The sequence below is a fragment of the Sesamum indicum genome, linkage group LG3, assembly GCF_000512975.1.
Source record: "Sesamum indicum cultivar Zhongzhi No. 13 linkage group LG3, S_indicum_v1.0, whole genome shotgun sequence".
Classification (NCBI taxonomy): Eukaryota; Viridiplantae; Streptophyta; class Magnoliopsida; order Lamiales; family Pedaliaceae; genus Sesamum; species Sesamum indicum.
The window spans coordinates 11,558,723-11,618,140 of record NC_026147.1 but is presented as its reverse complement, the minus strand read 5'-3'; the positions used below and the strand labels follow the sequence as shown (position 1 = coordinate 11,618,140).

The 59,418-nt window shown below is 33.4% G+C and overlaps 6 protein-coding genes across 16 annotated transcripts in view; 2 read left to right on the top strand and 4 right to left on the bottom strand.

The window, feature by feature from the left end:
• The window catches only part of LOC105158060 (callose synthase 10), a 37,227-nt gene extending 35,439 nt beyond the window's left edge, over window positions 1–1,788 (top strand). The window contains exons 49-51 of the mRNA XM_011074684.2: window positions 554–604; window positions 697–879; window positions 1,380–1,788. Of these exons, the coding sequence (XP_011072986.1) occupies window positions 554–604; window positions 697–879; window positions 1,380–1,625 (480 nt within the window). The 3' untranslated portion in view covers window positions 1,626–1,788. The remainder of the gene's footprint in view (window positions 1–553; window positions 605–696; window positions 880–1,379) is intronic.
• Window positions 5,551–9,984, top strand: LOC105158059 (GDSL esterase/lipase At3g48460). Its single transcript, XM_011074682.2, has 2 exons — window positions 5,551–6,284; window positions 9,256–9,984. The coding sequence occupies exons 1-2, from the start codon at window positions 5,634–5,636 to the stop codon at window positions 9,760–9,762; spliced, it is 1,158 nt and encodes a 385-aa protein (XP_011072984.1). The 5' UTR covers window positions 5,551–5,633; the 3' UTR covers window positions 9,763–9,984.
• On the bottom strand, window positions 11,266–15,590 carry LOC105158058. Its single transcript, XM_011074681.2, has 5 exons — window positions 15,291–15,590; window positions 13,202–13,364; window positions 13,034–13,100; window positions 12,452–12,686; window positions 11,266–11,824 (listed from the first exon to the last, which is right to left on the bottom strand). The coding sequence occupies exons 1-5, from the start codon at window positions 15,377–15,379 to the stop codon at window positions 11,614–11,616; spliced, it is 765 nt and encodes a 254-aa protein (XP_011072983.1). The 5' UTR covers window positions 15,380–15,590; the 3' UTR covers window positions 11,266–11,613.
• Window positions 18,401–20,608, bottom strand: LOC105158057 (adenine/guanine permease AZG2). Its single transcript, XM_011074680.2, has one exon. The coding sequence runs from the start codon at window positions 20,515–20,517 to the stop codon at window positions 18,946–18,948; it is 1,572 nt and encodes a 523-aa protein (XP_011072982.1). The 5' UTR covers window positions 20,518–20,608; the 3' UTR covers window positions 18,401–18,945.
• On the bottom strand, window positions 30,630–43,209 carry LOC105158056 (kelch domain-containing protein 4). Of its 2 annotated transcripts, XM_011074678.2 has the most exons (21): window positions 42,900–43,209; window positions 42,365–42,451; window positions 42,211–42,279; window positions 39,873–40,005; window positions 39,749–39,795; window positions 39,594–39,680; window positions 38,147–38,208; window positions 36,414–36,456; window positions 36,234–36,314; window positions 35,898–36,017; window positions 34,602–34,707; window positions 33,901–33,964; window positions 33,264–33,306; window positions 32,794–33,036; window positions 32,552–32,713; window positions 32,304–32,453; window positions 32,056–32,208; window positions 31,775–31,861; window positions 31,175–31,243; window positions 30,964–31,097; window positions 30,630–30,869 (listed from the first exon to the last, which is right to left on the bottom strand). In XM_011074678.2, the coding sequence occupies exons 1-20, from the start codon at window positions 43,029–43,031 to the stop codon at window positions 30,990–30,992; spliced, it is 2,046 nt and encodes a 681-aa protein (XP_011072980.1). In that variant the 5' UTR covers window positions 43,032–43,209; the 3' UTR covers window positions 30,630–30,869; window positions 30,964–30,989. The 2 variants fall into 2 exon arrangements, with proteins under 2 accessions (XP_011072980.1, XP_011072979.1); XM_011074677.2 differs by having other exon boundaries at window positions 30,630–31,097.
• LOC105158055 (putative pentatricopeptide repeat-containing protein At5g08310, mitochondrial) lies at window positions 49,593–56,612 on the bottom strand. Of its 10 annotated transcripts, none has more exons than XM_020693013.1 (6): window positions 54,049–56,612; window positions 52,804–53,271; window positions 52,423–52,629; window positions 51,337–51,380; window positions 50,247–50,878; window positions 49,593–50,160 (listed from the first exon to the last, which is right to left on the bottom strand). In XM_020693013.1, the coding sequence occupies exon 1, from the start codon at window positions 56,429–56,431 to the stop codon at window positions 54,053–54,055; it is 2,379 nt and encodes a 792-aa protein (XP_020548672.1). In that variant the 5' UTR covers window positions 56,432–56,612; the 3' UTR covers window positions 49,593–50,160; window positions 50,247–50,878; window positions 51,337–51,380; window positions 52,423–52,629; window positions 52,804–53,271; window positions 54,049–54,052. The 10 variants fall into 10 exon arrangements, with proteins under 10 accessions (XP_020548672.1, XP_020548678.1, XP_020548679.1 ...); XM_020693019.1 differs by having other exon boundaries at window positions 49,593–50,583; window positions 50,709–50,878; XM_020693020.1 differs by having other exon boundaries at window positions 50,709–50,878.

Genomic DNA, 59,418 nt, shown 5'->3' with positions numbered 1-59,418 from the left:
TTTTGAGCATTCACATAATTTCCTGTGGGAGGATGGGATGCTATAATTACCATGATATGTTGTGGATAGTAAGACACGTCTGCTTTATGAGTATACTTTTACTTGATCTCTGGTTGCAGCCCTCTTCCCAATTTCTGTTATAAGCTCATTGTTTTTTTGATATCAGACAGTCTACTGTATGATTTGATGTCAATGTGATGACATACTTACAACACATACACATTATCATCTCCTTAGCAAGGTATACTGAAAGAGCTATATTCAAGTTTTACTGATGTTATCCACCTCTCGAGTGATACATACAAAACAAAATGCGTTTCGTTATGCTTTCTCTACTATTAGGAGTGACTGCACAGAAAGTTTCATGTAGTGACTTGTTTCTTTATCAGTTTTCTCTGTTGCCATCCTTGGGCCTGGAGAAAAGCTGCAGATTAAATGTCAACTGGAAGGCTGTGACACTACTGGCATTTGCTAATTTTCAGTGTGGCCTTACATTGTCTCTCTTATTGTCCATCTTTTCAGGGTTTAATCTGTCTGTCTTTAATTTCTGTAGGTCTATGGCTTCTCTTGGGTTGTACTGGTTGGAATAGTTTTGATCTTTAAGGTTTGTCTTTTCTTCCTTGCCTGCTGATTAAAATTCAGATATAATGATTTTATAACTATTATAACTGTTGCTTAATCTTCCTTTTATTTCAGATCTTCACGTTTAGCCCGAAGAAGTCCACCAATTTCCAGCTAATGCTACGGTTTATTCAGGGGGCTACAGCAATTGGACTTATTGTAGCACTCTGCCTTGTTGTTTTGTTCACTAGCCTAACCGTTGCAGACCTGTTTGCTAGCATCCTTGCATTTATCCCAACAGGATGGCTCATTCTTAGTGTAAGTGAACATCACAAGAGTGTGTAGTTTTCACCCATATTGGGTTAAATTGACCAAGTATTTCTTAGTAAGGATAACAGGATTGTTACAAATCACACTGCCTTAAAGATATAGGTAAGTGTGTAGGTTCTCTTCCAATCTGTTAATGTGGCATTATGGTGATGAGGATTAGAAGCTTGGCTTAATCTACAGCACAATGGTGTGCTATTTTCTCATTTTTACATGTCCTCATCCAGATACTTTACTAATGCAGACCTTGCAGTTTTATGTGCTATACTCCCATTTGGAACCTAGTGATGTTGCCATAAAATGTTACAGGATATTGCATGAATTTAATTAAGCATAATCTGTTGTCTCATATGCCTTTTGCTTCATTAAGGATGCACCAAATCACACAACATGTATTTATTTTGATGTTATATGTATATCTTCTTGCACTATTTTCTTATCTAACATTGTTTCGTTCCTTTTAAATCTTTGCATCTCTTTTAATCATGTAGTTGGCAATTACATGGAAGAAGATTGTAAGGAGTTTGGGGCTTTGGGAATCTGTGAAAGAGTTTGCTCGAATGTATGATGCTGGAATGGGTATACTCATCTTTGCCCCAATTGCTGTGCTGTCTTGGTTCCCATTTGTCTCCACGTTCCAGTCGCGTCTGCTCTTTAACCAAGCATTCAGTCGTGGTTTAGAGATCTCCCTCATCCTTGCAGGAAACAAAGCTAATGTTGAGGCCAACTCTTTTTAACTGGATACTGTGTAGCATTAATTTCAACTGACCACTCTCAGCATCTTGATGGTTTTTGTTTTTCTGTAGCCTGCTGATTTTGAATCTTGTGGATGCGCGTGAACTTAAATATCAATTTTGTAGACGTCTTGTATTATTGTATATAAGTTGTTAATTTCTGTCATTGCTGTGTTGTCTCATGGAGTTCATGTTCCCAAAATTGGTATGCTGGTGTTAGTTTGCTCCTGTGTATTTAAATTCAGGCCAATGAAGTTGAGTCTTATGAAATACAATTTCATACGTATCTTCTATAATAATTAATGATTTCAGTACATAAAACTAAGTAAAATTCATTTCAAAACCCTTGCTTGATTTCATAATTGGTTTGGTACAATAACCTCCTTTGAGATTAATCATAATTACGAATATTTTCTTATTGTTTGAAAAATTATAAATATCTTTTGATATTGATGAAATTATGTGGTTTTTGGATGGAGATATGAAATTGTTAATTTTATCCTTATTGTATTTTTTGTTTTTTTTTTTTAAAATTAAAAATTTATAAAATAATCCAACAGGATGGATGAAATTTTTTTAAAAATTATCCACTTATTTCATAATTTTTTTAAAAAATAAAATAAAATTATAATTTTTAACCTACAAAGGCATTTTAGTCAGTTTACTATAAAAATATATGAAAATATAAAGGATAAGGTTAATTGTTAGATGATGTTAAAATCAAGGGGTATTGCTAATATTTTAAACAATAATATGGTATTTATAATTATGTCAAATTTTATAAAAAAAATGGTTGTAATTTACCCTAATTGGTTTTCATTATCAATTTCATCTTTTTGATGTTTTAGTTTTGTATTGCGCTTGGTGTGTAAATTAAGTTTTTTTTTTTTTTTTTTTGAGTTGTAAATGTTGAGTTTAATGGTTTAAAGTAGATACTTTATTGGAGATTCGATTATATCCAGAATACAAAGAAGCATTGTCACTTAATTTAATGGTGAGTTACATCCACACACCTGCGTTTTTATTCTCTTTTAATTTAAAATTTAAAATGGCACTAATCTTATATAAAAATAATTGGATCTTGATTTCAACATAAAGTTCAAAATTTAACTAATTGATCAATTGTGTAAATTTTATCTAATTCGAATCCGGCGGGCGGCAGATCTGAGGAGGAAGGGGAATGGGGTGGGCGAGGGGAGGGGAAGGGTGAGGATGAGACAGTGGTGATGCTGAAGGGATGGAGGCGGGGTGGAGACACGGAGGACAAGGGGACGGGAGGGGAGTGGGAAAGAGCGGTGACAACGCGAGGGGAGGGAGATGGAGTCGTCGGCAGTGCGCGGAGAGGGAATGGGGCGGCGGGGGGAGCGGGAGAACTGGACGACAACGGCAATGGTCCTGTGGTAAAAAAGAAGATGAAGAAAGAAATTACATGTACATTATTTTTATAAATAACATATTTATACATATATTACGATATTAAATATATATATAGTCAAATTTTTATTAGTTAAAAAATCTCAAATGCAGCATGGGCGCGTGTAATATACCACTGAGTATAATGGAATATTTCGCTCCATTTACACAAACACAGAGGGGTAAATCACTACTTTTATTTTCATCCAAAAATTTTTGCACATATCTCTTATTACATAGAGTAAATTACATTTTTCTCTTTTTAAATATTATCACAAAAATTGCGTGCCGCGGAACTAGTTTATATAAAAGAGTTTGTTAACTGTTAACCAAAATGTCCAAAGATAAAATTATATTTCATTCATTAATACCTTTTGGGGTGGAAACTGTCCATAAGGCTAAGTGACAATTTTAGAATAGTAGAAAGGTACTTGACATCAATAAATTCTTAACATCAATTTTTTTGTGTTTCTTGATTAATATTTTAACCTCGTCTGCAAAACAACAACTGACTAGTAGATGTTGTACAATCGTAATTATTTAGTATTCATCATATTTTTTTAATTTTTAATTATAATAATTAATCATGATTAGAAAAATCATATTTGTTCTGTAGTTTCATTGCTTACAGGATATTTAAAAATAATTTCGTAATTTCAGAAGCTTCTCATTTTTAGTTTTTATACAAACTTACGCCAGGAAAAAAAAAGCCACTATGCGCAAATGACGTCACTGTGTTTTCCTCCTTTCTGAAAAATTAACGACCACCAAATTGCACATTGATTTTCAGAACCTCATAAGAAGATTTAAACTTGAGAGATAATTAAACTCCTCTTCCCTAAAATCTAATGTAATTACACGTAAATTCTATGGTTTAATAAATTACATCTAACACCTTTGAGATTTGCTTTTATCCAACAAATAAGTCCCACAATTAATCGAATTTTCGATATTAACAAAAAAAAATCAAAAAAATATCTATATTCACTCACGGCCGACTTATTGCAGGTCAAATAAACCTTTTTATGATTAAATCACAGAAGATGCTAGACGTAATTTCCCAACTAAAGAAAATCCACGTATAAATACACCAAACTTGATAGATTACAAAAATAAAAAATATTATTTCTCCAATCTCCCAATATTTATGGGTGAGAAGGGGGGATGAGTCCCAATGCACCCAACATAATAATTTGCACCAACTCACCGTGGAAGTAGCTCAACATTTAAAGCCACATATAGAGATATACTGATTTTCTCAACTACTCTCATCAATCTTTGCCCATTTATTTTATCACCCTCACCCCCCAACCCTCCATTTATTGCAGTCTACCAATTACTGCACTACGTCCTATTTTTTTTAACCAATTGGTGACAAAAATATTATTATCAAGAATTAGTGATAAAAAAAGATGCATAAAGTTGTCACTAAATACAATTAATTAGCGACATATGTATGGTGTAGGCCTAGTGACAAGGATTAATAATTATCAATAAGTTTTTACTATAATTGCGTCAATAAATTGTAATTAGTGACAACTTTATATACAATTTTTGTCACTAAGTATTATATAGTGACAAGATAAAAATTATTCACTTAATATATATTTTTAATAATTTTTTTTTAAAATTATCACTTGATATTTTATCACTAATATCATGTTTTCTTATTCTATATCTTAGTTAGAGTTTTTCCATAACGAATTTAATTCGGTCGAACATTTTATTTTATTTTTTTACCAAAAAAGAAAAAACATAAGGAATTTGAAGAAATTTAATTTAAAAAAAATTACACTTATCAAATACGCACGGGAGAAAAAAATATGTAAGAGAAAACATAATTTCATAAGTATCAATGTATTAAAATCTTTTATTTTTAATAATACTAGTTATTATAGCACGTACAGTATTTACACGCATATAATTAATTAATAGATACGACCAAAATTTTAAAAATAAAATCAATATATGATTAAAATTTTTTGAATATCTTTTGTTTATCTAATTAAGATAAAAATAATAATAGATTTTAACTTTTAATATAATTATTCATGCTATCCCACAAACACTTTTAGTACTGATAGATACTTTGTTCTTCCTATGAGAGCTGATAAATGCCACGTACATGTACCCTTTTATGGTCGCATAACGCCAACAGTAGGCAAAATGTTTTTTTTTTTTTTTTTTTGGCTAAAAAAACGTAATTTTAAATTTTATGGAACTAAAAGCGCCACGTTATCATAGTTGTGGTACAAAAAATATTTTACCCCGTCAACAATTTTTTTCACTTATTTATATACAGAAGTGATGGTTACATGATTACATATGTTTCAGTTATTAGGACAATTAAGTAATATATTAGTTGGATCAATTCATCAATATAATTAAAAATTATAAAATAGATTCATATAAAGTGAAACAAAAGTCCACACGTCTGGTAGGATTCAAATCCGTGATCTTGATCTTATTTATGGAATTTCAATTTTAACCACTAGACTGAGGTATCGTTGGTGGGTAACGTCAACTGTTGGACACTGAGCAAGAATCAGACAATTATATAAACCTCAAACAACATCACAACAGCAAACCCTAGAAGCAATGGCCATTTCCTTCATCAGACTTCCATTCATCTTCACATTCACCATCATTATCTTCTCTTCTTCATCACTCTACGTCAAAGCAACAACTCATGATGATAGCCACCCCCGCCCTTTCAACACCATCTATGCCTTCGGAGACTCCTATACCGACACCGGCAACACCCGGTCCAACACCGGCCCTAACGGCTTCATGTTCGTCTCCAATCTTCCCTATGGCCGCACGTTCTTCCACCGGCCCACCAACCGATACTCAGATGGCCGTCTAGTCATTGACTTTGTGGCACAAGCCTTGGCCCTCCCATTCTTGTCGCCCTACCTCGACCAAAAGGCCGATAAATCATCTGGCATCAACTTCGCCGTTGCCGGCTCCACAGCCATAATTCATAGCTTCTTTGCTAAAAACAACATGACTTTGAACATTACTCCTCAGTCACTTCGAACTCAGCTCAATTGGTTTGAAAAGGTCTTGGAAGGTAAAGGGTGTAAGGACAAAATGGCAACTCCAAGGGAGTGTGAGGCTGTGTTCAAGGATGCATTAATTTGGGTTGGTGAAATTGGAGCAAATGACTATGCTTACAGCTTTGGATCTTCTGTTCCTACCAAAACCATCCAACAACTTGCCATTAATAGTTTCACTGGCTTTCTACAGGTAATTAACGTTGTTGGACTCAGTTTAAGGTAGATATATGCATGGTTGACTTTCGAAATTTTAGTTCGCACCTAATTCGATTAAATTTGAACTACTTATATGACAAGTGTATTACACTTGTCGTGTACAGTTTAAGAAAAAAGTGACCACATAACAAGTGTGATACACTTGCTTTATGATTGGTTTGGTTCGTCGAATCATGTCCGGACAAAAATTTTCAAGTTGATGACTAAGATTTGTGTGTCTGTATTAGGAAAGGAAAAGAACATGCTGCATTTAATTTTCATAATCTTGTGAAAGGTTAGAGGGTAAGTACATGGGAAATTCTACTTCGGATCTGACTCGACTGAATCTGAATTAATTATATGGCAAGTGCAATACACTTGTAGTATAATTGATGTACAGTTCAGAGAAAATTATTAATCATATAACTAATATAATACATTTGCTTTATAATTGATTTGACTCGAACAAATTTGATTGGAAAAAGAATTTTCTGTACATACTTAGGATGAGTCAACTATTCAATCGCTTAATTAGTTTTAATGGAATAAAGGAAGCAAATTTTAGAGATTCTAGACCGTTTTGACTGATCAATCCTTGTCCTCTATATTTGAATTGATGTTTTATCTTATATATTCCATATACACTTCATGGCTACACAAAGTTTTCTTAAATAAATAAATTATATAAACACTGTATAGAACGATAATACTATTGGCAAATTTTTAATATATATATATATATATATAATTCTAAAATTGATGTAGTGAGTGAAAATATCACTATTAGTGATAAAAGTTATTTCTAAAGTTATAATGGCAAATTTATGTTTTGGAAAAATTATTTTTTAATCCGTTAAGTATATCTAATATTAATTTAGTCCTGTAATTATATTTTCTTTTTTATAGAAAAAATGCAAGCAATCCCCTTGTAATATTGCAAATGAGCAAATTACCCCCTATGAAAGAAAAAATAACGATTTTATCTCTATGTGTTTTCAATCAGTAATTTATCCCCCAGGGTTCACCAAAATAGAACAATTTACCTCCTTAGACAGAGAGGTAAATTGCTTCATTTTAAAAAACACACAGGGGTAATTACAATTATTTTTTCATATAGGAGTAATTTACTCATTTGTAATATCACAACTAGGTAAATCCCATTAGAACCCTTTTTTTATTAAGTCCTTTAAGTTTCAAAATTAATGAAATTTAGTTCGATTTAGGACATTGTAGGTAATTTTTCGGCCAACTTTTGAATTTTAGTCGAAAACTGCATACGTGTCATTTCCTTGCTTAAATGTCCGGCCATTTATCCACGTGTACATCCACATAAGTTTGAATCTGATTGGGGGATTACAATAAATAATATTAAATTCTTTTTTTGTATTATTTATAAATTTAAAGAAAGTTAAATCAATTTTCTTAACTTTTTAAAAATATTTTTGTAGCTTTCCTTAAAAAACTAATTTTTTTCAAATTGCTTTTAATTAAATTAATTAAAATTTAATTAACTTTTTTGTTAATTGACTAGCGGCAGCGATGACGACGTTGTCGCCGTGCCCTTCTCACCTTTGGGCAATGGCAGTCGTCCGCACATCTGGGCGACGTCAACCAAATCTATTCCTAGTTTGGGCGACGCTAAAGGGGCGATAGGGGGGGTGGAGAGGAGGATAGGCGGCTGGGGTAAGGGATGTGGGTGGGGGTGTTTTTTTTTTTTTTAAATAATAATTATATTTTTATTAATAATAATTATGCATATAATATAGTTATATTCAACATGTCTACCAACTCATATCTAAAGTCACATAGTATTAAAATTCCCAAACAAATATCTAATTGGCATGTTATTTTTTCGATCAAAAATCAAAATTTTGATATTTTATTAATTTTAAAACTTAAAGTAATTAATAAAAAGAAGGGCATAGTTACCAAATTAAATTTAATATCCAGCATACTTAATGTACTAAAAAAAACAATACCCATTGAAAATTTCTTTATGCAAAAAATACAGCTTCGTTTAAAGTTATCACTATAGACGAAAAAATTGTATTTTTTGTCCCACATGATATAGAAAATGCTGCACTTTGATCCTACAATTTACAAACTTAGTTTAGTCCCATAGGCTAAAAAATTATAGTACTTGGGACAAAAAATGCTACACTCTTTATCTATGGGACCAATTATGCTAAGAAAATAAACTATGGGATCAAAAGTCCAACACCCTCCATCGTGTGGGACTAAAAGTGCAATTTTTACCTACTATATACAATTAGCCATATGTTTATATATAACTAGCCGTGATGGCACGTCGTTCCTACATGCATATAATCTATAATTACTTACACCTTAAAATATAGTATAAATAAGAATAATATTATATATATATAAACCATCACATCATATTTAAAAAATAAATGAATAAAATAAAAATTAATTTAGAAATATTATTGACACAAAAAATATATGGTGCGGGTGAAATTTTCATATTAGTATAGATAGATAGTATAGATTGTGCATATAGATGAAAAGAAGAATTTGAGTAGTTAGGGGTGGTTGAAAATACAGAAAAATATTTCAGGTAATTTAAAAAATTAGTGGTGTAAGTAACCGCTATTTGTGAGTGAAAATAGAATTTTTTTTTTTATACAGTATAGATGACAATTATATAAATTGATGTCGCTATACACGTGCAGTTACCAATTGTCTATAATGACAACTTTATGGATAATTTTTTTGTCAGTAACTATTATCAGTGACAGCTTTTATGCAAATATATTTCATCATTATTAAATTACAAAACAGTTTTTTGATAAAATAAAAATTATTTTACTTGATGAATCCATATAATTAATGATAATTTTAATATCATTGCTTAGTTTTTTCTCTTCAATAGGTCTGATTTACCCAGAAGTCACTCTACTTGAATCACAAAACGTCCCTAACCCCGAACTGTTATAATTAAACAGGCATTGCTGAAGAAGGGTGCCAAGTATGTTGTCGTCCAAGGCCTACCGCCGACAGGCTGCCTAACGTTGTCGATGTATCTCGCTCCCTCGGACGACAGGGACGCTGTGGGGTGTGTCGGGAGCCCAAACAGGCAAAGCTACACTCACAACCTAGCCTTGAAAGCCAAGCTGGATGGCTTCAGGAAACAATTTCCACAATCCATCATACTGTATTTGGACTACTACAATGCCTATCTCACTGTAATAAAGAATGCACGGCAGCATGGGATGAAGGAGCTCTACAAAGCCTGCTGTGGTTACGGTGGCGGAACGTATAATTTCGACTATTTCAATGCGTGTGGTTCGCCTTCCGCCAGCTCCTGTGCAAACCCTTCTCAGTACATCAACTGGGATGGGGTTCATCTCACTGAGGCCATGTACAAGGCCATGGCCGATGCGTTTCTGAATGGAACTTATTCTCAACCACCGTTCAGCTATCTGTTGAGCCAAAAACAGCGTTCAGGATGAATTGATGTCATGCTTCTTTGCGGGTAACAATTAGTTTTGTAAGGTCTTAATTGTTGCATCTAAGTCATGAGGGATATTTGCATGGGTTCATAGATGGTTCTAATGACTACTGAATTTTGGGCCTTTTCCTTGTTTTTGCTTTCATATATGTTAAAACCCATTGGAAATTCTAGCTCGTCCCCTGCTGGATCAAATTTGAACTAACCATATAGTAGTATGGTACACTACTTGTCATGTGATTGGTTAATTTACAATTTAGATAAAGTGATCAATCATATAGTAAGTGAAATACACAACAATGATTTTTATCTGTAGCAAAGAAAGATATTTCATAGAAGTTGAAATATGAAAAAATAGATATACCTAGCTCTTTTTTCTACGGATATATTAAAAAAGGATCTAATTGGTAGAGGAAGCACCATAAAGGTTAATTAACGAGGTATGGGGCCAATAAAATAATAACTGCGTACTTATGTCATGATGATAGATAGACTTATTCCATGATCTTAATCTGTGATTGGTTTGATTGGGCCAAACTTGATCTAGGCAAGACTTTCCAAAACGCATTTCATTTAAAAGACTTTTTTTTTTGTTTTTTGCATTTCATTTAAAAGATTAAGTTGCTAGAGAGAAAATTATTTAATATTAACAGGGTATTACACTGGGCTCTCCTGAAATTTGATATAATTATGAATACCCCATCGTTATTTGAAACATTAAGTTTAGTTATTTCCCGTGCTAGTTAAAATATCTTTCGTTTTGTTAGAAAATACATTATTCTTCCTTATTAAGCATTGTAATTTACCATAAATATTTTAACAATGTATAAGTTAATTTTGGAAACTTGATATGGAAAATTTGAAAAATCAAAAGATGGAGTCTGAAATTAAGGAAACTAACCTTTAATATTCACCATAAATACTCACCTACCATTTAAAGTATTTTTAGAATTAAAAGAAAAATTCAAATTCTAAGAATTCAACAATTTGTCAAAATTAAAGGATTTTGGTCAAAAGAGCCCCTTCAGATATTATAAATAATTAGTATGTGTGGTATACTCAAAAATCAAATTTAAATTTTAAAAATTATTTATCAAATCTATAAATATATATTACTTGGATAATATAAACTATTACAAAAAATAGAGGAATTTATAAGAAATTATTGGGAAAAGATTGACAGAAGAAAAGGACATGTGGAAGTTTAGAAGAGAGAAAAATGTAAAGTTGAAAAGATCGAGAAATGAGAAGTTGGAGATAGAGAAATAAATTAATTAAAAATCAATAAAAGATGACATATCATAAAAATTGAAGACACCAAAATGGTGATCTCAATTACATAAAGGCATATGAGCAAATTAACCCATACGAGTAATTTAACTCCTTAGATATGCAGGTAAAAATATTTTATTTTAAAAATCACCAAGGAGGTAAAATGGTATTTTTTTAATAAAGAGATAATTTGTTCATTTGCAATATCAAAATGCGAAAATAATTGCACTAAACTTGCTTAAGCCTTTTGAACACAAATACTTGGGCTCAAGCCGGCTAGACTCCAGCTCAAAAACTTTCGAGTTCTTATCGAGTCAGCTCGGTTCATCTTACACTCCTAAATATTTGTGTATTTTGACCTAATTACATAAGGTATTAAGGTATTACATAACGACTAAAACTAGAAAACGCCAAAAGTGTTGGGTTTCAATGACTCTAAAACTAAACCTTTTCTATTAACTTAACAATGAAATGTACATTATTCAGACACTAGTTCCATCTGATACCAAGTTGAAGGGGGAAAGTCTGCCAGACACTAATAACATTCATAACTTGGCATTTCACTGTACAACTATATATATCAGATCAAGTATTCATAATGACATAAGAAGAGAGCATCAGGAATATCCTTAGGCAAGCTGTTCACATACAGATGGAAGCGGAGCACGTCTTCCTTCAAAAGGGATTCTTGATCAACCACGTCTTCGTTGCATATCATAACCCATAAATCGCCTGAATTCACTCGCTTTAAGCTACCTCGACAGAAGGGGCAGGATTCTGATCTCCTATTCCTGCCATGCATGTTGACAAGGATGAAGTTAACTTCAAGGAGCAGCTTTTAACATAATGGATTTGTCGTGTTTTTATCTCTTATCGGAGCATTAATAGAGACAAAACCGAATTTGTCCATCCAAATGTAGTCTTAAAAAAGAAGCCTACTGCCTCCTGCATTGTCCTTTTCTCTTTTTAGAGGCTGTTTTTTGTCTACTAAAATACATTTGGATGGGAAGATTTATATTTGAGAAAGTGATTAGAAATAAAGATTTATATTAAATGGATTTGGAATTCATAAAAAGCCAGAAAATATTGTTCAAATGAAAGTTAAAAAATTTCACAGCATTAACGGCATGAATTTATCGAAACAAGTTTGATGAATTTGTTATTACGGTTTGAAATCCTAAGGTCCAAATCCATTGATCCAAATAAAAATATTAGGGTGTATTTGGATTTGGTTTTGAATGAAGGATTTCGAGAATTGTATTTTAATTGACTATTTGAAAGAATTTGAAATCCATCCATATTTAGTCCAAATGCAACCTTAGTATTTTCACAAGGAGGGTCTGTGGCATTTAATCTTCAACATGACTATGAGAGCAAACTATCTTGAAGATGCAGTTAGAGAAGAGTAGTTAGCCTACCAGTCACGGTAGCAATGAGTGCACATTGCATGACAGCAATTCGGCAGAACAATCTTGGTGCAGGGCTCTAAGCAAATTCCACACTCGTCTTCTCTCTCTGGATCGACATCCAAATGCTTGTTATTATCTTCCGTTTTCTTTCTGACGGTCATGTCAAGGCCATGAACTTCATCTTGGTAATGGCCGAGCTCCGATGAGCTATTGTACATGCGTTCTAGAGAAGGCAATATCACAGCTGCAAAGTAAACAACATTATAAATGCGCAATATCACCATTGATCTATGCATTTAAAGAAAACTCAGAACATTGATGGAAAATATATAGGGTACTAGAATTCATCAAGACTGAAAGAAGGGGTTCTAAGATGTTATACACACATAATAAAAGAAATGACTATACGACCCCTGAACTTTTGAAAAAGAAGCACACTACCTCCCACGTCTGGGAGTCCCATGTTGCCCTTCTTCTAAAAAGTTCAGCTTGTCACATTGCTCTTTCTTTTTCAAGGGAATTTTTACAGGGTTCTGTTGCATTAACCTAAATAAGTTATAATGGTTTCCCAGTGTATACAAATACGCATACCATAGAATTGTCCAATGGTTGCTTTTCTACCATATGAGGGAAACTTCTGCTTACTGTCTAGGTGAACCTGAAGAAGATACAAAAGTAAACTTAGACAAGATCATACTCTTTAAAATTTCAAGCAAATCAGATATTCAGAAAGAAAAGTTATTCTTCCAAAATGACTACCTTGTAAACAACTACATGGAAGAGATTCAGAAAATTCGGGAGTGAACACGTGCAAGAGCAGTCAAACCATTGCAACAGAAACAAATATATGGGTGCCACCTGATTGTAGACCAATTTCATTTGTAGACACGCACAACCTTTTGTTCTCGAGATAGAAGCTGCTCTGAAATGGATAACAAGGTCACTTAAGCTCCATGAAGTAAAACAATCTCGAAAAGCACAAGAAAATCATCTAGTGGTGAGCATAGCAAAAATAGAAACAAGATGTTCACATATGCATTAGAATCAGAAATAGTTGGCAAGAATCATAACCAAATGGCTTTTCTCCAAAGGCCTGGACTGATATGGAATCTAACTCTGTATGGATGATAGATCATGAAGTCTTCTTTAGAGTAACTGAGATCTACATATGTGCATTAGCTATATGGCCATTTTCATTGTCAGTGCCTGGTCTACCTTCCTGGTTCTTCTGTACTTTACTAAGGTTTTTGACCTTGAAAATGTTTTCCTTCCCTAGGACAAAGTTACGGTTGTATTGAAAAATTGGCACTCTGAATGACAAGCATTTGTATTTTGACACAGAACTGCGACTACAAAATTTTCAATGTCGTCAATGAAGCTGATTATATTAGAGCAGTCCAATAACTCTCCCCCTCAAATGCTCCAAAATATATCAATTACAACATTTACAACCATGACTGCAACAATTATCTAATACTTGTATGTCAAAAAGACGAACAATCATCTACGAGCACTAAATAATACACATAACTAGACAGCGTGTCTCTCCGGCTCAGTTATGGGGACAGGTAGGAACCAAGTGCCAGTGCATATGAATTGTAAAACTTCAGGAACAAGGATCGACTCAAATAGTGTTTCTGATCCATCTGGATGGCATGCTATCTACGGCATATCACCTAGACACCGTAGATAAATTTGAACTCATGGCATTTCAGACTAATATGCATGTCCGAGGAAGTAATAAACATACGTTAGACAAGGCTATATTAAGTTGATATGAGCTGTGCATGTGTCTGAAAGGTTGGAGAACTACCTAATTTCAGCAAGGTTGGACATGTTTCTCAACACGGGTATGGCGTAAATGACAGCATGATAGGTTCACAGGATAGATAATTTAACTAGAAAGAGACAGAATGGATACAGAGACTCCTGATGCTAGAGAAGCATTTCTACCAATAAATTTGTATTGATCACAGCGAGAAACAGACCTCCTCCTAAATAAGCCATAAGATTATAAAGAGAAAAGAACCGATGTTTTTATTTGAAATTGTAACTTTTGCCAACACATAATTAAGATATCCAAATTCCACATATACATAGAAATACCAAAATATGGAACTACTCCATAAAATAGAGTCCATAAATCACTATACTCTTGATGTCAATTAATATGAACATATCTAACATAACTGGAGGAGCAGCAACAGAGTATATTCCAAGAAATGCACATCAGTCAAATAATTCCTTTATTCTAGTTGGAAAGGCGGTGCCTGTATCGCTCCGACTAAGGTATTACCATTACACAAGACTATAGTCAAAGCATAACTTAACAAAAGAAATGAGGGTAAAAACTACATGAATTCAGTATTTGATCGACCATGTCGTCTAAAAGCGAGAAAAATCATTTAATATTTAATATCTCCGACGTGTCTTCTCACGTGGCAGGCGTCATTTGTTTTTGTGAAGCCTTGCACTTGAAACTTGTCTTTTCATAAATGGTTACACTAAGATTCGAACACAATATTCAATATATTTGCGAGCAGAATCATCTAATATTCAATATCTCTGACACAGGAATTCAGCTTTCTGGAATTGAACGAAGTTGATGTTTATCCAAAACACAAAAACGAATCACGCAATTTATTAAGAAAAAAAATTTACAACTCCCTCCCCCCTCCACACTCAGAAAGCAAAGAAATATATCATCATTTTACTGCAGAAAATCTGTGCATGATTCTCCACTAGATAACTCACAACTCATAATGAACCTCCAAAAAATGCAGACTTCACAAAACGAATCCTCCGATTAGTGCAACAACAACATAAAGATAAAGAAAAGAGAACCCACAACATATTGGCGTGCTCAATGTCAGACTCAATGGCCTCAAGAGAATCTTGGCAAGAAGGCGCCTTTCCAAGGTGATGGTAATCCATCATCTATAAAAGATGATTCCTTCGCTATAATGGGCTCACGCCCTCTTCCGTGTTTTCCAAGAACCAGAGAGAGAGAGAGAGAGAGAGAGAGAGAGATGATACAAATAAGAAATCAAGTGAAATGGGGTTTATGCAGACTAAATTTACTTTCCTGAATGGTTCTATAAAGATTTTAAGAGAAGAGGGGGTTGAGGTTCTATGCAGTGTAGAAGCAGTTGGAGAGGAGACAAGCGAGAGAAACTTATAATAGAATTTTCTGAACCGCCAGAGAGAGAGAGAGAGTTTGGTGATTGCATGATTCGTTGGTAGTTTAAATGAGTTATGACAGTTAAAAGGTAATCTAAATTTGCTTCTGAATTTTTGATAGGATATCACAAATTATTATCATAAGATTCATAACATGGCTCTATTCTTATCCTCCCAACTTTTCAATTCTATCCAATTGAATTTTACTAATCCTCATATATGTATATATATATATGTTCTTTTAATGAAAATATAAATATATAAAATATGTGAAATAAAATATTATATTATATTTATTACTTTTAAGGTTTATGTGATTTTAGGACCTATATATATATAATGAAATATTAATAAACTAAAAAAAATATAATTTTTCGCTACGATTCATTACTATAGTAAAAAAAAATATATGATAAATACAAAATCAACGACTCCGCAACAACCATTCACCGTTATTTCTGTAAGTGTGTCAAAAATATTATTCATGGCTAAAATAAATATTTTAACTATAGCAAAAAACATAATAAATATTGATTAATCGTGGTAAAAAGTTAAGTTTTTTATTTGATTTTATTTTATCGTGGTTGATAGTATTAAGTTACCACGTCTTTGAGTCTTGCACATTTATAGTGTAGCAAAAAATTCAATTTTTTCTTATAGTGATATAGAAATTAGAAAAGTACAAAAAAAAATGGATATATTTAAAAAATTATTCTTAGAATTAGTGGAGAATTTTAGTAGAGTCAGGATTCTTTAAATAATAGAGTGTTTATGGAAAAGTCAAAATTCTATATAGTCAAGGAGTCTTATTTATTTAGACATTATGAAAAATATTTAAAATAAAATTTTGGATAAATAAACTAATAATAATATAAGTATTGTGAGATGCATTTATTATTTTTATTTTGGAAAATATATATTAACTTTTCACATGAACCAATATATTATCATGTTTCTTTTTGGGTCTTCAAATTTAGGGTTATTTGCATCCACCTCCACCTCTTTTTAATTAGACTTTGATCATTAGAATTTGGATGTTTTAATTTTTGACAAAAAATCTCCCTGCTTATAGTTTTTGGGCAAAAATTCTATTAAAATTTTTAATCAAAGATTAAAATACACCTAACCTAACATTTATAAAAAAATATTCAGTAATTTCTATAGTATAAAATTATGATAAACATATAATTAAGAACAATCCAAAATTTTGAAATGCATAATTTTCAAAATGAAGGAATTGTAATAAATTAAACAAAAAGTCATCTTTAATACTATAAGGTTGATGTATTTTATAAAAAAACTAAAACAAAATAGGTTATTTGAATTTTGTTAATTTTTTTATATATAAGCTAATACGTATTTATATATTTTTAAACTTGATAATTTAAGTTTGATATTATATTCTTTAAAAAAATATAATATTGCTAAGTTCATAGATTCAAATGAAACGTATAAATGGGTGCCTAGGACAACCCAACATGCAATCTAACTAGATAAGTCCAAACAACTTAAGTAACCCGACAAGCTCAGGAAGAATGAAGGTAGCCCAAGACCCCTGACGGTCCGAACCATAATGAAAGCGTAATAAGACGTTCGATCACAAAATGGTCTATACACATGACAGTCAACACTCCAACATGGCACCTAGTTGGCCTAGATGCCAGCAGTCACCTTAGACCACATCAGCACAAGGAAGCCTAAGTGAGCAAGGAGAGACTTCTTAGCAGAGAGGACTCCTTGCAGCATGGGATCTCTGAAGGCAAAAAAGACTCCTATTAAAGCACATCCACCTAAAGATAAAGATGATTTATTCCTTATCCAATCAATTCTCGCGAGTTTCCTACGGCAGATTAGACTCCGCGCAGAAGGGGCACTCCCCCTATAAATACAGGTTTAGCCCCTCTATGCGAGGGACGACTCTCTCACTCTCTAGGGAATCTTTCAATCATTTTTCTATCAGACTACTACATGTTCTTGCATTCTCTATCAATCTCACTCACAATATTTCGATTTTCGTTCAAATTCATTTACTTTTTCAGCTTTGTTTGATCCTAAATTCAGTACTAACTTGGGCGTTGGTGTGCTAACATTTTTTTTACAGGTCCTCTCCTAAGAGCACACATACGCTTCGGCCCAAGTTACGAACGATAGTCTATATCCATTGGACCCATGCTATTTTAAAGAAAATGGATAATGGATCGTAAATTGCAATTCTTTTTAAACTTATAAAACTAAATCTGTTGAGTCGTAAAATAATAAAATCAAAATTACAAATAAAATAAGTTACCAAACATAAATTACAATTTTCCCACCTTGATGGAGCAACATCATCTTTTCTGCAACCATCGACAAATATACTATGAACACCAACTAACAAGCAAATGTCTAGATTCAATTGCCTTTTCGCTCTTTCTTCAAAAAAAAAAAATGAATGTTGATTTTGAAAAGAGAAAACATGTTGTGAGGTGAGGAGAAAAAAATATATATGAACTAAAATAAAAAAAATATTTGTGAGAAGAAGAAACATCAGTTTTTTTTTTTTTAATATATAATTGCAATAATTCAACTCTACCTCCCCATATACATTTTGCAAAATTTTTCTCAACATGATTGAGAAAGGAATTGCATTTTGATCCGGTTAAGAAGATGCATCTTTTTGCCCTCTACTCGTGGTACAATTTTATGCTTTTTTATCTCCATATTAACTATATCCAATCCCACAATCACTTCAAAAATTAAGTTTAAGCAAAAAACTAAACATATTATACATCAACAATATCCAACTCTAAAATAGTTGAATTCCTTCTTTAATCTAAAAATTCTACAAAAAAGAACAAAATGAAAAGCACAATCGCCCTTGAAAGGTCAACTTTCCTCGTTAATTTTCTGATTTGAATCTTTTATTATAAATTAGTATCGTATCTTGTACTGCACATTGCAAATAAGATACGATACTAATTTAACATGTAAAAGACTCAAACTGTTCCTATTTTCCCATCAATGACTATCTCTTACGGCGACTTGTGCATATCCCGTCACATAAAATTTAAAAAAAAAAAAAGAACAAAAAACCACTACTATAAATCCATAATAAACCAAGGTTAATTGCACTTTACCCCTTATAAAAATATTAATAGGCAAAATTTCCCCCAAAAAAAAAAAGGTAAAACGACCGCCGTCCTCCTCCGAGGGGATCATTGCCCATTTTCTTAAAAATTCAGGGGTCGCATTGCCTTTTTTTTTTTAATTTAGAAATTTTTTTACCTATTAGTATTTTTATAAAGTATCAACAGTAGCATTTAACCCTGTAGAACGCATTAATGTCAAATGATTTCAAGACTCTGCTCAGCAGCAGCAGCAGCAGACACCTGATTCTGCTCCTTCACAACCATTCTCCTCATCTTCATTGCCCACTTCATACATCCCACAGCACGCTCAAACAATTCAAGCGCAACGAAAATCCCAATCCCTCCAACGATCCCATTCGCGATTGAATACGTCAATGGCATCAGAATTATAGTAACAAACGCCGCCACCGCTTCCTTCACGTTCTCCCACTCTATCTCCTTCACCACCTTCATCATCAGCACCCCCACCATCACCAGAGACGGCCCGACTGCCCACGGCGGCACACTGCTAAGCAAAGGCGTCAAGAACAACGACAGCCCAAAGTATATTCCCACGATCACAGCCGTTAGCCCGGTTCTCCCACCTTCCCTGATTCCCGCCGTTGATTCGACATACGTGGCGATGGGCGAGACTCCGAGGGCGGAGCCCACGATTGTGGCGCCTGCGTCCACCATGTACGCCGTGTATTCCCCCTCGAAAGCTCCTTCATTCACGAACCCTCCGATTTCAGCCATTGTGTACAGCGTGCCTGTGGTGGCCAAAACGTCGACATATAGCAGCGTGGCTAAGGCCACCCACACTTCAGTTCTGTTGAAGTCCGCGAAGCTGATGGCCCAGAAAGTGGACTCTATTTTGTGAAAATCGACCACTTTTTTGAAGTAGTCGAAAGTCGAATCCCCGAGCTTAGTGTATGGGAATACAGTGACAGAAGTGCCCCTAATCCACGATATTAGCGTCACAAAGAGCATGCCGTATATCATGCTGCCTTTGATGTTCTTCATTAGTCCATAACACATTATCAGGAAGCCCACCAAGCCAAGCCAGAAAGTCGGGCTTTGCATCTTCCCACCAATGCACTCACCACTGGCTGGATTTATGTTTTTGCAAGCAGATAGTGTGACCAAAGTGGCTGGATCAGGACCCACCAGACCCACACCTTGGTGGGGCTGTAAGCCCACAAAGGCAATGAACAGCCCAATGCCCGCGGCGCAGGCGAGTCGTACCGACGTCGGAATCAGCCGAGCCAATTTGGCACGGAGCCCAAGAACTGCAATGGCGAGAAATGCGCAGCCTTCGACGAAGACGATAGCCATGGCAGTACGGTATGTCATTTGTCCGGACCCATGGAAGCCCACCAAGTTGTAGGCCAAGTACGCGTTTGCACCCATGCCGGGAGCCAGGCCAAGCGGGAGGTTGGCTAGTAAGCCCATCGCAAGTGATCCAATCATGGATGACAGGGCAGTAGCCACAATGAGATCACTCTTGAGTTTCGACAGGCAGTTCTGATAGCCCACATTAGGCTTTAGCCTGCAGTCCGGACTGGCAGGTGCGCTGCAGTCGGACACGGAACACGTCCCCCCAGAATCCGCCAGGATGGTGGCGTTGACGGAGATAATGTACGCCATAGTGAGGAACGTGGCAGTGGCAGCACGCAACTCTCTACTGAACGAGCTCTTTCTCGCCTCCAACTTGAAGTACCTCCCAACTCTGCTCTTTGAAACAGCTTCATCCAACCCTTTCTGCATTGTTTTCCAGTCCCTCCCCATTTTTATGTGGTGTGTGTTTTTCTCACAACACTAAGTACTATGGGCAGCCCTTTTATGGGTATGATGTTGTGCAGTAGAGAAATGAATCTTGGGGGTGAGTGTCTGTATTATTAATATTAAACCTGAGGCATTACAAAACAAAAGGCATAAAAGGGCAATCATTTCTTTCAAGGGAATTCAAATTTGTTTGTAAAGTAGGTAGGTATAATTAGAGCACTACTCTCACATATCATACTTGATTTGTTTAATAGCGAGTTGTTGGGGTGTCTTTTAGACTTTCGTATTTACCTTTTAAGTACAAAATCTGGGTAATGGTAGTTTAGGTTTTGCCACTAAGGACTTTTGTGTCCGCCCACGAATTTTCATTGGTCATAACAATTTTCAAGATTTTCCAACAAACCTTCTTTATCACTTGAGATTGATCAAATTGTATAGTTAAAAGGCTCATTGTGGAAGCCATGTTTTTTTTGCACTTACATGTACAAATATATATATATATATATATATGAAAAAATGCAAACAACCCTCTTGTGATATTACAAATAAGCAAATTACCCCCTTATGAAAAAATAAATAACGATTTACCTCTTTGTGTTTTTAAAAATACAACAATTTACCCTCTTATAATTTTTAAGTGAAGCAATTTATCTCCCTGTATAAGGAGGTAAATTGCTTCATTATAAAAAGTATAGAGGGGTAAATTACTATATTTTTTTCATAGGGGGATAATGTGCTCATTTTCAATATCATAGGGGGATAAATTGCTATTCACCCTATATATATACATATATGAATGTTAAAATGAGGGACACAATTAAAATTTTGTATAATTGTCTTTGCTGACGTTAATGTTTTTATTTTAAATCTTAATGGAAGAGGTTTTAGATGTAAACGAAGAACTTTTAGAAGGGGTGTAAGTGTAATTTTAAAGTTTTTGGGGGAAGTATGATTAACTTTTCTAACTTTGTTTATAAGATCTTATAAGTTATATAAAATTAATATATCAAAAGACTAAAATATCCCCATTTATATCTTACACACACTCTCTCACACACACCCACACACACTCTCCTCTCTCTCTCATTTAAATTTTTCTTTGCTATATAATTTTCTAATATTCAAAAAAGAGAAAACTTTTTATTATTTAATAATAAATTATTATTGTTAAATAAAAATAAGATTAGTAGTGATATTATATTTACTAAAAAAATATAAAATTCAAGATATTATAAATTATACGACTAGAATAATCATTGCATTAACAAATATTAATTATATATTTATATTAACATTCTACTAGCATGAATACACATATATATTATTTTTATTCAAAAGTTTAGGTAATAATTCGTCATCTTTTTTGTTATTGTAAATAAATTATCTATTAATTAATTTTTTATTTAAAATTAAACTAATATATACTATTTATAAAAATATTTTAAAAATATTTAAAACAAAATATATAAAAAAATAAAATATTATTTGATTCTAATGATATATATGTCTATTTTAATTATTTTATTAATTAAAGACCTTATTAGAAACTTATAAAATATTTTTAAAAAAAATAGCCAAACACCCCCTCAAGCTAATCTGATTTGGGATGGAGGAAGTATGGCAAATCATTTGTATTAAAATATGTGACCTTTATCCTTCTTTAATACTCGACCTCATTTTTATAATAATAATAATAATAATATTTAGGGATAATTACATTCTTCTTTTATAAAATTTTGTATAATTGCACATAAATTCTTTATAGTTTGAAAATTACATCTAAAATACTCATGTTGTTTCCCTCTAACATATAGGTCCTTCTGTTAGTCAAAATTTACTAAGTTGTTGATATTAACCAAAAAAATGAATGAAAACTGATATATACCTTTATTTAACTTATTACTGATTTATTGCAGGTTAAATAAATATCATTTGACTAAATTGCCTTTATAATGATGAAAATATTACCTCCTCACATGCATTAACTTATGAAGATGTATATTGGTAATTTAGCCATAAAAATATTTATTTAACCTTCAATAAATCAATAAAAAGTTAATCGTTGATAAATATGGATAACTTGTTTCTTTTGTTAATATAAATAAATTCGGTAAATTTGACTAATAGAATGACTTGTTTGTTATATGGAAGTAAACCTCAGGAATATTAGATATAATTTTCCAAACCTCAGGGGGAGTGGAGTGTAATTATCCTTAATAATGGTAATAATAATGATGATGAGGGTGAATACTATATTTGGTCCATTAAGATTTCGTTTAGAATCATTTTAGTCCATCAAGTTCATTTATTGATTTTAATATCCTTAAACTTTATTTTTTGTCTCAATTTGGTCCCTCTGACCATTTTTCAGCAAAAATGTGGCTAGATTTTGACTCTTTGGAGGGTAAAATAGTTAATAAATTTAATATTATCACTTTATTCCCTTAAAGTTGTGAAATTGTCAAATTTCTTACATAAAAGAATAACTCTTTTTATATTATTTTATGCTGAAATATTGTAATTATCTAATGTCAATAACGAAAATTTTGAACTCTTGCGAACATACTAGTAATATATTATTTAACTTAAAATAAATAGTCTCCTTTTTACATAGCTAAAAAAAACCAAAATTACGAATAAATTTCATAAAACTTATCTAATATGAATATATAATAAAAAAATCTAAGTAATTTTTATTTCAAGAGTTAAAGATAAGTCTAAACAAGTTAATCCTTAACAATATTCATTAACTGTTTGGATTTTCGAACAAAAAGTTGGTAGGTTATACTTTTTAACTAGATTTTATGTGGATTTCATATATATATAATTCATTTTAAGAAAAATATATAGTCACATTTTATAGAAAAAAATTTATAAATTTTCTAAATACATAGTCCCAATTTATAGAAAAAGATCTATAAGAACCTCTTAAAATGAATATTTTTATATATTTGAAATCTGCCAAATAATTAAATTAAAAGTATATACCACCAATTTTTTTTTTCAAATATGTAGCTGTTAATATTTAATTACGTTAATGTTAAAATTTAATTTTATTAGACATAGATTAAAAATTGACTTAATTTTTGTTATTAAATTTTAGATTAGATAAGTTTTACAAAATTTATTTATAATTTTCATATTTTGGGCCATTTTTTTGGAAATAAAAAAAAAGATAGACTATTTTATTTTGAGTTAAGCAATATTTTAATATTATGTTTATAAGAGTTCAAAGTTTTTATTTTTCATACAAGATAATCACATCATATTCACCATATAAAAATATAAAAAATATTTTCTTTTCTAAAAAAGGACTAACTTGATAACTTTATAAATTAAGGGACTAAAATGATAAAATTAAATTTAAATTAATCATTTTACCCTCTAAAAAGTCAAACTCTGGCCATATTTTTGCCAAAAAATTGTCAGAGGGACCAAATTAGGATAAAAAATTATAGTTTAGGGATGCTAAAGTAATTTACCTCCCGTGATATTGTAAATTACTTCTCTATGGAAAAGTGTGCTTTTTAAAATGAAGCAATTTAACTCTTTAAACAAGGAGGTAAATTCCCCTATTTTAAAAACTACATAGAGATAAACTAATGCATTTTAACAAATACAGGTGGGTGAATTTTATTTTTTTTATAGGAAAATAATTTATTCATTTATAATATCATAGAAGATTACTTTTATTTTTTTCTGAATTTAAACTACAAAAGTCATCGCATCTCGTGGATTTATATACAAAATGGCCCATCAAAATAAATAAACAAAATTTAGAAAGAAAAAAACATCATAACATCAACTTTAAAAAAAAAAAAAAAGGTTTAAAATGTGGAGAATTTTGTTGGCATCTACCAAACATTGATGTTGAAGATTGTATGTGTTTCTTGCCAAACGCACTTAAAAATGTGTGTGAAGTTTGGCAACTCAGAAATCATGTTGACTAATAAGACCATAAGATTCCAGTTTTGTCCCCATTTGGGAGAACTGGTCCAAGAAATCTGTGTCCGAATCTTTAGGTATCACTGCCTTGTGACTCAATCATAGCTTTGATGACTGCTCTCTGTAACCCACACATGTCCCACTATTTGCCCAAACTTTCATTACAAATCTCTGAAAATTAGGGATTCTTTTGGCTTAGTTTAAGGGGGTGTTTTAGTGTTCAATATATACTATAAAATAATATATTTTTTAATAAATTATATCGATATTTTTTAAATTAAATTTAATTATACAAAAAATTTTATTTTCTTGTAAAATTACGTACAAATAAGGGGTGTCGATTAATTTTACCTTAAGGGATGTACTTGTAATATTTTAACCCTGAATAGAAAATATACTTACTGGTACTGCTGTCTATAAACCACAGAACAAAACCCTGAATAGAAAATATACTGTAATAATTTGTAACGTAAGAAATAATAATTTTTTTTTCACTAAAGTGTTTTTGTATGTTATAAAGTATTTTTTGAAATAATTATAAATCAAATACAAAATATTTTGAAAAGTCCACAAATTTAGGGAGACAACCTCCAAACCTATGTGGATGGACTAATTATAATGAATCTTGAAAAGTAGATTATTAGTACTTGATTCAAAGTTGACTTGGTGAGGGTAACTAATTGATTAGGCGAATCCAGTTTCGTGGTCTTAATAATTACAGCACAACAAAAATTATGTAAATGAATTAATTCTAATTTTATCAATAATTTTTTTATGCAAACTATTTTCGATTTTTTTTTTGAAGTAATAATTATACACAATTACATCAACTTCTTGATAAATTGAGCAATACATCAATATGATTACAAACGATAAATAAATTACAACAACTTACATAAAGTGAGATAAATATACGTACGTCACCACAAAAAGTACAACATTTAATCATGGATAATTATCATGGTTAAAAACAAAGTAACCGTAGTAAATAGTTATTGACCACGACCATGCAACAATTATTTTAATGTGGCTCTTAAACATGACAAATAACTTTTTTTTTTTATGGAAAATCTATATTTTTGCGTTGGTTTTATTTAACCGTGGTCAATAAAAATTATTTACCATGATTTTTTATCCATAGCTGTTAAAGATTTTATTAATTTTGTAATCAAATTAAGTTATTAACTATTTATTCTTTTAGATAAAAATGAGTAATTAAATGATTTTTCAAATATATTTTCATTAAAAATATATAACTTTTGGTTAAGCATATATATTTGTCAATTTCTTCTAAATATCATATATGAATTGTTGGTTATATTATATTTATTGTGTGTCTACTAATATATTAATTTATACTCCGCTTGTAATTTAAATTCTTTCCTTATTAAAAAAAATTGAATGATTTAATATGTAAAATACTAAAATATAATATTAAAAATAATATAATTATTCAAAGTATGAGAAGCATTTTAGTCTAACCACAGGGGTAAATGTTACATTTGTTAATTTAGGGGGGTAAGTGTTACATCAGGGATAGTTTAGGGAGGCAAATTGTATTTTACCCTTTTCGTTATAGGAACGATGATTAAATAATTATAACAATATCATGAGCGATACAATTAATCAATAAATTCAAAATTATAATAAATTTATATTAAATGTGGCAAATACCCATTATAAATAAAATTCTATATTAAACGAGATAAATACTCTCACATCTAGTGAAATTCGAACCCATAATCTCGAATTTATTCATGAAATATTAACATTAATCAACAAGCTAAATCATCATGGGTTATAAAATGAAATTCTTGTCATTGGCTTAATAATGACACGTACATGTGGTACTAACAAATGTGCGTTCACAATTAATTTTAAATTTACAAAATTAAGTATTATTTTATAAATATATAGAAAAACGATTATGAGAAATTGTTGAAGATAAAAAGTAAGATAATAAAAAGGGGCGTGGAAGTTGAGACGAGAGAATAGCAAATTGAGAAAAGAGAGAAAAATAAAAATAAATAAAAGAATTATAATAAAGAGTCGGCATACCACAAAAATACCAGAGACCAAAAGGGCGATCTCACTAAATAATAAAGTAGATACTAATTAACAAGAACTTGGTAGTCAATTGTGTCGCTAAGTGCCATTATGACAATTTAAAAGTAGTTATAATTACACTCTCCTCTTCTGATACTTAGTGTAATTATACATAAATCTCACGTGGTTTGAAAAAATGCATCGAGTACCTTTTAGACAATATACACTCACATAAAATGAGACAAATACCCACACGTCCATATGACTCAAAAACCATACCCTAAAACTTGTTTATGGGATCTCAACCTTAACGAACAGGCTAAAACGTTACAAGGGGTTTCGCCGTAATTTTTGAACCTAATGCAGAGAGAACTCATTTTTCTGTTGTAATGATTCAAAAAATAATAATAATAACACAATAATAATATGATAATATTTGATAAATACACATCTTATAAGTTAATTATTAAATATTTCTGATGAATCCTACAAAGTAGAAACATAGGCAAGAGAAAAGAAATGATTAATTATGAAACAAAAATAAAGTTAAGTTGGGGAACCCAAGATGTAAAAATATGCATAAAAATCAGATATGCCTCGGCTGCTTCAAAAACTTTCTCTACTCTCCTCGTTACTTGTAAGATTCTAATCTACTTACAATTAATTATTAATTAAGCTCTAATTGCTTTGAACTATATAAATTGTAATAAATAATTAAATATATCATTTATGAAATTGTTTATTGCATGCGCAAGAATTTTATTTTATAATAATACTGTAAAAGGACTGAAATGGGTTGTTCTTTTGAGATGCTGACACCAAAAATTCAGTATTGATACGAAATTATTCAAGTGCGTGGACTGTTTGGGATAGTATCAATGTTGGGGATTTTTTTTAGAAGTATCCGTTGTTATGTCACATCGTTTTTGTGTGCATATAATACATAATTATTATCAACACAAAAAAAAAAATTGGTATGGGTGAAATTTTCATATTAGTATAGATAGATAGTATAAATCATATGGATGCGAAAAAGAATTTGAGTACGGATGATTGAAAATACATAAGAACATTTTTGATAATTTGAAAAATTGAGAAACGGTTTTTTTTTTTTTACATTTAGTAATATATTGGGTAAATATCGTTTTTGGTCCCTTAACTATACCACTCATCTAAATTTAGACCTTCAATTTTGTAAATTTCATTTATTTTGATCCCTTTCATTATCTAGCTATTAATTTTAACGGATTTGTGGTGGGAAAAAAAAAAAGACGTACCGTTCAGACATTGGAATTCGAAATTGTGACTTGGCATAAAAGAATAAGTAGCCTCACCACTCCACAAATTAATTATTCTACTATATGAAATATTGCTTATAATTGTAAAAAAAAAAATATGTTAAAAAATATTTCAAAATCATACTGAAAAATCTTAAAATGAATAACTTCAATCATTGTTATCCGACATACCTAATAATAAAAATTAAAATATAACCAACTAAAATAACACGAACACCAAACATTGTCGTAAATCACAACATATAAACAAATATATAAAAGTGATGCCATCAAATACATAAAAACAATCTAAAAAATATTATGAACATCAATTAAAACATAATTCAAAAATTATTTGATGTGTTGTGATTTATGAAAATTATTTGGTGTTTGTGTTATTTTGGTTGGTTATATGTTAATTTTTGTTAACAGGATATATAGGATGACTGTTATTAATGTTGGTTGATTGATGTTTTTCAGCATGATTTTGAGATAATTTTTAACGTCTTTTTTATTTTACAGTTATGTATAAGTAATATTTAATTTAATAAAATAACAAAATATCGTACAATAGTTAAGTAAGCTGCAATAAGCACCTTATCACCATCTTAAAACTTTTAGCTTAATTTGAAATAATCATAAACAAAAGTTGTATTTTCAAACACCTTCATTTAGCAGCTTATTTAGGCTATAATTTAAAAAAGACTTACATGGAAGCGTTTGCGAACACTCTCTATATGTGCGAACCAGCGCAATAAAGATAATATTAATTGCAAATAATTAAGTGATAATTTTAAAATTATCACTAAAAATATATATTACATTACGATCATTTTAAAATTATTGTAATATAATTATTAGTGGTAAAAAATTTTAAATAAATAGTCGCTATAAACAATTAATGAAATATGTACAATCACTACAAATAACTACAGTTCAAAAATCATGATAAATCAATACCATTTATTATTGTCAAATAAAATCTACTCGAAGAAGTTAAATTTGTGAAAGGTTGTTCAAAATTTATTTTGTTTTTTTAGTCATGACTAATGTTTTGGCATATTGCCAATGAGGCCTAACTCAGTTGGTGAAGTTGAATCCCCATGACTTTAGAGACCATGGATTCAAATCTCACTATATACGTGGAATATTATTCTACTTTATAGTAGATGTTGTTTAGATTTCATGTATCTGATATTGTTGATTATTGTTGTAATTGTCTTTTTTAAGTATTGATATTTGATAGAAATGATTGTAATCGAGTTATACAATTAGTAATGGTTCATCACTTCAAATATATATGTATATATATATGTATATAAAAGAATAACAAAAGAGATTTTTAGAGAACACAAATCTTGTTTTTCTTATATACTATTAGGAGTGATAGGTTAATAAATTTAGAATTTTTCTTTGTTGAAATAATAATTACAATTGAAAAAATAACAAAACAAATCTTTAGACTGAGGCGTAGATATCGCTCTCGTTAAGGAGATTCAAGCCCACTACAGTAAAATTTTTACTTGTCCGGTAGTATCACTCTTGATTTGTCCCATCCAGGATACAATAGCACGACAATGTAGTATGACTCTAACTTACTCTGGACAAGTAATAGGGTCTAAAACCCCATAAAAAAGAACACCTTCCAATAACTAATATAACTCTCTTTTGTAGAATAATTACATATAGTGTATGCGCATATATCACAAAACAAGTAGACTGATGCCCCTTTATAGGTATAGAAATCACCCACCATTTTTAATATAAAATAGTGGACTAAATAGAAAATAAAAAATAAATCTTCAGGCTGAGGTGCTAACATCTCGCTCTCTTTAAGGAGATTCAAGTCCTCTACAGCAAAATTCTCATCTCTTGACTTGACTCCTCTAAGATACAATAACCCAACAACATCGTAAGACTCTAACTCACTGTGGATAAATAGTAGAGTCCAAAACTCCACAAAGAAAAACACCTTCCAACAACTAAATATAACTCTATTTTATTTAATAATTACATGTAGTATATGTGTATGTGTACATAAAATAACAACCACCGAATGATCTGAATTGATCGTAAAATTCACCGTTTCATTTCACACCGTACATCTCCTATTCATATAAACAATTACGTAAAAATATATTAAATAACCTCACTAATACTTTATATTTAATAGAGTAAATGTATAAATATTATTTAATAATGTATCAATTGTCATTCATTTACTCTTACATTTTACAACAAAAATATTTTTTTCAAGGCTAAAATTGGAGATTAGTATATTACATGTAGGCGTTATCTGTGTAGTTGCATCCTTCTGTGCGCTGTTCAACAAATTCCGTTTAAAAGTTCAACAAATATATATACGATGTTCCAATTAAGAAGTTTCATATCACCAGCTAAATTTTAAACAAGCTAAATAACCATCACCTTCCCTAAAATTTAATATAATTATAAACACCTCCTTATTATTTGAAAAATTACCAATATTCTCCTGATTTGAACGATCGTTTAACAAATTAGGAAACTTAAAAAGAAAACAATGAAAAGGCTCGGCTGTTTCGTACTCGTCGCCTTGTAGCTGCCTCTACCGCAGCCACCATTTATTTGAACTGAGAGAAGCCCAACCTCTGAATAAAACTGGGCTTCTGAGCTTGCAATTCAATTATACAAAGTGTTGATTTCAAATTGTGAGATCATATTTTTTTGATCATAGATTTCAAGAAATCCTTTCTATCATGTCTTTTCGTGAAGAAAATATTACAAACCATCACTCTTTTCATACAAAAAGCTACTACAAGACATTCTAATCCAAATTATTATCACATTTTTTCTTGCAAAAAACGCCTATCCCAAAAATTACCAACCAAGACCACTTTCATTACATAACGTCTTTTCGTACAAACATCTTCCACACATCCAAACACAATACAAGAACAAATTCGCACCTAAAATTATTCAAAATTGAAAATCGAGAATGAAAACAAAACCAAACAAGAACTCAGTTTTCTCAAGGGCTGTCACTGCCAATGAACTTTCTCAACTTCAAATAATCGTCAACATACCTAACCCCGAACATAGACAAGCATACTAAAAAAACCATAGTCAAAATCTTCGGTAAGCATAGAGACGCATAAACCCAGAAAAAAAATCAAGACGAAAAAGCACAATACTCGATCCCCACCTTGGTTGTGAGGCAAACAATTCACATCATTTGGCTGCTGAGACTTTGCCCTTCTTGTTGCCCTTCTTTCTGGAGCTGCTAGTCTCCGCTGCTTCCTCCTCTTCTGCCTTTTGTTCCGCCTCTAAGATAGCCAACTACATTATACCCGCATGGGAAGCATATGTTAATACTTTAGATTGCGAATTTAATGCACGAAAGCAGAAAACGTTACCTCATCGAGTATTGGCTTGAGTTCCTTGTACCTAGCTTTGGCAAGATCAAATCCATCTTTCCGGAGTTCCTGTAGTGCCAAGAGAAAAATATAGATGAAATAGCTATTGACCCAAAATCCAGCTCTTTTTTAAAGAGAGGAACAAGCTCTTGTTCAAAGGGTCCGTCATGAAGTTGGCTGTAGAAAGAATGGCCCTCAACATACGGGAAAACAGAAGTATGAGGCATCTAAAATTTTGTTCTAAACCATGATTCTTCATGCAACTTTGAAGTATCGCACTTGGTGAGGCAATTTGGTAGTACAAGGGACATTTCTTTAATCATTTTCATTTTCCAAATACTTTGGGCCTTTCTGGTCATGATTTCCCCAATCAATTTAAGTAGTAGTTACAAATCCTGTCTGTGGTTGGAGTTGTTTATTACAGAAAACCTAATGTTTCTAAGTCATTCTCATGAGGTCATGGTAGAAGTATACCACACAGACATAGGTACCGGTAGTTTCAAAAGGGGAAGGTGTGAATTATAACTATACTAACACTAAAAGGAGGTAGTTTTAATCAACCCTGAAACAGAAAATGTAGATTCAAACAGGGAAACAGACCTTTCCAGTGTGTTGTGTATGTTCATATGCAGCCATTTGCCAGTACATATTTGTACGCTTGTAGAAGTCCTTCAGAGATTCTCCAGGCTGTGCAAAAAAGAGGAACAAAAAAAAAAAAGAAAATCAGCAATCAATGATGACAAAAAACGTCAAAGCCGTGAAAAATAAAAACCCATTAAAGACAAGTTCGAAGAAGATATGGAACAAAAGTTGTTCAGGCATGAAGGTGAGCAAGATCCAATCATGCCAGCTATAATCACTTTTGATCTAGCAAAAAATACCATCGGCGTTCTCTGCGAATCAGAAAGACCCAAGCTGGCCCTAATCTGCTCAATCCTGACTCGTTTCTCTTTCCTCCGAAGGCTTTTTCCTTCTCCCTTTATTATAGCAACAGCATCCCCCATTTTAAGCGATGTAGCAGCACCATTGGTAGCCTAAACAGACAAACAACAACGTTTAGTCCCTACAAGCCAAAAGAAAAACAGAACAATGTATAATTATGTTTTTACATTCCATTGATGAGAAATACCTCCGTGTCGTCATCTTCATCACCCGACTCTTCACTGTCATCTCCACTGCCAGACTCTTCATGTTCACTATCATCTTCGTCTTCATCTTCATCTTCATCTTCATCTTCATCTTCGTTATCCGAGGCTTCAATCCATTCTGATTCAGATGCCTGTATTACGTAACCATAAAACTCAGTTGAAAGTGGGCAAACAGAAAAATGGGAGTTGAAATTGGCATATAGTTTGAACTGCATTTTCAAATACAAACCGGAATGATGCACTTCCACTCATCCAGTTTGCTAAGATTAAGTGCATACAGATCATCAAGTGTAATTTCTCGATCTTTAACTTCCATCATGCCCCCATAAATATATAACGTATCTTTTCCAACAACCATACAAGAATTGATTCGACCACAAGGTTTCACTATCTGCAAATTAGACTGAAGTCAATTAACAGAATCCACGAAACCAAGCAATAACCGAAAAATTATGATAACATAAAACAAACCTCTGGTATAACAGAGTTCTGCACGGAGAATCTCTTGTTAGGTCCAGAAGCTTTCTCACTATGACTAACCACTAAATTTCTATCCAAATTAACAGATACATTCTTTATGTCACTCTCCATGCCAGCATCATCACTATCAGAATTTTCATCCTCATCAGATGATACAATATCTTGCCTTTCTGCCACCCTCGTCTTGCTCTCGAGATCCGTATCATTGAGCATCTCAGCAGAATCTTTTTTTAACTAAAACGTCATTTAAACACAAAAGCATGTGAGTGTCAGTCATATACATATTTTGGGTTTGGGACAAGGAAAAGCAGAAAAAGTTTATAAATATCTACATAAAAATATTCATGAAATAAAAGAACTAGATCTTGAAGCGTGGTAGCAGATACTTATGATGCAGGTGCATTATTTCAGGTCATCAAGTTGGAGAGCTGATTGGCAGGAATAATGCTGACAAGAATTACCTTATCTTTTGTTGCCTTCTCCTTTCGCAGCTCCAATGGATACCTTTTTCAAACATAAGATGAATCTTCATTGATTTAGCATAATAACTACTTAGATAAGAAAAGGGATAAAGAAGGAGGAGGCAAATAAAGGACAGGTCAGGAAACTTCCAAACTATGATTAAGGCCAACTTTAAGCACATAGTCATAACAGAATGCAAAAAACTTCGACTAATTAATAAGATAGACTCCTGTCCAATTCACATCACTTAGATGTAAGTTTCGAATACTTGGTTTATATGTTTTCTAGAGTAAGTCTTGCAACGAAAGTTCACCTTTTGATGTTGTTAAACCAAAAGGCACACAAGGTTCATTCCCAAGTTTTAATCTGCGAACGTCCTAACCCTTGCCACACTCTCCCCCCACCCCCCAAAAGAGAGAACACATGTAGAACAACTAAAACACAACTCACTGTCACTTAGATACATTCTTTTCGTTTCCTTTAGGTTCTGTCTGATATTTACTTATGGAGCAGTTTAAACACACACATGCACATATACATATATATTAAGCACAGATAAGAAGCGTGTCTAAAAGAGAATTTTCAGCCATCATTTAATTAAAGCAGCAGTACAGCAGGTAGAAAGGAGGAAATTACCAGCGATGATTGTCTAATTGGAAGCCATAAATTTCATTCAAGAATAAGCTCATCATCAAGTCACCTGCACAGAAACTCTGGTCAGAAGTTTGGACACAGAGAGAATACTTTCAGTTGAGTAAAAGAACATTAGGAAGTCCGAGCTCTTTTGACTGCCACAAGAAGGGAAAGGAAAAGAAAGAGAGGGAGAGAAAAGAAGAGTCAATAAAGAGAAATATTAAAAGAAGAGCTCCACCTCAAGCCCAGCCAATTGAGAACATTACAACACTTCATTAGAAAGTCACATTAGTTTGCAATCAATCATGCAAAACTAGTTCCTTTTAACATGGGTCACGTATTTCCAGTAAGAAGGGTGTTTCAAATCCATATTCATATTACGTCCAATGACACAATATTGGTCTGCAAGAGAAAACCATTATAAGTAGCTGACCATTTTTTCATACTTGTTATTCAAATACAAATGTGCAGTTTTCATCACTTCTCCAGTCTGTCATAACAGTAGCAAATTTCATTACTGAATGAATGTCACTACTAAAAAACATGGGTGGTTTTCATTTTAGTATCCATCGAGGACCTAGATCATAAGAACTCGTCCAACAGAGTTCAAAATGAGACTAAATTATCCATTTTCAGCTAAAGGGAAAGGGACCTGAATCTGTTAGAATATACAGAAGAGCAAGAATAGCTCATAAAAGAGTGACCTTCCATTTCCATATCCACCACTCCCCCAAAGAGCAAGGCCCTCTTCTTATGGACGCACATAGAGAAACCAGCACGAGGTCCAGGTGGCAGCCCACTTTTCTTCACCTTTTACATGGAAGGAAAAATAAATGTTAACTGCCTGAGATACAGAAAAGATCCTTGCATAATCAAGATCCTCAAGGCAAAAAAATGGTCCCACTTGTTAATAAGCAAATCTAAGAAAACATTATCCTTCCACCTTTCAAGAACGCATATTATGAGGTTTAACTTCTGTATAAATCTGAACATAAATTGACTAGAACAGGGAATGATAAGGGAAAATCAATATATTATCAGCAATAGCTTATTTCTAGGGGCTTTCAACTTAAACAGAAATTGATCCTTTTCATTCGTAAAACGTGCCAGAGAGGATCCTTTTCAACATAATTCACTTTGATCCAAGCCAACCTATGTTTCGTGCAGGAACAGAAGATATATAAAGTAGGTGCAAGAAACCAGGCTACTGTACAAGATTAAAAACAAAAACAAACTTGTTAGTAAGTGAATTCTGGAAAATGGTGATTATGCATCACAGGACTTTGTCATCTGCAATTGAATCTGAACAGCGACATAATCAAAAAGAGAATTAACTAAGAAAGATAACTTTAGTAGAACCTAGACCACATTTGAGATCAACCGAATCAAGACCAACCTCATTCAACCAACATAACCACCTCACCTACCCATGGAGGAAGAAAGACTCATCCTCAAGTTGTTCATCTTCTAAACACAAACAAAATTTTCTAATTAATCTCATCAACAAGTTGTTAATCCTCAAAAATCGACAAAAATTTTCTATTAATCTCTTCATCAGCATGGTTGATGTTCCAGCGAAGCTTTCACATACCAAGAGGAAAGCACAAATTCATTCATAATAGTTTGGCTCGTCCGTGAATTCACTAATGAATGGTTGCATAAAAATGTACTTGAGAGTTAAAAAAGAACAACCAAAAGTGGAAAAGAAACCTAAACTGAATAAGAATAGTTATGAGCAGGTCCCGTAATAACTTGTAACGTAACAATTGAAACTGAATCTAACCAAACTACTATAGCATGCAAGGTTGCTCGAGTAAAAACTCTCTTCACCCAATTTATTTTTCCCGGGCCAAGATGTGTTAGAGAATACTAAACAGTACAAGTACCCAAAAAACCCAATCCACTACAACCATGCAACGAGTCAATAAAGAAATGCTTCTAATTATGCGTGTTTATATTATTTTTCCATGCAGAACGAACAATAAGGAAACAATAAGTACCTTATTCCACTCCCAAGTTCTAGGATCAAGGCACCACATGTCTGAGTGAACAATTCCTCTCTCAGAAACTTTTTTGTCTGAAGATGAAATCTCCTTTGAATAACCTCCATATAAATAAATCTGAAATGAAGTTCTAATGAATGAGAAAATTATTGACCATTTAGAGTGCGAAAGCAAAAATTCAGCTTTATTGAGCTTCACAAGAAACAACTATGTTTTGTAGTTTTACAATTCCATCATAATTCTGACTGGTGCTAATGACTTTTTATATGTCAACAGAAAGAAGTTCCCTGTCCTATTATTTGATAATGTAAAGCCCGCAGTTGATGCACTCACGTCATCTTGGTAAACACAAAATTGGAAACCACTTCGAGGACTTGGCCACAAGCATCCAGGTCTAGGTTTTATCTCTTGCCACTACAATGAAACAAATTGTTGTGTTAACAATCTGAAATTGAAAAAGACACCACTGAGCATTTGCTATGAAGGCAAACCTACACTCTTCACCATACATACCTTAAACTGATCCAGGTCGAATACATGCAAGTCATTGAAATACCTGCATCAGTAAGCATTTCGGTGATATAACAGCAATCATACAAAAATAAGTATATGTGGGAAGAATTTGCATCACATCCCTCAATCTCTTTCTAAGTAAGCATTTGAACTTGATAGTATTGTTACCGATTCTTTCAAGTATTACCAGGCTCCCTAAATATACTTAGGAGCCCTCAAACATATCCAAATTTCTATAAGGCTCGAGAGGTTTAGGAAGATAAATGCTGCCATCTATTCATGAAAGGATCACCTGTCAAGCTCTTAAACTAAGATCTAACTCAGTCATCTCATTCTGCCACCTTTCTTGCATTGAATTAAACATGGCACCACTTTTCCTTTAATTAAATGACCCACGGTAGGCACTAGAATAATTGAATATTCTATCATTTGTCAATTACAGCCCCCTATTCCACGGCTATCATCAATATCACTTATTAATCTTCTTGATATGTGTCAACATCACATAATTACCTTTACTAGTCTCACTCAAATCTCAATGATCTTAATCTTAGTTAACTTTGACTAATGAAGCTTAAGAATTAATTGCCCTTAGCAGGTAATCAATCATAACTTAAGCATTAAATATACACCAAGAATGTGTTATCCCACTTCTGGGCCCAAGTACTTCCCAGCCTACTGATTTCCTAGTCTAAGCATTATCTTCTCTACTATGACAGCTTAAATTCTTAGTAAGTAAAGTTCTTGCAACTGCTGCACAAGAGCTAGAAGTAGATATCATTTAGGACCCGTTTCTTCGGCAAGGAATGACATACTCCTTGGTGATCTAATTATAGAGTATCATATTGTTTCTTTTGGTAACATTACTTCAAGTTTGGAAAAGCAAACATATATGTCTAAAAATTGTGAATATCGCATCAAAAATTCGGGAAAGTAATCCCTAATATTTTGGTGATATTCCTATTCCTTTTCCTTGGGAATCGGCTAATATAGACATTTCATGGTCTTTCCTTATAATTCTTATTTCTTTATTCACAATTTGTGTTTCTATTCCACGTTAATCTTTCATCTATTCAACTTTATATGATGACAATATGGGTATGTAGGTACGTTAGGTACAAGATAAACATATATTTATATATTTCAATGCAAATATATATTCATTATATTTTATTTGATAACATTATATAAATTAATATGATCGTAAATGCATATATATACATAAAATATCATGTATTCATGTGTATATATACATAGCTATATATATGTCGAGAACATTTTTGTCAACTTATCTAAACATAACATTCCTTATATACCAAGCATTTGTAAGGACTTCCTTTTGTTTTCCTATTTAAATTCCACATGCGAGCCAAACACTTGAGATAGAGATAAGATACCTAACAATAATGTTACCAAATAAAAGAATATCATATCCTGTAATTAGATTCCCAAAAAGAATAGCATTCCCTATCAAAGAAACGTGTCCGTAGTGTATTTTTCTGTTAGAGCCCCTTTCTCACAAACTTGTGGCCTTAAATTTTTTGCTCCTCTTTTTAAAGGCACTACTACAAACCCTTTGACCTAGGAATTAAAGTATCAATAGGCATTGTGAACCTATTGCTTTAATATATTTGAACAAGACAAGTCAATGAATCCTTGAATTTGTACCCTGTCATATTGTAATGCTGAAGAAAGGTTAAATATAAGGATCAGGCAAAGAACCAGAACCCCACCTCACTTCTCTAAGAGTGTCATAGAAGCCTCCAAAAATTATGATTTTGTGCTTGTACAAGACCTGCAAAACAATGGAAGTTGAAGCACATAAATTTGTGTATGACCAGAGGAAGCACAATCACGCAAATTCAGACACTCATAAACATACTGTCTAAAACTAAATGCACATGCACACATATAGAGGCAAAAAGAAAAATGCGACTCGAATTAACAATGCGTCTATTACAGCCACATGCACCAGAAAGGGAAAAATGAAAGGAGGTTCAGGAAAATACTATGAAAAGAAACAAACGAGGAGAAGAGGATTAAAGCCATGTGAAATTGGTACAGCAAATATTAATCTAAATTCTCACACAAAAGGAGTTGATATCTAGGAGTTAAGCATAATTTTCCACAGTTTCATGCCAGTAAGAGTCAACCAAGCAAGTGAGCTGGATACATTTTTTTTAGATTATTTCTTTCCCATAATGCTTTGCGTTCCCTGAATAATGCCTACTCATCCAAGAAAACAATATCACAACAGTTGAATCACCACTGTTGTTTTCCTGAACTGAAGAAGTAAAAACAAACTCAAAACCATTACCTCCAAAAAGAAAGTTTCAGTAAGGTCTCCACTTCTGCCACATATAGATGGATCATTAAGGAAACACTATTTACAAAAGACGAAACTATACAATCAAGTTATAAATGGTAAAAGAACCATGATCGGGAATCAACAGAGAGTATCCATTTGTAAAATGACCTGCATATCATGAAACTGCTGGGGCTGGAAATCTATTGCCGTACCCCAGGAGAATAGTACTTGCCTAAATTGGCAAAGGCTAAATACGCACACAATCTTTGTCTGATATGGTGGTGTTTGGGTCTTGGTTTTACGCAAATGATGATATGATACTATTGCATATCTTTGAGTCAGTCAATCAGACGTAGGTGTTAGGCTTCACTAATAGAGATAAGCAACCAATATCACAAGCTAAAAGCTCCCTGATGGTCACTCAAAGATCTTTTCAATCCAAAACATCCAATTACATAACACCAGAACCAGCATGGATCTTGCCACATTAGAATCATGTAAACTAGAAACTCAGTCATTATGGATGGGCTCATTCCAATCATCAAATTCTTCTAATGCTCTAGCAAGCATTTGATATCTAGCACTTCTAGCTTGGCTAATGAAGTAATAGGATTCTCTATGTTATCAATGTGATTGCAATTTGAAAATATTCACCACATTGTACTCGGAGGGATTTAGACCTAAGATTCTCCAGGAATATAATGAGTAAGTTTAACCTCTCACCAGAAGTAAACCAGCCGTGCAATCAAGGCCAGCTCATATGCACAAGACAGCATTAACAACACAGGTTCTCAGGTAATAATCATACAATGGAATTATTTTTTTCATGATAAGTCTTTCTAAATGAAATTCATTTCAGAAAGCTGACTTACCATTCGATGACCTGATCGTGGACTAGGACAACCTTTATAATTCAGTTGCTCCCACTGGTTTGTTTTCAAATCCAGCATCCAGAAGTCCTACAAACACATTTCAAATTAATATTTCAACTTTGCATAGCCTTCCCTCATCCTCTGACGATCTATACCTTGTAGTGGTGAAAACGCTCTTGATTGGGAGATGTGAATTCACCCCCTGATTACATGCAAACAAAGAGAATCATGTCTTATATCATGTATATAACCTAAGTATGGTTGCAGTCTAGGTTCTACCATAAATATAGAGATAATTCTTCCATGCAACCGCCTGATGGGCACTTCGGGGAGGCGGGCTGTTGGGGCTTGAAATCAATTTCCATTCTTGCTTTTCCACTTCATACCGATATAAATCACCATATACAAATGTCTGCATTGAATAATTCATCTCAAACTCGTCAGTTTCAAAATAGAGTGTGATACTATTTTCCTCATTTCATTTCCTTCACATAGTCATATGTTAGTTGGTACTCCTCAAAAAAATTTCAGGTACTTTAAACTCACATGATCTTAATTTCAAACCAACATTTATACATAAAAAACTTGTAGGACCTTAGAAATAATCTTTCAAAATCAAACAAAGTCACCTATTTCATTGTTACCATTGGAAGAAGGATAAAAGAAAAAGGTGCATAAAAATATTTGCATACAGGTCCCATAAGGTTTTGCCTCTTGGTGAGGACGGTCCGCTAAGCTTTAATTTTGCATGGAACCCCTTTTATTATGATAGGTAGCTCAACTGCTAAATGGAAAGGACAAATTCTACCTCTATTAATAACTAAAAAGGAAAAGAATGAATTAACACCTAATGTGGCATCCAACATTGTGATGTCATCATTGGTTGAATTATCTTAATAAACTATTAACTTGAATATTTTTCAGTATCATTACAGTTTTGGACTTTTAGTTTGATTTTGAGAGGATTATGTTGAAAAATTAGTAAATTTTATCATTCAAACATGAAAAGTACCATATTAATCCATATTCTATTTATGAAATCAAGTCAGTCCCCTTTCATTAATTTATCTTTTCAAGAGAAAAAAGAAAGGAAAAAAAAATGGTTCAGATGATCTTCACAATCAAGGAAAACATACTAATTTTTATCATCAAACAGAAATAGCTCTCAAATTATGAGTAATCTTTTTCAAATTTTTCCCATATAAATTAATGAATGAACTCACTTGATTTTAGAAATAGAACATGAGTTGGTAGGCTAGCCATTGTGGCACCCTGTCCTACTTGCATATAATAAATAATCTTCCATGCTTTAAAATATATTATAAATAAAAAATAAAATATATAACCAACAAATCACATTTCAAAAAAAAAAAAGAAAAGAAAAGATAATCAATTTAAGGGTATTCTCAACACATCCAAAAATTTGGTGTAGTGATGTAACAAAGACAGAAAAGTGCATTTCCCTCTTATATTAGTATAGATGGTGGAATTTACTAACTTCACAATTTATCAAATCAAAACCAAACAAAGAATCAGTACTAAAAAATATTTAGTTATTAGTTTATTGAGATAATTCACCCAGTAATGACGTGGGACTGTTGGTTGCTGCATCAAATATCATATATTCATTTCGTTTCCTTCCAATTTTTATATGATAAATATTCAATAAAAGTACAAATTTTATCTTTCATTTAACAGCTGACCTAATAGTCAATCAAGGGTCTCCATAGGGGTGTGCGAAAAACGGTTAAACCGGCCGACCGAACCGAACTGAATTTTCGGTACGGACCGAAAACCGAACCGAAAAATTCAGTTCAGTTTTCGGGTTTTTTTTTTTTAAATTTGGTTTTTCGGTTCCGTTTTGTTGGTCATCGTTCAGTGACTCAACTAAACCGAAAAATCGAATTTTTTTATATTATATTATTATATATTATTATTAATATTATATTATTACAATATAAATTATAAAATAAAGATAGAGAAAGAAAAGAAGAATCATGAGAACAGAACACAGAAAAGAAAAAAGAGAAAAGAAAACGGCCAATGCGACAACAGATTCTTCACCACTCTCTCCACTCTCCGGCCGGCGGCAGCAGCTCTCTCCAACAGTCTTCTCCAAGGTAATTTTGCTCTCTTACATTGGAGGATGAAGTTCAAAAAATTTGACGTACAAGCTTTGCTTTGAAAGTGTTTGATCATTGATGAAATGCCTAATAGAAAATTTTTGTTCTTTTTTTTGTTTGATTCATTGATTGCGTGCTTGACCTTGCAAAACCAAGTGAAATTGCTGCTATAATCTGTTTGTAAGCTTGTAGCTTCAAGATTAACCGAAAAACCGAACCGGCTTCGGTTTTAACCGAACCTTTACGGTTCGGTTTTCAGTTCTTAAAACCGCCGAGTTCGGTTCGGTTTGGAACCAAAATGCACACCCCTATGTCTCCATGCAAAGAATTTAAAACCTCAAGAGATGAGTATGGAAATAATCCAAAGTTCAGAACTCACTTATCTCACTCATCTAAACAGTATTTTATCTTATCCACCAAGCATAAGGATCTGAGTTTTGTTACTAATTACACATTTTAAAGAAACAACAAAAATTCAAAAGAAAGACACTAACCTTGTTCCCATTGTAAAACTCACCTCCATAGAGAATTAGTTCCGTCTCTTTCAACGGATTAATTGTTAGCTACAGACAAACCAAAGAAAAAAGAGTCAACAGAACCCAATTATCTTTCTAACAAAATAAAACACTAGTAAAATATAGTAGCTACCGAACAATTCGATCTAGGAGATGGGGAAGGGACATTATCTTCGATGTGAACTTCCTTCTTTTTAGCTTCCTCTTTCTGTATACTCGACTGCATAAAACAACAGGGTAATGCAAAAACTCATTACAGAAGAGTAAAGTTTATAAATTGCAGCAGGCAGGGAGGCCCATATCAACTCATTTCCTAAATATGAGAAGGAAACAGCAATCAGTTCAAAAACATATTTTTTCCATCAGTGCATAAAAATCCCATTTCCACACGCTTCTAAATAATTTTTTATAGCATTATTTTGGATACCCGACTGCATGCAACAATGAGAAACGCGAAGCTTATTTCACAACAAAGAATATAGAAAGAACTTTACAAAATTAGCAGAATAATATCAATCTTTGAGTTATTGACATTTAGAGCGAAACAGTAACCAATTCAAGACTCGTTTTTTCACCACTACATAGGAATCCCATTGCAACTTTATTAGGCCCTGTTTCTGTTCTAGTGGATTATTTTGAATTTGCAAAAGGAGTTCTTATAAGAATACCAGAATAGCATCGATATCGTCTTCGGGGGAGAGTTTCTTGGACTCTCTGCGAGCCCTTTTTTGCTCAGCTTTTGCAGTTTTCTTTTCCGTTTTCTCTTTTCCTTTGCCGGGCTTCTTTGTTTTCTTTCCCATCTTTTCTTTGTTCTCTGCTTTTCCACCGCTGCCGCTACCGCTGTTTGCTGTTTCTTAGTTCCCGACTCTTTGTTGGCGACTGAAGCTCTACTGTAATTGAGAAGTGGAAACCTCTTCTTTACTCCGCGGAACGGTGCCGTACCGGCTGTGTTGTTTCATGGGTTTTTTGTGTGTTTTGTTTCATGAGTTATTAAATTTTTATTTTAAATACATAATTGATAATTGAATTTAAGTATAATTTACAAGAAATAATATTGGTGGCCCAAAGTCCACTTAATTCTTTAGCCCACCTAGAGGCCCACTACTTCAACCCGCCCGACTGGCCCATTAGCCGCCCCAAGTCACCTAATCCCAATCTTCTCATTTCTCTCAAGAATCGACTGCAATCCTCCCTTTCCCTCTTTTGTGATTTTCTTGCCTTTTCTCCTCACCGAGAATAATGATGAGTTTTCTTGGTCAATGTAAATGGTTTTTGGAAAGCCATTATCACCTTCCTTATACACTTCACCCCTACTCCTTTAAAAGGGAGATTCCTCTTCTCGGTTTAAAAATGAAGCTTAAAATCCCTTTTCTCGTCTCTCTCGAACAAAATCTGTGTGATCATATACACCTTTGTGGGTTTTTGTGACAAAGTCATCTTGAAAGTTCAGAGAGATTAGAACTTTGTGGCGTCGGGTTGAAGGTGGAGCAACCGTGGGAAAAGTGTTCTTTGTGAACGGCCATTTTTGTGTTCGGGTTGTGGGATCTGGCGAAAACTGAGCCTACTTCTACAGATTTGTGATTCTTAAGATTTGTTCTCATTATTTTCTTATTATCATTAATTTTGAGTAATATTGGTTTGTATTAAGGAGTTTCGTACTCCAATCATTTGTAATAATCGATTAGGATCGTGAGATTGCCACTCTACAGTTACTAGTTTGATGTGGCACATTCGATATATGTGCACAAAAAAATTACAATAATTAAATATCATTTAATAAAAAAAATTATTGTAGAAAAAATAATAATATCAAAATGATTATGATAAAAATAAATAAATTTGAAAGAAAATATATACATAGTGGGATATGTGGAAGTTGATGAGAAGAAAAAGAAAAAAGAAAAAAAAATATACTAAAAATAAAAGAGACACCAAAGAGGTGTTCTTTCTTAATATATAGTATAGATAATTAATTAAAATGTATATTTATATATATATTTGAACTTAAAGAAATATTTTAGTATATTAATCTTCGTATTGTGATTTTAATTTAAATTTTTAATGTAAATAATAAATTTTTAATATTTTTATACTCTTTTGGTATTTTGATATTTAAACAAATATATTGAAGAATAAAATTAATTTTTTTTAGGAGGGAGAAAAACGTTTAAAAAACTCAAAGCAAGTTTAAAGTAAGTCAATTTGACTAAATCCTTATATAGACATAATAATGGACATTTAATAAAAAAAGGTCAAAAAGGGGTCCAAGCATTCAAAAAATTCAGGCCGAAAAGCACTTTGTTACATCAACTCTACCTTCTGTTAGTTTCAAATTCAGGCCAAAAGACGTATGACTTGGTTTAGCTTGACTTCATAGTGGGCATGGTCGAAATTTTTTGGCTTTCATACCAAAGTTCATCAACTGGATAACATAATGCATTAGGTCGGCATCTTATTTGATCTGTATCAATAGAGAAGCTCACAGTTTCTTACAAGCAACTCGGGAGTTGAGACAGGGGGATCCTCTTTGCCCCTATTAAATCATGTTGGTTATGGAAGGAATGCACGTCTTAATCAGATGGAGCATAGTGCAAGAGGGAGTGTTGCAGTATCTTCATGCTTAGTTTTGCCCACAACATTCTTTTATTTTGTAAAGCTGAGACCCAATCTATTAGTCTTCAGCACCAAGAGCTATAGGATTTTGCTCAATCCCAGGCTTATAGACAAACCCTTCAAAGTAGTTGCGCATCTGACTGAAAAGGTCCAATTCTTAATGGGTTTCCAGCTTCAATCTTTGCCGGTAAAGTACCATAGACGCAGACCCGACTAACTATAGCACAATGTCGCCCCACTTTTAGAAAGATAGCTTCAAGCATGGAACCCACACATGTTGTTGTTTGCAGGGCGATTGCAACTTCTTAAATTAGTTATGGCCGCCTTGTCTACATATTGAGCATCTACATTCCTCCTCCCAGAGGGTATTATTTATCAGATTGAAAATAAATGTGGGAAGTTTCTTTGGAAATGAGGTAGTGATAAGGGGTGTTAATCCGCCTATGGTATCGGTTAGTCTTGGTAGCAGGTTGCTTTTGCCAATGAACCGTGTGCTAATGTGAAGACACCAATGGAATCTTGTTACTAATAAACACTCCTTTGTTTGGGTGCAATGGATGGTTGAATATAGGCTACAGAACTAGAGTATTTAGAGAATTAGAAGATCAAGGGTTCATGGTACTGGAAGAAGATGATTAAGCTTAGAGAGGCCTTTCTACAAGGCATGTAATATAGAGTGGGAAATGGGAGTAAATTTTGGCTATGGCTTGATTCTTGGCACCCTAAGGGGGTGTTGCTCGACCATGGACCAAGGGGGCCACATATTTTGGGTCTCCCAATAGATTCCAAGCTAGAGGTTGTGCTCAACCACGCTGGATGGATTTTTCCTAAAGCAAATAATGCTGAAGTTAATGTGATCTCAGCTTCCTGAGGTGTTTTGGGCTCCAATTTGGTCCGTTGGAAGGAAAAAACTTTTGGGGAGTTTGAATCACAATCAGCTTTGTCGTTGTTCACAACTAGCGGGCCGATGGCCTTCTGGACGTCATTTTTACTTGACCCTTTGAAAATTCACAAAGACTCATTTATTCTTTGGCTTGCACTATAGCATGGATTGTCTACAATGGACAAAATATGGATAGCCCAACAAAGCAATTCTTGCATCTTATGCTTGACGGGATAAGTGGAAACCCATAATCATCTCTTTTTTGCATGCACTTCCTCACTACAATGGTTGGTTGTTTGCAAACAGCAAGTTTAAATGCAACGGCCCTATACTTGGGAAATACAATAGGGGTCGAGGTAGCGGTGAGGCAAATATCTTGTTGCGGCAGAATTCAGAAATACAATAGGCGATGAGGCGGTGACGAGGCAAGCTCCTGTTGCGACAGTGTACAAACATCTGCTAGCAAGCTAGGTTTATCACGTGTGGTAAGAACACAATAATAGAAGATTTAACGGAAATCGAAGAGAGGTTTCTGTGGTGGCAACACTTGTTTTAGATCAAATGAGAAATTGGATTATAGGGGCATACTTTGTTTAGAATATGGAGGATTTCATGGGATATCACATAAATAGTACTCCAAATCAAATACTATATAATGGATTATTAAATTAATTATCATTCCATTTTCCATCTCGTTCAATTTTATCATGCCATATCTTATCAAACAAACCAAACGAGACCTTAAAGCATTAATATAACTACACTATTAGATTGTGTTTACTTCGAGAAATTGGGTCGGTATTCAATATCTAACCCAATCTATTATTTATTTATAATTGGACAAAGCCAAATTTTGTGTTAGAATAATTTCAATCTCGTCTAATAGGTGGACAATTAAACCCACCCAAACCCAACTTGAGTTTATAGAATTGAATTGACTATTCTAACCTTAGAAACAAGAGAAAAGTCCAAAATATCAACAATTCACCACTATGTTTGGTTTCATTTTTAACTTGTTTTGATGTGTTCTGTGGAGATAGAGAGAGAAAAATAAAGATAAATAAGTATATATCAGAGATAATGTGTATCTTTGAATTTGATTTTGGAGATAATATAAAATAAGTATGGTATGTTTGATGTTGTTTAGTGGGAGATAAAAACTACTGTTCATTGTCAAATCATGTCTCTTTTATATATATTTGTATATATATGTATGAGTATGTATATAATTTTTTTAGTTGTAGGGCCTATAATAAGTGTAGACTTATTTTGACAAAAAACAAATAAGGCACTGATTCAAAACATTAAAACACTAACAAAACTTTCAAAACAAATCAAAGCAAACATTGTCCATGTTTTAGCCCATCTCAGAGATGGGCCAAAAATGAAACCAAATACTATGCACATGTTTTGCGTTCTCCAAAATGTCTCCACCTACACATTCCAGCCTAAAAGAAAAAAAAAATTGACTTTCAATTTTTCTCTTTTTTTTTTTCCTCCTCCATTACTATATTTTCGATCTTCAACTACATCTCCACGGTGATGCCAACCTCACAAAGTAGGCCTGTCAATAGGTAAGGTCTTACCCTATTCAAATCTAGATCCAAACAAATTAATTTAGATTTAGACCCTACCCATTCCATTGAATCCCATTTAAGACCCGTGGATCTCTTGATAAGACGCATACCCGATTTTCTTTCTTTTCTTTTTTTTTTTCTTTGGCAAATTGTACTAATTAAATTAAATTTTTTTATTTTTTATTTTTACCCATAATTTATCAATAAATTTAGAATTATCGAGACAAATTTCCAAATAGCTCTTTTTTTATAAGACTTTATAAATAATATACCATTTATTATACCATTTACAAAATAATTTTATGAAAACATTACACATTAAATAATTTATCATGTCTTAAGTTTTTTTAGATTTGTACACTTGAAATTAGATCTGATTGATAAATAATAATCCAAATGAATAGCGAAGAAAAATAACTATATTTTTTGTGTCCAAATTGGATACATAGACCCATGGGTATTGACGGGTAAGAGCTAACCCAAATTCAATCTATATTTTTTTAATGAGTCCGGGTCTAATAATATTTATTAGATTTGAGTTTGAGTCTAATAATATTCATTAGATTTTGATTTAGATCTTAGAATTTATTTATGAGTTAGGGTAGAATCTTACTCTACCCATTAACACCCCTACCACAAAGCACCAATAAAGACCTCTTGAAAAAGTCATGGTCTAGAAGAGAGCGCTGCTATCGACTCCAAGTTCGCCAAGTCCGCCCTGCGGCTCAAGGCGTCTGCTGACTGCTTCCTAAGCTCCACAAGCTTAGGTTGCGACATTCTGTACGATGCCCTAGCGGGCGGTCTCGTGCTAGGCACCCACTCAATCTCGTGATCCACTGCCCTCTTCGGTGGTAGCTTCCGAGGCAGCTCGTCTGGCATCACGTCTTCAGATTCCCCCAACAGTTTCTTACTACCGCCCGGGGTGGGCCTTGACACCTCTTCCATCTCTTCAAAACAAAGGGTACCCAAGTAGGAGATCTCATCCTGCTTGCGCCCCTTCTCAAACTGCATGGCCGACAAGTTCTTCTCTCCTGTACGTCCGGCCAAGGTAGGGATGACACACGACTTCGCTCCCAACATCATCAGCGAATCGGCTCCCAAAAAAGTCATGGTCTCCAAAAGTTATAACAACCCATCATTTTAGTGTTTTCAACTTTTATAGTATGTTGTTTTTTTTTTTTTCTCTCTCTTCAAATTTCCCAGTTCATCTCCTTTCACCTTTTCATTAATTTTCAATTTTCATATCTCCTTTTCTTAATAATTCCTCATAACCTTTTTTAAATTTTTTAATATTTTATATTTATTCAATTAATATATACTTTTTAAAGCAATAATTAATTTTTAAAATATAAATTTAATTTTTCATACACATTTAAGGTGCCGCATATACTAATCTATACGTTTATATAATTGAAGAGCACCCTTTTGGTATCTTCAATTATTTGGTCTGTCAATTTATTTTAATTATTTCATTAACCTTCATTTTTCTCTCTCTTTCCTCTCTCATCAACTCCCCATTTCTCTATTCTCAACTTCTACATCCTTCTTTTAGAAAAAAAGAATCCACATTTCATTTTCTTTTCTAATTTTTTTCTAATAAATTTTCATGACTTTCTTATATTTTTTAGTATTTTTATTTAATTAATTAATATATTATTTTTTAAAATTATAACATTTTTGTAAAACCTATATCTCTTTTTTCCTTTCTAATTTTTTTCTAATAAATTTTCATGACTTTCTTATATTTTTTAGTATTTTTATTTAATTAATTAATATATATTTATCAAAATTATAACATTTTTGTAAAATCTATATTTTATTAGGCACACATATATGAGTGTGCGCCATATATACTAGTTAATTAATAAAGGCAATCACCAATAGAAGGTGGACAGCAAATTTTTTGGGCTTGATGTGGTCGAAGTTTTTACTAAGGGATAAAAATTGAGATACAGCACAAATACCCACCAGGTGAAGTGCGATTTTTGAAAGAGCAAGAAAAGTAGTCAAATCAATAAATAGTGCTTACCTTAAAAAATTAATATTTTTGGTATCTATAGTAGTGTTGAAAATTACATGGTGTGGTGGATTGCATTTGTTTAATGTATACCTCATATATGTTAAATTATTTTTTTTACCCTTACAAATTAATATTTTTTACCAATGTACATGAGGACTATTCAAGTTGCATTTTCAAAACTCAATCAACAACATCGTCTTCCTCAAACTTTGCTCATTATCAAATCTTAGTAAGAGGGATTACGGATTTATGATGTCAAATTTTCGTATAGTCCCACAAAAATTTGGTAATTGATTCATGATCCAAATGGCCTGACAAAATGTACATGTTATTATTGGACTAGTACAAAATTATATATCTGAAGAGTTCCAGTCTTTGCACTTGGAATGATGATCGCCAACCTAGTTATTTTAGACTAATGTTGAGTGCTAATAACTTATGGCTTTGTGACCTTCAAGATGATGAAGCCCCCAGCTTTGATGGTAACAAATGAAGCAGACAAGAATTTCCACTTGGCACAGCTGGAATACATGCATGGAGGAGAAGGTATAGGTTTTTTACCAACCATGTTTGCCATTTTATCATTGCCTTTGCTGCTCATCATCATCATCTTCATTGTTGGATGAAATAAACTCTAAGGGATGCTGATGGTGATAATGGTGGAGATCATGTGCTCGGTTACCATTACTATTTTAGTTGGCATGCCGTTGATCTCTTTTAGGATGACGAGGGTGGTCCTTTTTTACAAGGAAGCTGTAATGAGTCCTTGCAGAGCAGCATTTACAAGGAAACAGCTCAGAAAATCATCTTCTACGACATCATCGTGTTCTGCATTTCTGAAACCGACATCATGAGGATATAAATCTTGTTTTAAATTAAATCACAGTAGCTAAGAAGAAATTAATTGACAGCATTTACACACTTGACATCAGCAAAGAATCCCACAACGGCCACAGTTGTATGGCTAATATGCTAGATATGCCTTTCCATGACAGATTCAAAAATTGTGTCTGAATACAGGAGAATCATGTATGTGACAAAAGTAAGGAGAGAGAGAGTGAGGAAGCAGGTGGTTTTTATCTGGAATCGCTGGTTGTAATGAGGCGCAGCAGCAATGCCTCCAGATTTTGCAACTTTTGCATAAATATGATGCCTCCCAGTCCCGTGTGCCACAGGCATCAGAATTAAAGAATTTAGGGGGCTTTCTTGCGAGGATAATGCGTGAATGTGATCCAGGTGCAATTCTCTCAGCAGTTTCTCTATAAGTTTATCCAACATACCCACATGATACTGATACGTGAACATTGTACTCACAGAAAGGACAATGATAGGCAAGTCCCTCAGAAACTCTTCAGAAAATAACACCAAGACATTTAACTCTTACAGTGACTTAAAGTGAGTTGGTGTTGTAGGAGAGCATGATGCACAATCTGTGTAGGCAATTTGGTGCATCTTCTTCGATATAATCCTGCTACTGCTTCGCAGACTGCTACTGTGGGCAGGCTCTAGGACCAGTTTATAAACCCCTAATAGCTTTAGTCTACCATCATCAATCTGCATTATATCAGTGAAAATCAGTGGATACTCATACAAAAGTTCTCAATCTTCAGAACCCCTCTCTCTCTATACATATATATACACACACACACAATATATCAAAAGGGTATATGATAGGTTAAACAGCATCAAATTGCATAAATGAATATATGACAGTTCGGATTGGATAAATATATTAGAACCTTTGAAGCATCAACTTGTTGTCCCTGAAATTTACAAGATACCCCATAGAAACGAAATGGCGAAGCAACTAATACTAGTAACCATATTAGCAAAAGACAAAAAAAGAAAGAAAGAAAAACAAAAAATCAAGCTAATAAGATTGCCTATGAATTTTTGAAAATCGGTATATGTCTCAATATTTTAGTAAAGAGCAAAGAACCCAAACACTTGTTTTCCTTTTCTAAATTAATCACTAACAATATTCTTATGCATCTTTAATAAGGATCACCTACAATGTGGAGCTTGTGAATTTGAATCAGCATCCTATTAGGTCTACCTGAAAGTTCAACAAAAGTATGTGAGATCTTAAAACATTTCAAACAAAGGTAAACAGTCCAAATTGAATGAGAACTAAATTCCTGTAATAATAACACTCTATTGATTCATTAAAAGTCAGAATAGCAACATTTTAAAATAGTGATAAATTAATGAGAACAACCAAAAACAAACCAACCTATATGAGGCTTTAGAAGAAGGAAATTGAACCGTTTCATCAAATGTCCATTAAATGCAAGCCAATTCACTGAGTTGAATTCATTAAAATAGGACCAATACAAAAGAGGTAATAGGACAGGATTCTGCTGAAAATATGTAAAATCCTACAACATGATTCAGACAAGAGAAAAATGAGAGTTATGGTGGAGACCTGCAAAAACAGGTTGCCAGGAAAAAGATATAGGTTAACTTGATACCACCTGAAATTTGACCAACATGGGTTTCAACTAGTGACGATGATACCAATCAGTAGATTTAGTTACTCCCTGGACATATTTCACATGTATGAAGTGCTTACAGCAGTAATCCCGTCAATCTAAGAGAACCTAAGAATTCTTTCGTCATAGTCATACTAGCAGTAACAAATATATTTTGGTCGCAGGGATAAATTATTGGGAAGTGCAAAAACTAAAGTAGTTGACTAAACAAGTGAAGCTTGAAGCAAAAAAGAAAAGAACTAATAATGCTGCAAAGAAGAACTTTCTATGTCAAGTAAGACACAAGTACATAAATATCATAAGGCAGTTCTATTGGGAAAAGTTGAACTGTGTACCTGTTGGTTGTTAGTTTTCATGAATGTCACAACTGTCTAATTGAAATTTCAATCTTTTCTTCAGAGTTGCAGACATTATGTTAAAAGATCGACTTTCTAGTTTAATCAACCAATCAGACCAGATCAGGACAAATCCCAAAACGTCATTTTTCATGATAGGCTGATACAAGTCAATAAAATGTTTTAAGGTCATGAGGCTTCGTGTCAGCAACATAAAGGATCACTTTCAGTAACCATAATACAACCAGACACACACATACAGAGCACTTACCACTTAGAAGCAAGTGTTGGAGCTGAACCCACCAGTTTAGCAAAGATTGGAAAAACTTTGCTTCAAGAGGATGAGGATAAAACTTTAGGTTTCCAGTGACTCCAGACAATTCTTTTCTGAAAACACTCCTTATAAACCTCGAAGCCTCTTTCTAACTCAACCTTTAGTAGGTCAGAGGATAAGTTAAAACTTCAGACAAGTAATTACCTGCAATAAACACAAGAAAATTAGAAAGAAAAGAACCAGGACCTCAATCTATAAAGAGCACTCGAAACAGTATTAAGAAATAGGCTCCCATTATAGTATCAATCTCAGAAAACCCATACAGTTATCAACCATGAAATTCATATAGCCTTCCGACTGATCAATATTTTGCCCAACCTGGCTTCTGGATGGAGATACTAAATATTAAATGTCTCAGCTCTCTAGCGCGGCTTAAGCTTTTGGGTTGCATGGTCATTTAATAGCTTGCTCCAGTTTTCCTATGCGCAGAGCTTATAAATTCTCTTGCATTTGCCTGAATCTTGGAGTTTCCTGGAGGGAGCGAGAGCTGGTTAAATGACTTTTCCTTTTCTTACCTTGCGGTGGGGTTGGGGGTGATTATAAGTTCTCTATCAGATGTTTCAGAAACAAAGGAAGAACCAAAATGAAATGAAAGAGATAAGTGCATCGTGTGAATTGAATAAGTCACTATAACTTTAGCTTCTTATTAATAAGTGCAACTCTTCTAATTCCCTAACCACATTGTTATTCCACTGCAGTCCCAATTTTCTTGCAAAGTATCATAAGTTGCTACCATAAGAACACCATGTCACCTTAACAAAACATAACAACCAGCACCTGCATAGCCTGTGTCAGAAATAGATGGCAATTCAGTAATTTTCTTAAAAAAATAGCAGAAATATTTGATAAAATCAAAAAGGAAGATGCTTGATAAGCTCTTCTTTTACTATCAGAGCGAACTCCTTTTATATGTGAATTGGCTTGCCTTTTTCCCCCACACTAACATGCAAACTAGCACTGATAGAGGACCAATGTCTAACTTAAACTTATACTTGAGATGCAGTGGCACAGCACTTTATAAATGGATGTAGAAAACATCAAGTATATTTATGAAATTAGTGGTTTCGAACAAAGGTTTATCTTTAGAAGCTTTCAATCTTTAATATTTACATGTACGTACTGACAAATAATGTCATTGAAAAAAACATTTTGAGGTCATACATTATAACACAGTTGTTCATGATGTGCACAGCAAATTTTTAACAGCCATTACAACAATCATTAAGCAAAGAGGGGGGAGAGGAAACAAAATCAAAATAGTGGTTCTGACTTAAATAATGTGCGTGATCTAAACTGATAGGAAAAAAAAGAAGGAACAAGGTCCACTCTACCACTTAAACTAATTTTTAAACTGAAACGGATCCGGGTCTCTTGTGAAAGTGTTGAAGTTCAGAACAATTTTCAATGAGAAAACATTATGATCAGGATAAGAAAACGGCAAGTACAAGACTTTCACGGCTAAAATTTCGTAAAGCATTAAAAGAGAAAAGAAAGAGTCGAATTGGTTAACTCTAACCAATTAAGAAAAAATGATTATATTTCCAATTTGGAACGAAAATTTACCTATTCAAGAACCAGTGCCACGCTTGATCATCTTTTCTAATACTTCATGAGCCATGACCATGTTTGAATTAGCTGCAAAAGCATCTATTAAAGCTCTGTAAATGTAACTATCAGGTAACATGTCCTTCTCTTCCATCTTCTGGAAATAGACCAGAGCAACATCCGGCTTCCGGCACTTGCAAAGCCCATGAATAAGAGCCATATAAGCAATTCTATTAGTGTCACATCCCTTATCCTCCATTTCAGTCCAAAGGTTAAGAGCTTCATCTGATTTTCCAGCATTGCATAATCCATCTATTAAAGTTGTGTATGTAATGACATTTGGTTCCAGTTCTTCGTCTATCATCCTTGAAAACCATAGGACAGCCTGATCAGTGTCACCATTTTTGCACCAACCATCAATCAGCAAGTTGTAGGTAACTACTGATGGAACGAGTCCCTTACCAAAGATCTCATTCAGAATGTCTTCAGCTTCTGTTATCCTTTTGGCTTTACAGAGCCCCTTAATGATAGTGTTATAGGCAACTACATCAGGACAATAACCTCGTTCACAAATTTCTCTGAATAGCTTCAGAGCTTGATCCAATTCATTGATATTGAGGAAACCATCGGTTGTTGCAGAGTACGCGATCATATCAGGGAGGAATCCTTCTTTAGTCATGTCAGCAAGGAAAATACGGGCCTCAACTGCCTTCCCGTGTTCACATAGTTTCTTAACAAGCAGCGTATAATTTTTTATCCAAGGCTCATGCCCACAAATACGCATCTCCCTCAACAAACTAAGAGCTCCTACAACATCCTCTCGCCTGCATAAGCACCCAAGTATGCAATTGAAGGTGAAATGTGTCGGCTGGAGCTCTGTCTCCTTCATCTCGTTCAGGAGATCAAAGCACTCATTCAACCTATCAGCATTGCTCAAGCAATAGATTAAATTATTAAAAAGTAAAACGGTACGTTGGCAACCATTTCTATGCATATCGTGGAACAGATCCAGGGCCATATCTAATTTATCAGCTTTGCACAAACCATCAATCACAGTTTGAAAACAAGTTGTATCAGGCTTTTCCTTAATCAAGACCCTTTTATCTGCTTGACTACTTACATTCAAACCGGATACCGTAGTTGCCTTCAGCAGATGATAAGCTTTATCAACATTACCACCATTAACAAGACCTGTCAGAACAGAATTATATAGCAGCAACCTATTCGCCATATCCAAATTAATCCAACTATCTTCAAGCAATTGAACCATGTCTCTCTCTTCTGAGATGCATGATAAAAGCTGGCAAATTATTTGAACATCAGGAGAAATTCCTGATTCCTTCATGTGCATGTACAGCATTAGGGCTTTTCCCATCTCCCTATTCTTACATAAACCTTTAATTAGCACATCATAAACAGAAATATCTGGCAAAATGCCAAGTATTTTCATTTTATAATATAGCTCTAGAGCTTTATCCACTCTATTCTCCCTCACAAACCCATGAATCAAAACACATAATGTCTTCTCATTCAAGCTAATCTTGAGATTCCTCTCTGCCCACTCAATCAATTCAAAGGCTGTATCCACTTCTCCACACTTGCTATAAGACACAAGTAGAATAGCCAAGACATGCTGATCAACCCAACCCTTCTCATTCAGTTCATTAAAAACCATCAAAGCCTTATCAAACATTCTGGCACTGCAATAGCACTGCAATGCTGGTGTCAGAGAATGCTTATCCATAGGACAACCGAAATCTCTCATCTCATTTAACCTGTACTCCAACAAACCAACATCACCACTGTTCGAGATAACCTCCAACAAACAGTTATAGCTATAGCAATTTAAAATGCAAAGTCCAGATATTTTCACTTGATCAAACAAATAATTTGCTTCTTTAATTAGACCTTGACTACCTAGACACCTTAGAAAATATCCAAAAGCCCCAGGCGTCCAAAGACACTGGGAAATCAATATACTCTCAGCGAGTTCTCTCAATGGGGCAATTTGTCGAGCATTGCAGAGGACAGCAGCCAAAGCATTATACGTATAACAACTGTGCGAGTACCCTTCTTGTTTCGACGCCCAGCTGAAGAATAGCTGAGCTAATCTCCAATTTCTGAAAGATTTCAAGACGGTTTCGACTATTTCCGGAGTCAGCTTGGAGCTTAGTTCTTGAAGTTCAGGGGACTCCAAACAAAAGGGTTTTCTTGTAAAGATGGAGATGAGGGACGCTTCAACTGTGGTTGTTCTAGCATTGCTGCAAATGGGCTTCCTTTGTATCAAATGAAGGCAATAGCTTATGCTTATACAGACTGTTGACGCCATGAAACTTTGGTTGGTTGATTTGAAGAGAAGCATAACGCGATGAGTGTTTTTGGGGATTCTCGTTATATACATTGCAATTTGTATACAGAACTTGATTCTCAATGAGCATGAACGAATCCTATACGCTGCTTATCATCAGAACTTACAGTTTTTGGCGAATTGTACTGAACTCATCTCTGGTGTTTGAAGATGGCGGGGCGGCTTCTCCCCTGCAGTTTCGATTTATTTTGTTGGCTTAATTTTCTTCTGCTTCTTTCAGGAATATGATAAATCGGGTTTTTTGCAATCCAAACGATTTCGGTCACTGCTGGAGCACGTTTTACTAATGAAGCTGGACAGCACCAAAGTGAATAAATTCACAAATTTCCATACAGCCTATAAGTGAAAAATAAAAACAAAAATAGTAGAGTATAAATGTGACTCCTAAATGTTGATATTTTGGGCATTACTTTTCCAAATTTCTTATCTGATGTTGAGGTTGAGGTTGAGATCCCATAATTAAAAGATCGTGAATTTAAATTTTACAATCGCAGATGTTTAGTCTATTTTTGTAGTAGTTTGTGTATATTATTTTTTGGTTTGCTTTGATGTTATTGGTTCATTTAGAAATATTATTATATTGTATATTGAATGTTATAATAATATGTTGATTGGTTTAAAGATATCAATTTATTTTGTAAAAAAAAAAATTTAAAATTCAAGACGTTGACGGGCTTAATTTGCGGTGAAACTCAAGGAACAAAATCCCACGCTTAACCCAACTGAGGCCTATTGATGATGGCTAGAAGTGTATGCGGTGCAAGTTTGCCCAATTTAGGTTATTTTTTTGGTCCAACTCAATTTTGCAATTTAAAAAAAAAAAACAAAATAGCTCAATCCAGTTTGACAATCATTAAAACAACACCTTGCGGTCTAATTAGGTTGAAAAGGTTTTTAGCATAGAGTCAATCGTTTGTGCAATTGAATAAATAAAGTTCAACTATTCTAAATACATAAAATTTGAAATCTCAAAATATATATTCTAAATTCATAAATTAAAGTTTTTATACCAAATAAATTAATAACATTCGTTATATGGTTCTTTCTCAAGTTTGAAGAAATATTCTACAACACGAACTTCTCTCTAACCCTTTAAAAGCCCATCTGTATTTTTTAGCATGCTCCAACATCAAATGTATACAATTCCAACTAGTATCAATATCAAGACTCAAAAGGCGTTTCTGTTCAATTTTTTCCATACAATCACATGTTTTGAAAATTTGGAACCTGAAATGAAAAAACTTTACATATTTGATTATATTTCGAATCCTAATAATGCATTTGCTTTATTCATTTAAGTCACGTTTCACAATGAACTTCACAATATATACACAATACTTCACACCTTAGGATCGAGCCGAAGCATTTGTAGTCCATTGATATCCCAACTTGTGAATTTTGATCTTGGAATGTGGGATCATGTTGGTTTCAATATGGGTAGGGAGATAAAATGAAAAATTTAAATTTTTAATTCCGACAAAAAAAGGCATAACAATTATACTTTTATAAATTTACAACCAATCACTTTAACAAAATCATGCACGAAATTAAAAAAAAAGGCTCGAAAGAGTTCAAGTGTTTAAAATACATTTTCTCACTCGACTATTGTAGATGTTATTGAGACACTTCAAAGGGTTATCCCACCACGAAAATGGTTGTTTTAGAATCGCAGGCCTAATCATTGTTCCTCTAATGGTATCCACACCTTGGATCCCCACTGATGTTTGAATCTATACTAGAAGATTTCAAACCCTAACTTCTAGATCTCTCGAAAATGAAATGCCTAATATAATTTAATTGTCTAGTCGATGTACAAATAAGAATGTTTTGTGGAGGGGCTTAAACTTTTTATCCTATCAATTCAAGACTATAAGTGGTAAAACATTAAGGGAGTTGCCTTAACTAAGTTTTAATATATAACAATGTTCTCTTCTACATTTTACCTCCCTCATTGTTTGTTGAAGGGGTGGTTTCTTTGCTCAAGTTGAAATTTTGGTGGTTAGTTTTCAAAAGATGATTTCAAAATTTCAGTATGTCTCTATTTGGTACCAGCTATTCAAAATTATGTCCCCTATTTTTAAAAAAATGACGATACTCGTCGATTTTGCAGGAGCCCAGGTCGTACTTGGAGGCGGTTCAACATAAGGAATGGCGAGAAGCTATGGGGGCTGAATTACAGGCTTTGGAGCATAATCATATATGGCAGATGACTCCTTTGCCGGTTGGTAAAAAATCCATTGGGTGTAAATGGGTTTTCAAGACAAAACTCCAAGTTGATGGGTCGGTAGAACGGTACAAAGCTCGTCTCGTGGCTAAGGGATTCAACCAGATTGCAGGGGTTGATTACACAGACAATTTTTCCCCTGTTGCTAAGCCGGTTACGGTTCGTTTGTTCCTCAGTTTGGCTGTTGCGCGTGGGTGGCCCTTGCATCAAATGGACGTGAACAACGCCTTTTTACACGGTTTTTTGGACGAGGATTTGTACATGGTGCCGCCGGAGGGATATCCAGTTCAACCGGGTCTTGTTTGCAAGTTACTACGTTCCATTTATGGGTTAAAACAGGCTTCTCGCCAGTGGAATGTAGAGCTCACTGCCAAGCTCACATAATTTGGTTTTAAACAATCTGGTCATGACCATTGTTTGTTCACGAAAGACGTTGATGGTGATCTGTTGGCTCTCCTCGTATATGTTGATGACATTTTAGTTACATCCGCTTCTCTGCAGCACATTCAATCTGTTAAAAACTACCTTCATTCCTTGTTCACAATCAAGGACCTCGGTGAGGCACGTTATTTTCTTGGGTTGGAAATGGGCGTAATTCTGAAGGTATCTTTGTGGCGCAGTCCAAATATATTCACGATATTGTTCGCGATACTGGTTTGGTGGCTGCCAAGTCTGTCTCCACCCTTTTCCCTTCAGGTCTCAAACTTAGTGAAGATGGTGCTTTACTTCCTGATCCGGATCGTTTCAGAAGGTTGGTTGGGAGGCTTTTGTATCTTGCTTTCACTCGCCCGGATGT

Excerpts from the sequence above, each read along its gene's own strand:
- LOC105158059 (XM_011074682.2), top strand. The coding sequence starts at position 5,634 with ATGGCCATTTCCTTCATCAGACTTCCATTCATCTTCACATTCACCATC. Across the intron at positions 6,285-9,255 it reads GTTTCACTGGCTTTCTACAG|GCATTGCTGAAGAAGGGTGC; the intron begins GTAATTAACGTT and ends ATAATTAAACAG.
- LOC105158058 (XM_011074681.2), bottom strand. The coding sequence starts at position 15,379 with ATGATGGATTACCATCACCTTGGAAAGGCGCCTTCTTGCCAAGATTCT. Across the intron at positions 12,687-13,033 it reads AACCATTGGACAATTCTATG|CTGTGATATTGCCTTCTCTA; the intron begins GTATGCGTATTT and ends TTTACTTTGCAG. Across the intron at positions 11,825-12,451 it reads ACTCATTGCTACCGTGACTG|GAATAGGAGATCAGAATCCT; the intron begins GTAGGCTAACTA and ends CATGCATGGCAG.
- LOC105158057 (XM_011074680.2), bottom strand. The coding sequence starts at position 20,517 with ATGGGGAGGGACTGGAAAACAATGCAGAAAGGGTTGGATGAAGCTGTT.
- LOC105158056 (XM_011074677.2), bottom strand. The coding sequence starts at position 43,031 with ATGGGAAAGAAAACAAAGAAGCCCGGCAAAGGAAAAGAGAAAACGGAA. Across the intron at positions 36,315-36,413 it reads TCGACCTGGATCAGTTTAAG|TGGCAAGAGATAAAACCTAG; the intron begins GTATGTATGGTG and ends GTTTCATTGTAG. Across the intron at positions 34,708-35,897 it reads GAACTTGGGAGTGGAATAAG|GTGAAGAAAAGTGGGCTGCC; the intron begins GTACTTATTGTT and ends TCCATGTAAAAG.
- LOC105158055 (XM_020693012.1), bottom strand. The coding sequence starts at position 56,431 with ATGTATATAACGAGAATCCCCAAAAACACTCATCGCGTTATGCTTCTC.